At 43.8% G+C, this 66,613-nt stretch overlaps 1 long non-coding RNA gene across 1 annotated transcript; it reads left to right on the plus strand.

Annotated features, from left to right (window-relative positions):
- The first annotated feature begins 1,339 nt into the window (after window positions 1-1,339).
- Window positions 1,340-59,047, plus strand: LOC137643680 (uncharacterized). The gene is made up of 2 exons (XR_011045040.1): window positions 1,340-1,443; window positions 58,650-59,047. It is a non-coding gene; the product is annotated as an uncharacterized lncRNA (long non-coding RNA).
- Window positions 59,048-66,613: the final 7,566 nt, after the last annotated feature.

The raw sequence follows: 66,613 nt of genomic DNA on the forward strand, positions 1-66,613 counted from the left end.
CGATGTACTGGGCGGATCGCAAGGCCTTGAAGAGGCAAGATTCCCAAAACCCTCCAGGAGTTAACTAAAATACGGCGATAAAATTTACAATTTTATTACAAAAATAAACTCTGATAAAGACAAACAACATTCTTAAGCATTCACAAAACTCACTGAAAAACAAGACTGACCCTAGGTAATGTAGCATGTGCTCTTCAAGCACAAAGTCCACACCGGACTCATTAACAAACTGAAAATAGTGCCAATTCGAATTCAATACACAACGAATCACACACCAAATATCCCTATTCTTATTTAACTCAGGATTCAGATCCCCAATCACAAGGATCTCTACACTAAACTGCGATATAAAAAACTAAACGTCTTGCACACAAACTTATACTACAACCAACCTGGTACACAAGGTAGAGAGGAGAGATAACAATTAGAGGGGACTTACTTCGGTTGGGGACGTTGGATCAAAGAGGACGAGCTATCCTTGCAACCTCCGACGTCACCTTTTTGGCGCAATTTGTCCTGAACCTAAATTTCTAGATTGGATTTTTTTATCATGTTACAACAGAATGACTTTATTTTTCCTAATCTTAAATTACCAGCAATTGATTTTATTAGTCTCAGTGCCTTCCTACCAGGTGGTTTCCTTTTTTGGCTCTAAACGTTCACGTCTGGAACTACATTCATTCGCCCGCGAGTTTCTCCTCTCCCTCCAATTTGACGTAGTCGTAGGTGAAGTCAAATGGCGGGAATTTCGATTGATCGGGTCGAAATTCCCGACAAGTGCCTTATAGATGAACTTCATATAATTTTAATTTCTTCACAAAAAGAAAAAAAAATATGTATACTTTCATCATGTATTAACGTCACACGTATCTTAACTCATTTCCTGTCAAAGAAATGTTCGTCTTTCGTTTACCCTTAATGGACATGTAAAATCCATACATACATATATATATATATATATATATATATATATATATATATATATATATATATATATATATATATATATATATATATATATATATATATATGTGTGTGTGTGTGTGTGTGTGTGTGTGTGTGTGTGTGAATGAGGGTATATAAATACATGCATTCTTCATTGGGATATCTATGGATTTGTTTGCTTGGATGAAAATTCGAAAAAAGACTGGGGAAAATGTCAGAAAAGTAGTTCTTTGTATTTCCTCCGTCTTATCTTAAAGCCATTGGAGTTAAGTAGGCATTTAATGTATTTTTTCTGTATTTATATCATAGTATTCAGAGAAGGAAACGATTAAATAATGATTTAGAAATAGCTTTCCACGTTCCAATATTTCTGCCAAATGTATTGTTCCGCAATCGGGTGTGTCAATTCACCGGTGGTTGTGGTTAAGGAAACAATAGATGGATGTGCATCGCCTTAATTACATTTTAGGTAATTCAGCGTTAGACATTTTTCCAAAGGTTGGTACCGTTAATTTAAATACCAGGTCAGGTATATTCAAGTTTCTTTAGAGTTATTTTCAAATGAAAAAAATGGAAAGCAATGTAGTTTGTCATGCTGGTAACGCTACTCCTTTTGAGTCAGTTGTGGTTAAACTTTGTTAGAATCCCACCCAGTGGTTTAGTTGCAATATATATTTTTGTTTGGGGAAACACGTTAAAAAAAACAACTCTTCTAATAACATAATCGGGTAAAGGCACGATAAGAGAAAAATAATCGGCTATTTTAAGTAGTGATATTTTCTAAGTTGGTTTTTGTTATTGTTCACCCTGCCAGTCATAGTAGCTCCCTTTACTTCGTATGTTAGTTCCTATTCCATTTAACTTTGCTTACCTGTGTAGTGTGGTAATTTTCCCTAGATTGCTTAGTAGCTCCAATGAACAGTTATGTCAGGGTCTCTGGTCGGGTATAGGTGGTTGGGTCATCAAAGTTTTGTCTGGCAAAATACTCCCCCACTCTGCTAACGTGCAGAGCACAACATTTAAAGGTCGCTCATGAATGGCAGAGACAACGAACAGTGACATTGCCCTATCAAGCAATACAATGTCCTAGAGAATGACTATAGAAACATAGGATCAACGCCCAAGCCCCCTCCACTTAAAGTATGACCAAGGTAGGCCAGGTAATGGCTGCTAATGACTCAATAAATAGACCTAATGGCTCCCCCAACCCCCTATTCTTAGCTCAGAAGGACGGTGGGGTTGCGGGACATGGCAAAATTATATTTTAATTTCTAACCATATATTTTTCCTACTTGCTATCTTGTGTTTTATGCATTTCTGGCCATGATTATTGGGGCAAACCACCCATTCATGAGTATTGGTAAAGTTTTACTGTATTACAGATTCACATTTCGAACAGAAAATGTGTTTTCCTTTTGTAAACGATGTGATTTGACTGAAATTGACCTTGATTTCAACCGCAAACAAACAGAACAACCAGTTCGACTAACTTTTAAGAAGCCGAACTAGTTGTTGTTGTTGCTGTTGAAATGAAGGTGAAAACCGGTTAAATCACGTTACTTACTACAGGAAAACCTATATTTTCTGTTAAAATGTTTAAGTATAATGGGTATTGTTCCAATTCAGGATCGTAATGTTGAGCTATGCACGCTAACATTAGCAATTTTACGCTAATGTTAGCACTGTTACGATAACTTTAGCAACACTATTTAATGGTTCTTATTCCGCTACTGGCTCGCTTACGCTCGCTGGAAAATAAAACATCAAGCTCGTATGTACTGGCAAGCGGAAATGTGGAGCTGCGCACGCTAACCTTAGCAACGCTAAATATGATGGTTCTTGTTCCGCCACTGGCTCGCTTACACTCGCAGGAAAATACAACAATAAGCTCATATGCACTGTCAATCGGTAATGTTGAGCTGCGCACGCCAACGAAATAGTAAAACTAACATAATAAAATTAAAGAAATTTATGATTTACTTATATGACCGCGACGACGAAACTTGTGGGTCACTGGGGTGTTGTGACTGTGAGTCTGAGACGTCTTAACTTCTTTGTCTTAGTTTAGTACTGCACTTGGAACACTGTAAACGTTGGGCTATTACATTACGAGATTTAAGAAAATTATCGACATTGGAATTCATCACTATACTTTCAAGTATGGATTACTGCAGTCGTTACAAATTTCTAAAACTTCCATCGTAAGATATGCAAAAAGACGTCACTTGAACTAACAAAGACCTGACTTGGACAAAGGTTTCCACGGAAAAGGGTGTTTTGGAAGGTGGGGGTAGGGAAATATTAACCCCCCTGTGCAAACTTTCGATACGTATGGGTTCGTGATTGGTTAATGGAAAAGCAACGGAGTCTAGAGAGTAAATATGAATGAACCATAATGGGAAACTTGTCCAGAGCAAGTATTTATGTGAAATCTGGGCATGACACGATAACAAAATGTATAAAAGTAACATAGCAAGATAAAATAGTGTATGATAAATAATTTTTAATGGGAATATAAAATTAGGTAATTTTTTAAGGTATTGGATAGTAAAACGATTAATACTGGTGTCAAACGTAATATGTATACGAGGGTATTACATAAAAGGGATAGTATAGTTGTAGTAGTTCAAGTCATATACTTTAATAAAGCGGGTGAAGTCGAATAGATAAATTTGACGGCTAGAGAAGAAGAAATCCGATTGGTGGAGGAGGTGTCTATGCGCAGGGAGGACGGGTTTTTGCGCAGAAGGTCGAAACCTGCTATGGACAAACGAACGAACGAGAGCAACTACAACCGACAAGTAGAATGACAAAAAAATAAATGAAAAACACTGCTAATGTTAGTAAATTACGTTAACGTTGCCAATGTTAGATTACGCAGCTCAATATTACCGTATTTTTTCATGAGACATAGCCTTTGCAACGGCGCCTCCAAAGTTTATCATCTTATACTGTTTTGTCTTTTCCTCCGTTTATTATACATCCAAGAAGGTAATGTATAGAAAAGAAAAGGCTTGTTTTACCATTATATACCGTTTCCCCAGTATGTTTTCCCCACCAAAAACCACGAGTTCCCACTGGGGGTCCCCCATTATTGTAGGATAGATATATATATATTTCTGGAACTTTTCATTTGCAACGGGAACGAGTGTCATTTACGAAGAGAACGAAATTTTTTTCTATAGGTTACATTGCCTTGTAATACAGTACAATAATACCTAAGTTTTTGGACCCCCTTATGTAGGCTAAAGACAATTATGGGAGACCCCAGTGGGAAACAGTGTATTATTAGGTTGAGGAATGTAATAAACGAGTGATTTGCAGCAATAATAATGGTCAGAAATGCAATATAAGCACAAGATAACGAGCTGCAAAAATATATGGTTCATGTAAGAGGCTGAAAACAGCCCAAAACGTCATTATTCAACACTTGAGATTTTTAAAAGGATACAGAACCTTACAAACACACCTAACCTAACTTAGTAGTTCCCAGGTCACATCCCCTAGCCGGTGGCAAGCCCCCAGACCCCCCTTCCCAGGTCACAACCCCTAGCTTTACCCACTGCCCTTCCCAGATCACAAACTAAAAGTAAATTGCAAATTAATCCTTACATTATGAACAAGAACATCACAAATAATTTCTTACCTTATGATTGACACAGTCGCTTATTTTTTTCTTTTTTCTTGGCAATCTTTACAAAAGCTTTGCAGTAGAAAATGTGCTGGCTTTCCCTGAAAATTAAGTCAGAATCAGACCTTTGAGGCATTGTTTCGCAGTTTTTTTTTAATAACATATGAGTAACAACGTCATTACACTAAACGGAGAGCATTTCCATCATAATCAATTGCCGACATAAACGAAATTACACTAAATCTCGAAATAGATTGACGTGCTTCCCTTAAGTTCCCTCTTGGAGACGTCTTTACAAGAAGATGGTTAAGTTGAAACTGAACACGAAGGTGGGAAAAAAATGGCTGTTGTAGAACAACATCCGGGAACGTATGAAGAAATACAGTACTTGTGAGCTGTTAATTGGTTTTAAAAAAACCACCTGGCAAATACGTCATTGTAAATGCACAGAAAGCTCTCCAAACCATGGGAAACAACGAATGCGCAAGAAGTCCCCTTCAGTCTTTCCGATGTAAACAATGGACATACTTCACATTTTAATCGACCAATACCTAAGTTATTATGACCCAGCCCCTATTGAACATACTGTATAGAGAAAAATACCCAACTAGCCAGCACTCGTCCATTTCTTATAGCAAATTCCAGTTTTCAATATTAAACTTACCCGATAATCATGTAGCTGTCAACTCCGTTGCCCGACAGAATTCTACGGGAGGGATACGCCAGCTATCACTATACTAGAAGGGGGTGTACTCACCAGCGCCACCTGTGGCCAGGTACTACAGTACTTCTTGTTGACACCTCCTCAATTTTTCCTCTGTCGTGCTTCCGGCAAGACGTTCTGGGATACGCTTATGATCTTGGAGTATTTTTCACGGCTTTTGGTGAAGTATTTCTCTCAGATTTCGGCTGTCGCTATACTGGAAAACTTCTATATTAGCTTAGATAGCTTTTATTTAGTTCTGATTAATGGTTGACGATCTTTTTGCTTGATTTGGAATCCCCCTTGGCTAACTCTTTGATTCAAGATGTCTGACATTTCACAAGCCCCACCCCATAGACGATGTAGGTCTTGTAATAGGCGTATTCCGAAGGCCTCGGTAGATCCTCACACCGCTTGTTCTGACTGTAGGGAAAGACCCTGTCAGTTGGAAGATCGATGTGAGGAATGCGCCGGACTTTTGGAACTTGAATTTGTCCGATTTCTTAAATATTCAACCAAGTTAGAGAGAGAGAGAGTTAGGAGGAGTTCTTCTCGCTCTTCACTTTTTTCCTCACCTCATGATCCCCTACCTTTTCCTCCCCCTGTAGTGGCTACCCCCGAACCTACTATTTGCCCTCAACCTGATATGTCTGTTGTTTTGCGTGCCATTCAGGCTTTAGGTGACAAAGTGGAATCGGTGGTTAGTGATCATAAGTCTCTTATGGCCGAAGTCAAGGAACTTAAGGTCAAGAGTGCAGTGGGAGGTAATAGTGCCAGTGCTGTGACAAGTGCTAGTGTCAGTGCAGTGCCAAGTGCTAGTGTCAGTGTCAGTGTGGTGCGTGAGGATACTTCTGTGCGTGCCAGTCGTCCTCCCAGTCCGGGACCTCTTGCAAGCTCCCAAGCCCAGGGGAGAAGCAATGTCGAAGGGCAAAAGGGTTCGGCAGGCCTTGATCGGCGCACAGAAGTATCCTCGGTGGTTGCGGGCGTGTCTTCCAGAGACCGTCACTCCCACCCGCAGACGATTGAGCCCGTCTTTTACTCGTCTGCTGAAGAATTGTCAGGGAGAAAACGTTGGACTCAGGTCTCAAGACCTCTCAAACGCAAAGTCCAGACCTCAAGAGCTCTACAACCTGGCTGCAGTCATTGGATCAGCTCTGACTCGCCGCAGTCATCAGTTGACTGCACTCCTCCTAAGAGGGGTAAGGTGCTGCCGCAACAGACCTCATCTTCTGTTAAGGCTTTGCCTCAGCAGACCTTAGTGTCTGCCGACCCCAAGTTGACTCTACTGCAGTCCATGCAGTCACAACTTGCGGTCTTAATGCGTGAATGTCAGGCTGAGAAGGTTACACCTCCTCCTGCGATCGCTCCGCCTAACCGCAGTCCAGTCTGCCAGGCGTACGATGTTGAGGCTCCTCAGGATACCTTACCACGTACTGAGTTGCCAGTTTCCAGCGGTGTGCAGCACCCTCCGCCTTCCTTAAGGCAACCTCAGCAATGGGAACAGGAAGCTTATGCCTTACTTCCTCCGCTTCCACTTGCGGTTCCACCAGTGAGGCAACACTCTCTTGAGGTACGACAACCTCTTCCATCCATGAGGCAGACACCTCAGCTCTCGCTGCAGCGACCTCAACCCTCCTCAAGGCGAGAGCCTAAACACCTTAGCCTTGCGCCTCAGGAACCTCAACTCGCGAGACAAGAACTGCGTTCTGCGCAGCCACTACCTCAACTCTCGCAGCTCACACCTCAGGAACCTCAACTCGTTCCTCAGGAACCTGCTACTGCGCATCCGCTACCCTTACAGCAAGCGCAACTCTTGAGTCAAGACACTCATGCCAGGAGTCAGCCTCCTCAACCCATGCGCCTACCTTCTGCTACTCCTTTTGACCAGCCTTTGCAGCCTGAACCTCAGGTTTTACCTCAGCAACAGAGACTTGAGGATGAAACCACAAGCGTTTTTGCTCCCGCTCGTGCAGATTCTGCTGTTCAGCATACCTTACCTCTCACTTCGCTACACTCTGGTGATGAGGTTTCTGATGAAGAAGCTGCGCACCTGGATCCCTCATCAGACGTGGAAGAATCCAAGTCTTCTCCTCCTCCTATTGACTTTCGTAAGGTCCTGGCTCTTTTCAGAGAGGTATACCCAGACCATTTCGTCTCTGCTACCCCCCGCTCTCCGCCATCTGAGTTTTCGCTGGGCATGCAGCCGGTCAAGTCAACATATACTAAGCTCGTCTTTGCAAGGTCCTCTAAGAGAGCTTTAAGAATTTTAGGGGAGTGGTTGCAGTCTAAGCAGCAACTAGGAAAGACTTCCTTTATGTTCCCATCGACTAAGCTCACTTCTAAAGCGGGCGTATGGTATGCCACAGGAGAGGAACCAGGCTTGGGAGTACCTGCCTCTGCCCAGGCTGACTTCTCAAGTTTGGTAGACTCTCCTCGTAGAACAGCAATGAGGCGCTCTAAGGTTTGCTGGACCTTCTCCGATTTAGATCACTTCCTAAAGGGTGTATTTCGTGCCTTTGAGATGTTCAATTTTCTAGACTGGTGCCTGGGGGCCCTTAGCAAGAAGACCTCCCCTGCGGACAAGGACTCGGCCATGCTCTTAATGTCCTGCATGGATAAAGCTATTAGGGATGGATCTGGCGAGCTTGCTTCAATGTTTGTGTCAGGAGTTCTTAAGAAAAGGGAGCAACTTTGTACCTTCCTTTCTTCCAGCATCACACCTTGTCAAAGGTCTCAACTCCTTTTCGCTCCGCTCTCTAAGTTCTTGTTTCCCGAAGAGCTTGTCAAGGACTTGTCTGCGGCCCTGATTCAAAAGGACACTCATGATCTTGTGGCCTCTTCAGCTCGTAAGACTAAGGTTGCTCCCTCAGTCCCCAGGACTTATCGCACCCCAGTGGCTGATACTCCTGCTACGAGGTTTATTCCGCCCTTTCGTGGTAGAGCCCCCAGCCGAGGTAGCTCCCGTCCAGACTCTTCCAGGAGCAAGTCTAGGAAAGGTTCCAAGACTTCAAAAGGCAAACACTGACTCTCCTCCTCTCCAGACAGCAGTAGGAGCCAGACTCAAGATCTTCTGGCAAGCCTGGGAAAAGAGAGGTGCAGACGCCCAGTCTGTCAGGTGGCTGAGGGAGGGTTACAGGATACCATTCTGCCGCAAACCCCCTCTGACCACTTCTCCCATCAACCTCTCTCCCAACTACAAGGAAAAGGACAAGAGGCTAGCGTTGCACCAGGAGGTGTCGCTCCTGTTACAGAAGAAGGCAGTGGTTATAGTCCGGGACCATCAATCCCCGGGCTTCTACAACCGTCTCTTTCTGGTGGCCAAGAAGACAGGAGGTTGGAGACCGGTGCTGGACGTCAGCGCGCTCAATGCTTATGTCACCAAGCAGACGTTCACTATGGAGACGACGAAGTCGGTCCTAGCAGCGGTCAGGCAGGAGGACTGGATGGTCTCGTTGGATCTGAAAGATGCTTACTTTCACGTTCCTATTCATCCAGACTCCCAACCTTTCCTGAGATTCGTTTTTGGAAAGGTTGTGTACCAATTCCAAGCCCTGTGTTTTGGCCTAAGCACAGCTCCTATGGTGTTTACGCATCTGATGAGGAATATTGCAAAATTCCTCCACTTATCGGACATCAGAGCCTCCCTTTACTTAGACGACTGGCTGTTGAGAGCCTCCACGAGTCGTCGCTGTCTGGAGAGTCTCAACTGGACTTTGGACTTGATCAAGGAACTGGGTCTGTTAGTCAATTTAGAAAAGTCCCAGCTCATTCCCTCCCAATCCATTGTTTACCTGGGAATGGAGATTCGGAGTCAGGATTTTCGGGCTTTTCCATCGGCCCCAATGATAAGCCAAGCCCTAGATTGCATCCTGAGCATGCTGAAGAGGAGCATTTGCTCGGTGAGACAGTGGATGAGCCTCACAGGGACCCTTTCTTCGTTAGCCCTGTTCGTCGAGCTAGGGAGACTCCACCTCCGCCCTCTCCAATTCCATCTAGCAGCTCATTGGGACAAGGATTTGACGCTCGAAGCAGTCTCTATCCCGGTCACCAAAGAGATGAAGACCACTCTCTTGTGGTGGAAGACCAATCTCCTTCTCAGGGAGGGCCTATCGTTGGCGATTCAGACCCCCAATCTTCATCTCTTTTCGGATGCATCAGACTCGGGCTGGGGCGCGACCTTGAACGGACAGGAGTGCTCGGGAACGTGGAACGAGGAACAGGAAACGCTCCACATCAACTGCAAGGAGCTACTGGCAGTTCATTTGGCCCTATTGAACTTCAAGTCCCTCCTGCTAGGCAAGGTGGTGGAGGTGAACTCCGACAACACCACAGCCTTGGCTTACATCTCCAAGCAGGGAGGGACCCATTCGAGGAGCCTGTACGAGATAGCAAGGGACCTCCTCATTTGGTCAAGAAGTCTAAACCTCACCCTAGTTACGAGGTTCATTCAGGGCAACATGAACGTCTCAGCAGATCGCCTAAGCAGAAAGGATCAGGTCATTCCCACGGAATGGACCCTCCACAAGAGCGTGTGCAACAGACTTTGGACCTTGTGGGGTCAGCCGACAATAGATCTTTTTGCCACCTCCATGACCAAGAGACTTCCTTTGTACTGTTCCCCAGTTCCAGACCCAGCAGCAGTTCATGTGGATGCTTTTCTGCTGAATTGGTCTCATCTCGACCTTTACGCGTTCCCACCGTTCAAGATCATAAACAAAGTCCTTCAGAAGTTCATCTCGCACGAAGGGACACGGCTGACGCTGGTTGCTCCCCTTTGGCCTGCAAGAGAATGGTTCACAGAGGTACTACAATGGCTGGTCGACGTCCCCAGGACTCTCCCTCTAAGAGTGGACCTTCTACGTCAACCTCACGTAGACAAGTTGCACCCAAACCTTCACGCTCTTCGGCTGACTGCCTTCAGACTGTCGAAAGATTCGCTAGAGCTAGAGGCTTTTCGAAGGAGGCAGCCAGTGCGATTGCCAGAGCAAGGAGGGTATCCACTCGTAGAGTCTACCAATCCAAGTGGGAAGTCTTCCGGAGCTGGTGTAGAGCCAATGCAGTTTCCTCTACCAATACCTCTGTAACCCAAATAGCTGACTTCCTATTACATCTAAGGAATGAGAGATCCCTTTCAGCTCCTACGATTAAAGGGTACAGGAGTATGTTGGCTTCAGATCTCCGCCACAGAGGTTTGGACCTTTCTTCCAACAAGGACCTTCAAGACATCCTTAAGTCTTTTGAGACTTCTAAAGAACGTCGTTTACCCTCTCCAGGCTGGAATCTAGACGTAGTCTTAAGGTTCCTTATGTCGCCTAGGTTCGAACCTCTCCAGTCAGCTTCCTTCAAGGACCTTACCCTCAAGACTCTTTTTCTCGTCTGCCTTGCAACAGCTAAAAGAGTCAGTGAGGTTCATGCCTTCAGCAAGAACATTGGGTTCACATCCGAATCTGCGACATGTTCTTTACAGCTCGGATTCTTAGCTAAGAATGAACTTCCTTCACGTCCTTGGCCTAGATCGTTTGAAATTCCTAGCCTTTCCAACATGGTAGGTAACGAGCTAGAAAGAGTTCTTTGCCCTGTCAGAGCTCTGAAATATTATCTTAATAGGTCAAAACCTATTCGAGGACAGTCAGAAGCCTTATGGTGTGCTATCAAGAAACCTTCGAGGCCCATGTCCAAAAACGGGGTTTCGTATTATATAAGGCTTCTGATTAGAGAAGCCCATTCTCCCTTGAAGGAGGAAGACCTGGCTTTGCTGAAGGTAAGGACCCACGAAGTGAGAGCCGCAGCCACTTCGATGGCCTTTAATAAAAACCGTTCTCTGCAGAGCATAATGGATGCAACTTATTGGAGGAGCAAGTCAGTGTTTGCATCATTTTATCTTAAAGATGTCCAGTCTCTTTACGAGAACTGCTACACCCTGGGACCATTCGTAGCAGCGAGTGCAGTAGTAGGTGAGGGCTCAGCCACTACATTCCCTTAATCCCATAACCTTTTTTAACCTTTCTCTTGAATGCTTTTATTGTTGTTTTTATGGTTGTTACGGTAGGCTAAGAAGCCTTCCGCATCCTTTTGATTTGGCGGGTGGTCAATTCATTCTTGAGAAGCGCCTGGGTCAGAGGTTGTGTAGAGGTCCTTTAGTAGGGGTTGCAGCCCTATATACTTTAGCACCTTAGAGTTGATTCAGCCTCCTAAGAGGAACGCTGCGCTCAGTAAGGAAGACGAACTTAATAAAGGCAGAGTAACGGTTCAAGTCGACTTCCTTACCAGGTACTTATTATTTCATTGTTATTTTGAGATAACTGATTATATGAAATACGGGATACTTAGCTATCCTTTAGTCATGTACACTGGTTTTCACCCACCCCCCTGGGTGTGAATCAGCTACATGATTATCGGGTAAGTTTAATATTGAAAAATGTTATTTTTATTAGTAAAATAAATTTTTGAATATACTTACCCGATAATCATGATTTAATTGACCCTCCCTTCCTCCCCATAGAGAACCAGTGGACCGAGGAAAAATTGAGGTGGTGTCAACAAGAAGTACTGTAGTACCTGGCCACAGGTGGCGCTGGTGAGTACACCCCCTTCTAGTATAGTGATAGCTGGCGTATCCCTCCCGTAGAATTCTGTCGGGCAACGGAGTTGACAGCTACATGATTATCGGGTAAGTATATTCAAAAATTTATTTTACTAATAAAAATAACATTTTCGCTAGAAATTAGAGTATCGTATATTAACCCGGGACACAAACCCCAGTCTAGCGAATACCAGTCAGGGACGTTATCATATCGCCCACCATAACCCTAACAATTAGTGTTAGTTCATTAACCAACATACTCATCAATATAATTACGGTAATGTGCATACTTTTGTGATTTTTCTTCTCATTCTATATTTTCATGTCAAGTTTCAACTCGCATGCTGGTGTGCATAACCTCGTACCACCGAACGATAAGTGTCTTGTTTGTCGATATTTAATGTTAATTTGCAAACGTACCTTTTATAATTATAATAAAGGATCAGCTCTTAAGTTCCAATTGGTTTGCTTACTAAGATTTCCTAAAAAAAAAAAAAAAAAATTCCTTCTGTAAATAGTGTGCTTTCAATTAATTCAACCTCTATTTCCACTGCAAATAAGCTGTTCTCCCATTAACCCCTCTTCCTGATGGACAGTTGGGAATCTGTGACTTTGGGTTGGGGAATTCAAGAAAAAACGCCATTATTTAGGACACTATATAAATAAAAATTCACAGAATCTAGGTATAATTTAATCACTCCTTTAAATTGAATTTGTTAAAGAAATGCTTTTCAACAGTTGCTTTTCAGATATGAAAATCTTAGTTGAGGCATGAGTTCCGAACTGGAAAGATGTAAACATGCCTCGGATGAAGATATTAGACTATGGTACTTTTTACAAATAACGTACAAAGTTTGATCTTCCATCAGAAATAAGTGTTCCAAGCAGTGCATAATTGTATTTTATGTACAGGTGATTGATCCACATTACTGGCTGTATCACGGTAAAGCTATATAGAAAAAGTGTGTCCACTGCATTTTCTGTGTGAGCTTTTACAAGGTTAGTTTTGCGGACAAGTGCTATGTTGAATAAAAACTGTCGTCCATGGCTTTACACCGGATTTTGATAACTCAAACTACACTTTTTAAATATTTAAACTTACCCACTGGTTATATATACTGTAATAGCTTTTATTCTTCTGTCGGCAGAAATTCAAAACTCGCCACAATCGCACAGATATGCCAGGTATACACTAGCGCCACCACGGAGTTAGGTCGAACCATCCCTCCTCGTATCAGATTTTTTTCTGTTGCCATATTGGCTACATAGAAATGGAATTACTCATGTTTAACCTGGATTTTAGCAGTACCCTGGTGATGTACTCTTGTTAAGGTTTTGAACAATCGCCTATAAGGTTTTTGTTTAATATGTTATAGCTTAAAAGGTAAGATTAAAAATTTTTCAATATTAATCTTACCCGATAATCATGTAGCTGTCAACTCTGTTGCCCGACAGAAATCTACGGTCGGGATACGCCAGCGATCGCTATTCAGGTGGGGGTGTACACAACAGCGCCATCTGTGGTCAGGTACTCTAGTACTTCTTGTCAACACCCCCTCAATTTTTCCTCTTGTCGTGCCTCCGGCTAGACCTACATGGATACGCTGTTGATTCTGGAGTTATTGCTCACGATTTGGTGATGTATTTGCTCTAGAGTTTAGCCTTCGCTATTCAGGAAGCTATATCATTAGCTTAGCAAGTTTTTGGAATTAATTTGATTTAATTTTTGATTTAATTTTGGTACGAAGAGAGTATGAACTCTCTTTCACTTTTAAATGGCCGACCCTTCCCTTAGACGGAAGTGTTGGTGTCGAAGAGAGTATAGACTCTCTTAATTTTGCTTAACAAAGTTATAGAATTATTTTATATCTCTCCGCCTTTTATAGGCCTCTTTGATTAACTTCCTTTTATTATAAACTTATTTAAATTAATTTTTATATTTGTTTATATTCGACCTTTCCTAATAGTAGGCGGTCTTTTCTTGGTACCGAAGTTAATTAACTTTGAGCCCGTCATTTCGTTTTTACCTGTTAACATATTATGCTATTTTAATGTTTTTGAAAGAATTTCTTTGATAGTCTTGTACTGTTTTCAAAGTTGAACTAACGTTTTGTTTTGTCTCTGCAGTTGTTGACGTTCAGAACGTTCAACTTGCGCTCTATCGTTACGATAGAGAGAGAGTCTATCACGGTGTCACGTTGCAGTAAGAGTAAACCGATTCTAGCGTTTTGTTCATTCTTTCTTAGCTTAAATGGTTCTATTCTATAAGGAACTTTTTATTTGGGAAACCTTTCAGTTTTTTTCCTTTAACAATAATATGTTTTAACGATATATATAATTGGGCTCTTCTCTCAGATGCTAAGTCAAGAGAGAGAGAGATAGAGACGGAGGGAGAGAGAGGAGGATAAACGTTTCGTTCAAGCGGGTAACGTTGTTATCGTTTTTGTTCTTCTCCCTAGTCTCTTTAGGGGAAGAAGGTAAACGTTTCTAGAGTTTTATTCTTGTTCTCAGACTTTATGCGGTGAGAGATTTTAAACGTAGTTTATTTGATCTAGTGTTTAATCTCTTTTCCAGCCACTGAATTATTTATCTTTCATTATGTTTTTCTGTTACATTGTAATACTGTTTTCGCAATTACTAACTTTTAATGAAGGATAGAATTGCGTGTTTCAGGTACAAACCACTTAAAGTTTCGAGTTCAGTGAAATAAGTGCAAACAGAAAATCAAAAGTGATAAAGTGATAAGCGCAAAGTTTTACAGTGTTGCGTTCGAGGGTTCGTCTGTTCGTGCCAGTTGTTCGCCTAGTCTGGGACCTCTTACAAGCTCCCAAGCCCAGGGGAGAAGTAATGTCGAAGGACTTATGGGTTCAGCAGGCCTTGATCGACGAACAGACGTTTCCCTCCGTGGTTTCGGGTGTAACCTACTCACGTAGCCGACGTGATCACCCCACCCACACAAAGACGAGAGAGCCCATTTATTCCTCGTCTGCGGAAGAGGTTTCTCGCAGAAACCATGGACCAATCTTGCAGCTTTTAAGTGCAAGTCGGTCCCTTCCGCGCAAGTCCAACTCCTAGGTGGTGCCATTAGCACTGGGTCAGTTCGGACTTGCTACAGTACGACAACTGCACACCTCCCAGAGAGGCAAGGTGGTATCGCAACAGACAGTAACTCCGTCTGTTGCCGCACCAGCTGTTTTAGACCCTCAGTTTCAACGGACAGTAGCTCCGTTTGTTGTTGTCTTTCTTAAACTCTAGTGGTCTTTGCTGCTGACAATGCAGTCTCAGCTTGCGGTGTTGATGCAGGAGTTTCAGGCAGAGAAGGTTAACACACCTCCTCCTGCGAGCGCTCCTCCACCTCTACGCAGTCCAGCCTGCCAGACGTATGTTGTTGAGGTTCCTCAAGCTACCTCCATGCGTGAGCTGCCGCTTTGGGAGTTGCCAGATACCAGCTCTGTGCAGCAACCTCCACTTTCCTTGAGGCAGGAGCCTCTTGCCATGCGGCAACCTCCTCAACACTTGAGGCAGGAGCCTTTTGCTTTGCAGCAACCTCCTCTACCCTTGAGGTAGGAGCCTAATGCGTTGCGACTACCTCCTCCATCCTCGAGGCAGCTACCTCTTGCGGTGCGACAACCTCCACCATCCTCGAGGCAGCAACCTCAACTCCACCTCTGCGCAGTCCACCCTGCCAGACGTATGAAGTTGAGGTTCCTCAACCTACCTCCACGCGTGAGCTGCCGCATTGGGAGTTGCCAGATACCAGCGCTATGCACCAACCTCTCGCGTTGCGGCAACCTCCACCATCCTTGAGGCAGCAACCTCAACTCTTGCGCAGTGGAGATTCTAGGACTCTGAAAGTGGGGGGGGGCCACTTCAGGGCCAATATAATTTTTGGGGGGGCATTTATTGTTGGTGGCTAGGTGGCACTCTGAAGACAATATTATGTCATTAATGAAATAACAAATGACAATAATAACACCTCATTACTTTCATAACTTGCATTTGTAAAACATATACATGTATGCCTACACAAACATTATGATAATGGAGGTTATTCGTATTACTTAAAAAATATATATGTATTTCTTGCAATATATTTTTAACAAAATCGCAAAAATATGGCAAAAATATCTTCAAAACAAAAATGAATCATGAGTTATGAATGTAATGTAAATTTTATGTTGATATTAAAACCCCATGCAAGCATGCATGAAGTAATGCAGTGTTGCCAACAGGGCGAGTTTCCCTTTCCTGAGGTGAAGTACCTCAACGCATGCGGCATAAGCCTCATCCCTTGCAGCTTGAGCCTCATCCCATGCAGCATGAGTCTCATACCATGCAGCATGAGCCTCATCCCATGCAGCATGAGCCTCATCCCATGCAGCATAAGCCGCACGCCATGCAACATGCTCTGCTTACCTTACAGCATGCTCTACATACAGCATGCTCTACATACAGCATGCTCTGCATACAGCATGCTCTGCATACCTTACCGCATGCTTCTCAGTCACACATCTTTGGTTGTTGCCAACTCACTAGACTGTCAAGCAGTTTCATAACGTTGCCTTCTAGTCTGCTGCTTTTGCACCAGTGAAACCCTCACTGAGAGAACTTAGCTTTTCTCGGATATGGTTCCTGTAGATGAGAAAGTGCTATTCTCCCTCCTTCTGATTTTCCCTTGAGGACTCTGTCATTTGGAGAGGAGCCTTTAGCTGCTTAGCCTCCTATGGACTTTTATTTAAGCATAGCATGCTTCCAGGGAGGGTAATGGTTCCACTTCAGTCGCTAACCCCGTCTGTTACCACACCTGCTCCCATAGACCTTGAGCTGTGTTGCAAGACATGCAGTCCAAGCTTAGTCCTTGTTAGAGGATTTTTTGTTTACGGAGTCAGTGTGTCACTGGGAAGACGTTCAACAACCAGCAGAAGTGACTTGTTGTGACGCAGTGCGGCAACCTCAGCAACCCGTTAAGGAGTTGTCTGTACGACCCAGACAGTCTAGACAGCTTCGGGTTGTCACTGTACTTCCTCGCTTCCCCATGGTTGACAGTTCACAGACTGTGCAGCAGTACCATGATCTTGTGTCCGGCTCCGTCAGACGACTAGCTTTTAAGAGCTCCCACAAGTCGTCGCTGTCTGGAGATTCTCAGATGGACTATGGATCTGACCAAGGAACTGGGCCTCCTGGTCAATTTTGAGGAGTCCCAGCTCGTCCCATCCCAGACCATTGTCTACCTGGGTATGGATCTTCAGAGTCGAGCTTTTCGGGCTTTTCCGTCGGCCCCAAAGATATACTAAGCCCTAGATTGCATCCAGAGCATGCTGAGAAGGAACCGATGCTCAGTCAGGTAGTGGATGAGTCTAACAGGGACACTTTCATTGCTGGCCCTGTTCATCGAGTTAGGGAGACCCCACCTCCCCCCCTTCAGTATCATCTAGCGGCTCACTGGATAAAGGACATGACGCTAGAGACGATCTCAGTTCCTGTTTCCGAAGAGAGGAGGTCTACTCTCACGTGGTGAAAGAACAGCTTTCTTCTCAAGGAAGTCTACCTTTGGCTGTTCAGAAACCCGACCGCCGTCTCTTCTCTGACGCATCAGACACGGGCTGGGGTGCGACTTTGGACGGACAGGAATGCTCGGGAACATGGAATCAGGAGCTAAGGACACTTCACATCTATTGCAAGGAGCTGTTGGCGGTTCATCTGGCCTTGATAAACTTCAAGTCCCTCCAGCTTAACAAGGTGGTGGAGGTGGACTCTGACAACACCACAGCCTTGGCTTACATCTCCAAGCAGGGAGGGACTCATTCGTGGAAGTTGTTCTAGATCGCAAGGGACCTCCTCATCTGGTTAAAAGATCGAAAGCTCACGCTGGTAACGAGGTTCATTCAGGGCGATATGAATGTCATGGCAGATCGCCTTAGCCGGAAGGGTCAGGTCATCCCCACAGAGTGGACCCTTCACAAGAATGTTGGCAGCAGACTTTGGGCCCTGTGGGGTCAGCCAACCATAGATCTGTTCGCTACCTCGATAACCTAGAGGCTCCCGTTGTATTGTTCTCCGATTCCAGACCCAGCAGCAGTTCACGTGGATGCTTTTCTGCTGGATTGGTCCCATCTCGACCTGTATGCATTCCCGCCGTTCAAGATTGTCAACAGGGTACTTCAGAAATTCGCCTCTCGCAAAGGGACACGGCTGACGTTGGTTGGCTCCGCTCTGGCCCGCGAGAGAATGGTTCATAGAGGTACTGCAATGGCTGGTCGACATTCCCAGGACTCTTCCTCTGGGAGTGGACCTTCTACGTCTACCTCACGTAAAGAAGGTACATCCAAACCTCCACGCTCTTCGTCTGACTGCCTTCAGACTTTCGAAAGACTCTCAAGAGCTAGGGGCTTTTCGAAGGAGGCAGCCAGAGCGATTGCCAGAGCAAGGAGGACATCCACTCTCAGAGTCTATCAGTCTAAGGGGAAGTCTTCCGAAGCTGGTACAAGGCCAATGCAGTTTCCTCATCCAGTACCACTGTAACCCAGATTGCTGACTTCCTGTTACATCTAAGGAACGTAAGATCCCTTTCAGCTCCTACGATTAAGGGTTACAGAAGTATGTTGGCAGCGGTTTTCTGCCACAGAGGCTTGGATCTTTCCACCAACAAAGATCTACAGGACCCCCTTAGGTCTTTTAAGACCTCAAAGGAACGTCGGTTGTCCACTCCAGGCTGGAATCTAGACGTGGTCCTAAGGTTCCTTATGTCATCAAGATTTGAACCTCTCCAATCAGCCTCTTTTAAGGACCTCACATTAAAAACTCTTTTCCTCGTGTGCTTGACAACAGCTAAAAGAGTAAGTGAGATCCACGCCTTCAGCAGGAACATAGTTTTCACATCTGAAACGGCTACATGTTCCTTGCAGCTCGGTTTTTTGCTAAAACGAGCTTCCTTCACGTCCTTGGCCTAAGTCGTTCGAGATCCCAAGCCTGTCCAACTTGGTGGGGGACGAACTGGAGAGAGTACTTTGCCCAGTTAGAGCTCTTAGGTACTATCTAAAAAGGTCATAACCTTTACGAGGACAATCAGAAGCCTTATGGTGTGCTATCAAGAAGCCTTCTCTTCCAAGGTCTAAGAACTCAGTTTCTTACCTATTCAGGCTCCTGATTAGGGAAGCACATTCTCATCTGAAGGAAGAAGACCTTGCTTTGCTGAAGGTAAGGACACATGAAGTGAGAGCTGTGGCTACTTCAGTGGCCCTCAAACAGAACCGTTCTCTGCAGAGTGTTTTGGATGCAACCTATTGGAGAAGCAAGAAAGTGTTCGCATCATTCTATCTCAAAGATGTCCAGTCTCTTTACGAGAACTGCTACACCCTGGGACCATTCGTAGCAACGAATGCAGTAGTAGGCGGGGGCTCAGCCACTACATTCCCATAATCCCATAACCTTTTTAACCTTTCTCTTGAATACTTTTTATGGGTTGTACGGTCGGCTAAGAAGCCTTCCACATCCTTGTTGATTTGGCGGGTGGTCAATTCTTTCTTGAGAAGCGCCGAGGTTAAAGGTTGTGATGAGGTCCTTTAGTATGGGTTGCAGCCCTTTATACTTCAGCACCTAAGAGTCGTTCAGCATCCTAAGAGGACCGCTACGCTCAGTAAGGAAGACGTACTTAATAAAGGCAGAGTAATGGTTCAAGTCGTCTTCCTTACCAGGTACTTATTTATTTTATGTTATTTTTGAATAACTAATAAAATAAAATACGGGATACTTAGCTTCTTGATTAACATGTACACTGGTTTTCACCCACCACCCTGGGTGTGAATCAGCTACATGATTATCGGGTAAGATTAATATTGAAAAATGTTATTTTCATTAGTAAAATAAATTTTTGAATATACTTACCCGATAATCATGATTTAATTGACCCACCCTTCCTCCCCATAGAGAACCAGTGGACCGAGGAAAAAATTGAGGTGGTGTTGACAAGAAGTACTAGAGTACCTGACCACAGATGGCGCTGTTGTGTACACCCCCACCTGAATAGCGATCGCTGGCGTATCCCGACCGTAGATTTCTGTCGGGCAACAGAGTTGACAGCTACATGATTATCGGGCAAGTATATTCAAAAATTTATTTTACTAATGAAAATAACATTTTTCAACCTATTTTTGACTGACGAAAGAATAGGGAGATAGGTAAACGTCTCACCTCATCGATGACGTCACAGTCATTTGATGTAAGCTTGAGTATGACTTGCATTTTCTTTCTTTTTCTAAAAGAATGATAGCTAATACTATCTTATAAAGTATTTAGTTATATAAAATAAAAGGATTATATTATTTTGAGAAAAATTTTTTCCTTTTGGTATGGTTTCTTTGGATAATCTTCGATTTGTTTTAAAGATTATTTAGCGTTCATTTTATTTATGCTACGCAGTCCTCAGTCTATCGTTACAGTAATACTCTTTGTATCGTTATTTATGAAAAGTACATTTTTCTTTAAAAACTAAGTTTTTAAATTATATTAGATAAAAGGAATATGTCATTTTCCAATTATATTGGTCCTTTTAGTATTTTTTCTTCAGCTAATCTGTTTACAAAGATTAAAGAGAATTAGCGTTCAGTTAATTTTTATATGACGTATTCATGACAATCGATATAGGCCTAGTCACGCGATTCTTTGTATCGTTTACTTGTTCGTTTTTGGAATACTAAATTTTCTTGCATATTTATTAATGTTCCAGTTGTTAAATGAGAATATTCGTCTTATATTGGAACCCCTTAATATTAAGGGTTAGTTTAAATAGATATATATTTATTCCTATATTCATGTAATATGTTAATATTTTATATTAAATATTTTGTTACATTCTATATGGGATTCAGTGACTATTGCATTCCCTTCCAAGCCCTTGACAGAATAGTAAGTTCTCCCTCTACGGGCGTGAATACTTTTGGTTTTATACCGGAGTCAAAAATGAAACTTTTTAGTGCTAAATTAGTGCAGTGAATTTTATTCAATACAGTGGAGGGTGCTTCTGTTCGGACCTGTCGTTATCCAAGCCTTAGACCTCTCTCAAGCTCGTGGACCCATGGGAGAAGTTAAGTCGAGCGGTGAAGGGAAGCGAGAGGCGTAGCCTGGCACTTATCGTGTTGTAAGACCCGAGCAGAAGTCCCCTCGAGCGTTTTTCTGTTGATCCCCAGAACGCTCACCCTCGCCGTAGGTAAGGAGAGGTAAAAGAATTTTTTCTAACTTTAAACGATTGCGCCCATCAGGCGCTGTAGTGGTTTGCGGACTGTGGCCAGAGGTAGCACCCGAACTGCCTATTGTCCGAATGCCGACCACAACCCGACGTTCACTACACAACAAATACTGTATACAACAGTGAAATACTCAAAGAACCTAAGAAACAGGCCAAGAGAACGGAGCTCTGGGCACCACCCCTTGATTTATACTGGGCAAGGGGACCCAGTTTGAACCTTGTTATTTATCATACATTTCCTTCTCTTGCCTTTGGCTTGCTGATTATAAGTAAAGGTATAAGAACATTAGGTGAAAGGGAATATTATAATTAATAAAGGAACACACTGTGGGAGGAATGAATTATGACAAATTACTGTACTTAAGAGATCTTTAAAAACAGTGGCTAGGGAAGGGAAACTGTGGTGAGAGTTTCTGAAATGAAATGCAGTATACATAAAAAACAAGAAATGTTTATTTGAAAAAAAACTAATAGGAATAATATTACAGTATATCAATTAGAATGAATATATAATCAAAGGAAAAACTAGCATCCCTTACGTAAAACTTCAGCATCCGGGTAACAAAATAAATAAATTACACAATCAAGATTTCCACTGGGGGGACACTCATTAGTGTTCCTATTCAGTACAAGAGTAAAACAGAAACACTCCTAACCGTGTATCTATTTGGGCAAGTACCAGTATGCCATTCCAATAGTTCCAGTTTACTATTAATGTTTATGACACTTAAACGTTTGACTGTCTCCACAAAAAGACGGTTTTAGGCCCCCTTACATTCACTTGGTTCTGGGGCAAACATTTAAAAAACTGTCCATCACTAAGTTCCAGTATGGAATCACCTTTTGTGATCTGGTGATGTGGAGTAACAATATCTTGATCCTTGATGAAATCTTGGATTCGCAAGGTTTTCAACTGTCGAAGCTCTTTTTCAACTGAACTGAGAATACTGAAGAAGGGCCGTGCCTGATGTCAAAACTTCTCTAATGACATCATCATCTAGCTGAGCATTGGAAATTGAGTTCAGTTGCCTCTCTGAAAAATAAACCCTACAGAGAGTAGGGTGTGCTGCAAAAACAAAGGTGGTTAGACAACTGGTAGGACCAAAAAAAATATTACAATACTTTGTTATACAAAAAAAAGTTAAATTTATTGCTTGCAAACTATGTAAACCTATTTAAGAAAAATTGAAATCTTTACATTCAATATATGGAAAATCATTATAGTACAGTACTGAGGTAGAATATCAGACATTATGACAAAAGGGAATTGATAATGAGAGTTACTTTAAAACATATAACCCAAGCTTGTTATATGTGGAAATGGTTTGTATTTTCCCCAACTATTATTAATTTTTTTCACATTCCCCCCTCTAGATTTTTTTGGTCCACTCAACATTGTCTTACGACTAGCAACAACGCCCTACACCAACTTCATATATTCAAGTGAAAATAAAAATTACCTTGCAGAAAATAAACTCAGGAAAAAGGTAGGATGATCAAATAAAGATTTAATTCATCATCCCTTCCTTCAGTTACATATCAAATTACATAAATTTACATTAGATACAATACATTTTTTTCCACAGACTCGTGACTTAATCAAAAAGCAATAGGAATAGACAACCTTTTAAACACAATGGAGATCCAGTACTTACAAATAAAAAGTTAGATTATTGTCTATTCCTCCCAACAATGCTTCAATAATATACAATATAACAATTTCCATATCATACAGAAAACATCAGTATTACAGGTATACATTCAGGATCTAACAAGGGAAAAAAATTACATCCATTGCAGTCCAAAATCAATTTAAAAAACATAAAACTCATTGATTTTGGACTGCTGGTGTTACATGATAAAAGCAATTTATTGAATTTATTATAACTGTCACGGTCAAGGTCAATTTACAGTACAACAATAAATGCAACAGTTATAGAAACCGTGACTAAATAAAGATTTCCTTACACCACGTGTCCCTTTCTCAGCCTTTCAGATACCCAATGTGGGAATTAAAATATAACTAATAAGAAGAAAAAAAGGGTAATTATTATCAAAACTTCCTCTAAAAACTGTACCAAGATTAATTCAGTGGGAGATTTATAGTTCTTCTTCTGAGTCTCAAAATTCTGTCTCGGGGCATGCGCCGGGATTCAGCAATCTGCTGGCGAGCCATATTTATATCTCGCAGCACAGGAGACAGGCTAAGCCGGCGACTCTCCAGATACAGGCTGGGTGTCTTTAATCGATCGATAACCTCGCATAAGAGTTGGTATCTGTGGATGATCGACACACACTGAGGTAAACCAGAGACAGAATCCGTAGACTCAGAAGAGGACAATAAAAATCCCGAAAAATCAGGCGATGACTCGGGGCAACGTTGTGTTTCGGGCGACCCAATCAGTGTTGTAATGTTCAGGTTAGATATACCTGACTGTACCACTTCAGCCTCGAGCTCTGAACTAAAGGTAGGTCAAGAACAGGACCTTTTGACCTAGTCCATGGAGGACTAAATCCACTAGAGGTAGGATCCACAGGCGACAGTCGGTCGTCACAATCGGGTGGCAAAAAAGCCGAGAAAGTCATGATCAGGATGAATAGACACTGCCGATTCAGAAACAGGGCTTTCTAAAGTAGCAGGTCTTGACCAATTTGGACTGGAACAATTGGAACCAACAGAAGGTAGTTCCAATAATGGAATACTGGAAACTTCCCAGAATTCCCAACTCCCCGGAGGATGAACGATACCTTCCTCTCGGAAAAAAGCAGCTAAGAACTGGGGCGTTGGCAATTCAGGAACAGGACAGTGAACCACCGACTTGGGAGACAATATAGGGGTTTTACACATTTCAGTGGGGCTGTTCTCCCATAGTTGGAGGACCAAATGATCTCGAAACAATTCAGGCTTCAACACAGGAGTCTCGTCACAATTTTCCGGAGGATATAACCAAGCATCCAGTGCTTTCTTTCTCTCGTAAGTCCTAGCTGGCTTAAGAATGGGCTTAGGCTGAGTAATAGCTCTAGTAGGATAGTGACTTTTCCTCTGTCGTCGGGACTTGATACAATCTCGAGACAGAAGGTAGGACGCCACTACTGCAGCAACCCCATGGGAGTCGCCATCACTACTAGAACTAGAACTCTCAGAGACTTCAGAAGAAACAGGACTGTCATCCATGAGTTCTGGACTATTCAGAATCTCTGTAACAGGATCAGGACCCTTTGGATACCAGAGAAAGTGCCTCCTAAGAGAAACTGGAGGTTCAAACCAGGCCTTTAACTGGATATGGTGAGCTTTTACCAGTTCACCATCAGGCAGTCTCTTTAGCTCATAGGTGACCTTATTCTCGTGTACCTTAGTAACACGGAATACCCCTTCAAACCTAGGGATGAGCTTGTTCGTCAGGTGTCCCAACAGGTGCACCTTCTTAAGCACCAGAGAACCCTCTTTAAACGGTTTGTACCGAGGATGTCCTTCAGCCCATGGGTCTCTCGTTTCTGCTGATAGCAACGGGATACTATCAACATCGTGAGCACCCTTCAGTATGTTCTCAGCTGGAGTACAGCCTATCTCAGTGTGGTGGGAATGGTTGTAGCTAAGAACTGCTCGGGATAAGAACTGGTCCCGTTTCCGAGATTCCCCAGAAATCACCCTCAGTAACTCGCCAATGGTACGATTCACTCGCTCCACTGCACCGTTACTAGAGGGTTTATACGGAGTTGTTTTCACATGTACAACATTATACCGCTCCAACAACTCAGTAAATTCCTGGGAAATAAACTCAGGGCTGTTATCAGTCAATATCCGGACTGGAACACTAGGAGTAACAGGAAAAACTCTGTCTTCAAGCGCCGGGCATATCGTACTGCTCTTCTTATTCCTTATGGGTACTGCCGTTACCCACTTGGAATAATGGTCGACTACCATCAGACACCCAATAAAACCTGTACTGGTTGTTGGGAGACTTACAAGATCCATAGCAACCAATTCAAAGGGAGAAGAGGTCACTATTTTCAAGGTCGGCGGAGCAACCCCCTCCCTTGAGACCTTACAAGTCTGACATTCCCAACACGTCCGGCACATATCTCTGATTACATTAATCAAAGATCTGTGCCAGACGAGTCGACGGAGCATTGCACTCATTTTTCCGATCCCCCAGTGAGCATTCTGGAGGTGTGTCTCGGCAACTAGGTCAATCAGGACATTGAAGGTGACTACTGGGACTGCTGAGCCGTCTGGATTCCGCTTCACTAGCAAACCCTGGTGAACTTCCAGGTTTGACCAACATCTCCTATAGGGTAGACAGGAGCGTGGAACTCGAGATGCAGGAACCCCAGAGTAGATCATCTTAATGACAGATTGAATCTGTCGATGATCTCCTTAGATCTTGGACACCTGACTAAAGGACAGAAGAGCATTTCCGGAGAACACTCCCTGATCAGATTCAGGATCAGTTACCTTCATAACAGTGGTCTCGGTATGCAGGGAGGAGACTGAGAATACCTTGGGAGACAACTGAAGAACAGTAGTGAGGTCATACACCAACTGTTCTCGGGGTGAATCCAGTGTCGGGTAGGCTGCGTCCAGTATATTCCTACCAAGAACAAAACAAAAGTTAATGTCTTTGGCAGCTACCACCGCATAGTTAAACAGCGGTAGCCTCCACCCAGAAGGACACTTCACCTCTTAACTGGACGTAGCCTAGAATGCTGGTGCAGGAACCAGTCAACCCCTCTAGCTGTTCTCCTGACAGTACCTGGTACTCTATGCCAAGTTGGCTCAGTACAGACTCACTCACTAGACAAACCTGTGCTCCTGTATCAACAAGAGCACAAAATAAGGTCTCCTGCATCATTACTATACCTACTGCCGAGTGTTGAGACACATGGGTACAACTGGACTGACGAGGTGCCTTTTCTGTCACGTACTGGATTACAGGACAATCCTCCGGCGCTTCCTGATCATCAGTGATCAAGCCCTCAGCGTCAGGAACACGAGATTTTACCTCCGCCTTATGGCCCAGAATCACGTCAGTTGGAGGGACGTAATTGCGGAGCTCGATCAGAGGGTTAAAATGCACTCCAGACAGACACTGAAGATGCACACACTGAGGCTCGGTCACGGATGGATCACGATAGACTACGGGACAAGTGGGACCCCAGTGGACCCAGATTTCCAGGTTCAATAACCTTGATGCTGCCAATGGCAACTCCAGAGCTGGGACTGTACCTGGAAATCTCATTGCCTTAATCCTGTTCCTGCTGGTCTTGTCCAGTTTGAAGCCTAGTCGACCGGCGTCTTTCAGAAACTGCTGAACTAAGGCATCCCGGAGCTTGGCTCCCTTCAGCAGAGAGTCGGGTGCGACACCTGACCCTTCTGTCCAGCAGTTCACGACTAGCTCCAAGGATTCGATAAGAGAATCTGGACCACCACGAACCTCCTTATACAAGGCCAGTCCAGTAGGCAACTTCGGAGTACTGGATTCAGTAGCTAACAGACAGTCGGTCAATGCAGGCCAGCGGGATAACCAGTCAGCGGCGGCATTCTGATCTCCTGGACAGTAACAATAAAGTTAAATTCGGACAGGTCCTCCAGTGTCCGTGATAGAAGACTGTCCACCATCTTCATGTCATGAAGGTACATCAGGGGACGGTGATCAGAATGGATCACGAAGAACTGACCATAGAGGAAGGCCCTGAAGGTTTTCACTCCCCATCGCAGAACAGCCAACTCACGCTCAATGGTAGAGTAACGGGTCTCGCAGTCAAGGAAAGTCATAGAGTCGTACGCTATAACCCGACGCTCCCCTGGATGCTCCAAGAACTCCTGGCACAGACAAGCACCAGCACCTTCACCCGAAGCGTCAACAAACAACTCCAAGGGTTTAGCATCAGCGGAGTAGTCAGGGTATGACAACATAATGTCCTCTTTGATCAGTTCCTTCAAGCGCATAAAGGCACTGTCCATTTCTGCAGTCCACTTCAGTTTCCTAATTCCTTGAGATTTTTGTCCTCCAGTCTTCGCAGATAATGGTTTGGCTATCTGTGAGCACATGGGGATAAACTTCCTTTGGTAGTTGACCAGTCCCAGGAATCCCCGTAGCTCACGTATAGTGGTTGGTTTAGGGAAGTCTTCCACTTTCTGGATGTATCCTGGTAGCTTACGCATACCAGAACGTCCAACCAGATGACCAAGATACTGGACCTCGGCTTGAACCCAAGAACACTTGCCGAGTTTTATCTTGAGTCCGTGCTTCTGGAGAGTAGCCAAAACTCGTTCTACCAATTTCAGGTGTTCCTCGAAAGAAGACCTAAGTATCAAGATGTCGTCAATGTAGACAACCACCTTGGCTTTCGGGAACTCTTGGAGAATACTCTGCATTTCTCTCTGGAACACTGCAGGTGCATTTTTCAGTCTGAACTGCCAGTGTCCAAAGGCGGTAGAGAAAGCCGTGTTTTCCTTACTGTCCTCTGCCAACGGTAACTGGTAGTATCCACGAACCAGGTCAAGGGTTGTAAAGTATTTGACTCCTTGAAGTCCAAATACAGAGTCGGCCATGTTAGGCATCGGGAACTTATCAGAGACAGTTGCCTTATTCAGTCTACGGTAGTCCACACACAACCGTATACTATTGTCCTTTTTTCGGACTGGAACAATGGGTGAAGACCAAGGAGAGATGCTGGGTTCAATAATACCCAGTTCATGCAACTCCTTGCACTGTTCCTCGATGGCGTCAGCGACAGTTTTGGCAAACCGTCGAACTCTCGGATAAATGGGCGTCTCGTCATACAGGTGGATGCGTATTGGTGTGCTTGAGCACTCTCCCACATCATCATCACCAGTACTGATGACTGGCAAATGACGTCGAAGCATTTGACAAAACTGGTCCTTCTGAGAAGAGTCCAGTTGGTCGGAGATAGACAGATTGTCTATCTCTTCCAATACGCTCGGTTCAGGAGTCATGTCACACTCCTGTACTATCAGGCAGGATAGAGGAGCATCCACCATTGCTGTGGTGAACACCTTCCCCAAGAGATCGCCCTTCTTGATCTTGGCAGTTTCTTCAGATGAACCCTTGACTAAAACTGAGGCTTTTTTGTCTTTCAGTTCAAGGATGCCAGGAATTGCTGTAACTTTCCTTGACAGACCAGGGGTTATGATGTCGCCATCATAATACATTTCTGGCCAACAGTTGGTAGGACAAGCAGGGCACCTAAAAGACGTGTCAAGTCCCTTAGGAAAGTTAACACTAACTGGAACAAGTACTGGCTCAATACTGGCAATCCTCATTGAATCGGCTGCGTGGACCTCAAGTGCGTAAAGCACTTGCTGACAACAGGCTCCACGTATAGGGACATAATACTGTACTGTACTCCCAAAGAGGCTCTTGGGGAGTACTGCCAACGCTCAGCCGATTTCGGGCTCCGTCAACTATCACCCCATTTGCTCTCAAGAACTGGTAACCAAGCACTACGTGCTCAGCCATAGTCCCTGAGGGCACTACATGGAACACACCCGGGGCGAATGTCATTCCATGCAGTATAGGGGTCAACAGTACAGTACCTAGGGTCTTAGGTCTTGTTTGCCCTAAACCCTTCAGACCAATGGTGTTGGGTACCATCTGCAGCTGGTAATCCTGTACTACTCTCGATGACAGGAGGTTGACCTCAGCTCCGGAGTCAATGAGAGCATCCAACGCTCCCGATGGAAACTCAGACATGGTCACTGGGACAACCATGAGTGGTACAGGAGCCAACTGCGCCAGGTTAACCCTACGAAGGGTTTTCAATACCGCCTCAGCTTCTGCTTTCTCCCTGGAGGAGTCAGTTGGAGAAGTTCTGGACTGTGTCGAGGACAGGTTATCACAGGCCAATCCTGAAAGAGCCATTGGAGGGGCAATGACTTCTTCAGGTTGAGGGGTAACCTTGGAAATCGAGATTTCCGAGGCTGCCGCCGGAATACTAGGAGCATGCACCCTAGCACTCACACCCTCCTTCGATGTAGCCCCATCTTCTACATCGAAGGCCTGGTGTTTAAAGCCCTATGATACTCCTCAGTTCTTGACTTCCCTGGGCTTTGCCTTCTTGCTCTTCTTCTTCTTCTTCCCCACAGTCCGAGAAGGAGCACTGGACTCGCTCCCACTTCGGGTCTCCCGGCTACTGGTTGATCCAGAATAGGACGACGGGCTCGGAGTAGCATTCACCGGAACTGCTCTCCACCTTGAAGGAGTCTGGACAGAGGTAGTCTCCCTCCCAGGGCTGCGGGCATTAGCTGTGTTCTGGACAGGTGATCTGCTTATAACCGGCGCCTGTCGTCCACACTGTGCCACATGATGGTTGGACGAGCCACAACGTAGGCAGAGGTTGAGGCGTCTGCGACACTCGTCCACAAAGTACCCTGGTTTTCGGCACCATGCACAGTACCTCCTCTGGAATTGGGGAGATCTATCCGGGGTGCGCGATGGTGGCAGGCGCACTTCCACAGGTGCAGGTTTGGGGACCAGTCGAGGAGGAGTGCGTAAATACGCTCTGTCAGTTCCAGGTGAACGGCTGGGGGCAGCCATGGAAACCCTGTCGACATACGAGCCGTGCCCATGACTGTCCCACACGACTGATGGCCAAATCCTCTGCCTTCTGGCTTCGCTGACGGGATGCATCGTCGAGAACACTCAACAGGTGCAAAACATCCTGCCAAGTGGCCTGACGGCCAGCAGAGACATTAATGGTGGCCAGAGACTGTTCCAGCCAACTCGCAGCTTTGCTTGGAACAGTTCTGAGGAGCTTCCGCCTAAGCTCCCTCCGGTCCAAACTACGGCGAGGATAGGCAGACTTGTACAGGGAGGCCAACCGGACGGCGTAAATTTTCAGCAGTTCGCCCTCGCCACAGGTGGCACTGCTGAACCGGGCCTTCCTGCCCGCATCACGCCTCTCTCGGGCTTCTCGGCACCAGTCGAGGAGGCGTTCCTTCATGACGGGGTATGATATCTCGAGACCCCCCATGGCCGAGAATGCCTCATGGATTTCTCCATTCAGAAATCGTCCGAGGTCAACAGTCCACCGGCCAGAGCTTCCTGCGGTATATTTACTGGCCCAGTAGGCCTCGAAATCTTTCAGGAATCGGGCAAAACTCTGGCCAGTTTCCAGCTGGAAGATTCCAGGCTTGGGGTTCCTCCTGGAGTCGAGGACCTTAAGCAGATCAGACAGACTGCGTTCTGTCTGGAGGGACTGGACGTGGTCAGTGGAGACTGTATCAGCTGAGCTGACACTGAGACAGGAGCTGGAAGTGTCACTACCAGAATCTTCACTGGTAGACTCCTGTGATGAAGATGTCATTTCGGGTATGGCTGGTCTAGCTCTTTCCTTGGCCTGGCGTCTCCGCTTTGGGATAGCTCCTGTCTGGGCAAGAACAGCCTCAGCGGTAGCTGCTGGAGCCTTTTCTGGCCTACTGGCTTCAGCCGGATTGTCCAGGAACTGCTCCCCTAGTGTACTGGCTGCAGGCTCTGGTGGACTAACAGAATTAGTTGCCAGAACCGGTGAGGAAGCAAGCAGTCCACTTGGCACAGGAGACTCCCAAAAGCCTGGTACAGGGGGAATTAATGGTGTGAACCCTGGAGAGGGCTGGAGACCTCCAATCAGTGGCTCTGCTCCAGTCACTGGAATTGCCAGACCATTGTAATTTGGCCAAGCAGGGGACGTAGATGGAGCACTGGTGGTCACTGTGGTTGTGACCCCAATGGCAACGTGGCACGTTGGTGACGGCTTCACGCTCTTCAGGGCCGCTACTTCAAGTGTCAGGGACTTGACCTGAGTTGCCAGGTCACTGACAATCTGGACCAGACTTTCTACATCTCGGCTCAGGCTCTTCTTAGCCTTTCGTTGTTTACTGGATGACGATGCCATCACTAAAGGTTGGTGTTTCCCGGGTCTGGGCACCAAAAATTATGTAGTGGTTTGCGGACTGTGGCCAGAGGTAGCACCCGAACTGCCTATTGTCCGAATGCCGACCACAACCCGACGTTCACTACACAACAAATACTGTATACAATAGTGAAATACTCAAAGAACCTAAGAAACAGGTCAAGAGAACGGAGCTCTGGGCACCACCCCTTGATTTATACTGGGCAAGGAGACCCAGCTTGAACCTTGTTATTTATCATACATTTCCTTCTCTTGCCTCTGGCTTGCTGATTATAAGTAAAGGTATAAGAACATTAGGTGAAAGGGAATATTATAATTAATAAAGGAACACACTGTACTGTACTTAAGAGATCTTAAAAAACAGTGGCTAGGGAAGGGAAACTGTGGTGAGAGTTACTGAAATGAAATGCAGTATACATAAACAAGAAATGTTTATTTGAAAAGAACTAATAGGAATAATATTACAGTATATCAATTAGAATAAATAATCAAGGAAAAATTAGCATCCCTTACGTAAAACTTCAGCATCCGGGTAACAAAATAAACAAATTACACAATCAAGATTTCCACTGGGGGGACACTCATTAGTGTTCCTATTCAGTACAAGAGTAAAACAGAAACACTCCTAACCGTGTATCTATTTGGGCAAGTACCAGTATGCCATTCCAATAGTTCCAGTTTACTATTAATGTTTATGACACTTAAACGTTTGACTGTCTCCACAAAAAGACGGTTTTAGGCCCCCTTACATTCACTTGGTTCTGGGGCAAACATTTAAAAAACTGTCCATCAGTAAGTTCCAGTATGGAATCACCTTTTGTGATCTGGTGATGTGGAGTAACAATATCTTGATCCTTGTTGATGAAATCTTGGATTCGCAAGGTTTTCAACTGTCGAAGCTCTTTTTCAACTGAACTGAGAATACTGAAGAAGGGCCGTGCCTGATGTCAAAACTTCTCTAATGACAACATCTTCTAGCTGAGCATTGAAAATTGAGTTCAGTTGCCTCTCTAAAAAATAAACCCTACAGAGAGTAGGGTGTGCTGCAAAAACAAAGGTGGTTAGACAACTGGTAGGACCAAAAAAAAATATTACAATACTTTCTGTTATACAAAAAAAAGTTAAATTTATTGCTTGCAAACTATGTAAACCTATTTAAGAAAAATTGAAATCTTTACATTCAATATATGGAAAATCATTATAGTACAGTACTGAGGTAGACTATCAGACATTATGACAAAAGGGAATTGATAATGAGAGTTACTTTAAAACATATATAACCCAAGCTTGTTATATGTGGAAATGGTTTGTATTTTCCCCAACTATTATTAATTTTTTTCACAGCGCGAAGCTGAAAACTAAATTAAAATCTTCCTTGCCAGGTAATGAGCATTCAATGTTCCTACCTTTTTAAAAGAGCTGAACTTGATGGCACGTGCCAAGCAGTTGAGCATGATGCCGCTCGCCAGTGGGCTGAGCATGGCGCCTCGCGCCAATCTGAACGTGACGCCTTGCACCAAGCTGAACGTGACGCTTCGCGCTCAGCTGAGCATGTCGCCTCGCACCAAGCTGAGTGTGACGCCTCGCGCCAAGCTGAGAGTGACAACAGAGTGTTGGTCATCTAGCTTTCAATAGATGCGATCGGCATAGCTCCGAGCGTCTGAATCGCGAGCGTTGTTTAATCGCGAGCATTGTTTAATCGCAAGCGAGGAGAGGAAATAAATTATTGTTCTGAAAGTCACGTGGCGCTGAGCGTCAAGAGCTTGCATGACATCAAGTAAAACTTGATGTCTACATGACCATGAGCGTCTGGCGTTGAAACTTTGTTACGCCAAGCGCCATATTAAGAAATAAATATTAACTAGAAAGATATTATGTTCTCAGACCAGGGCCTGCTTGAACTAATTCTTGGTTGGGAGAGCTAGAATTAAACCTCTAAAGCATTGAGATCAGAATTCAGAACCTTAAGAAGTTGACTCCTAGGAAACAAGACATCTCTACCTAGGTTAGAGACTAGTAGGAGGAAGGGAGTGACTTTCAGAAACTCATGAGAGTTTTCTGAAGTTTCCGTTTTATTTTGTACCTTCTGCTCCTCGTTCCGCCTTCAGAGTTTTTCGCTAAAGAAGACGGCAAAGGAGTCTGTTTATTATTTTGTTATTATTACTAGCCAAGCTACAACCCTAGTTTTAAAAGCAAGATGCTTTAAGCCTAAGGGCTCCAATAGGGGAAGATGGCTCAATAAGGAGAGGAAATAAGAAAATAATTAAATGATGGGAATAAATTAACAATAAATCATTCTGAGAAAAGTTACAAAGTCAAAAAGACAGTGCTGATAGGGCAGTGCTTTAGTGCGTCCTCAAGGCAGCATAAAGAACCTAACTGCAGATGTTGGTGCAGCAGCACGTTCAGCTGCAACAGCAGGAAGTGCATTAGGGCTTTTGTAAGAGAAGGTAGTGCCCCCCCTTTTTTGCTGTATACGGGCTGTCAGGGTGTCAGAAGTTAGCAAAGCTTTAGTTCAGACTGATAAGGATTTGTTCCTGAGTCTGGTGTTACGGTACAGGCACCGCCGCTTCTGCCACTGTTTTTCCGTCTGCTGAAATGCGGAGCGTGATGTAAGCTATGAGGAAGGCGAGTTCACGATCAAAGTTTTATACACCGGTGTCACCTAATGTTGATCCTTGTTGGACTATGCTGCTGACATGAAGCAACGGCTCTCATCTGTTATGCAGTCTTATCAGCCTGCTGTTAGCAAAGCGATGGTTCGTCATGATACTTTTCAGGACGCGTTGTCGCACAGGCGGCCTAACAGCAAGCTAATTTTGAACAGCGTAATAAGGCTTTTATATCCCATTGAGTGTCTTCTCTTGATACCAGACATCAAACAGCCAAGCGTGTCATAGAGCGTTTACCTTCCAAGCGCGGCAGCGATTGCTAGGCAGCTAAGTGCGACATTGAACATCAAGCTGAACGTGACATCAGGCGTCAGGCTGAACTTGACGTCGAGCAACAAGCTCTTGATGGTTCAAGCTACGTCCAGAGGACAAAACCTCTCTCTGGTGACTCATAAGACTTTGCTTGCAGCAGTAAAAAAGGTCCACTGGATGATCTCTTTAGTTCTCCAGGATGCTTATTTCTACTTCCTGATCCATCTGAACTTCAAGCTACCGGAAGGTTCGTTCGTGTATAGGAGGAAGTTGTCCAGTTTTGAGTTTTTTGTTTCGGGCTATGCAACACCCCTCAAATAGAGGGTGCGTCTGTTAGGACATATCATTGTGTCCTATCCTTAGACCTCTGGAAAGAAGTATTCCTGTTTCGGGCCTTAGGCTTCGACCTCACCACCGCCCCTCTAGTCTTCATGAAGATCATAATGAATGTGGCAAGCATGCTCCACTCAAGATTCCAGAGCCTTCTTGTACTTGGATGATTGGCTACTAAGAGCCCCCTCACTCAATCGCTGTCTGAAGGATTTGTGTCTGACAATGAGTCTGTCAGAGGAGCTAGGACTTCTGGTGAATTCGGAGAAGTCTCAATTGATCCTTTCCCAGAAGATCCTTTATTTAGGGATGGAGATTCACAGTCTGTTTTTTCAGGTTTTTCCATCACCTGCAAGAACAGCTAGCTCTCCTAAGGCTTTGTGCCTTTCTAAAGAAGGAGATTTGTTCAGTGAGGGAATGGATGAGTCTCCTGGGAACCTTCTCTTCACTAGAACTATTTGTATGTCTGGGGAAACGAAATTTACGACCACTTCAGTTCCATCTCGGTTGCCATTGGAGCAAAGAGCACAGCCTCGACAAGGAGAGCATTCCTCTTACGGAACTAATAAAAGAGTGCCTTCGTTGGTGGAACAACATAAACAGGCTCCAGGAAAGTCTCTCTTTGGAACAAAAGGGCCACAATAGGAAAATCAGAGATTTCGGGTCTGTGGACAAGACAACAGCAGTCTCCACATCAATCAAAAGGAGCTGTTAGCAGTCCCGTTGGCTCTCAAGAAGTTCGAGAAGCTAATGATGAACAAAGTAATACAAACCAATGCAGACAATACCACAGCTTTGGCCTACATAGTGAATCAAGGGGGAACGCATTTGAGGCCTCTTTACGAGATAACAAAAACTCTTCTCGTTTTGGCACATCAAAGAAAGATATCCCTATTGACAAGATTCATTCAAAGGGAAAAGAATGTGAGGGCACACAGCCTCAGCAGGAGGAGTCTCTCCCCACAGAGGGGACACTGCATCTAGTTGTATGCAAGAAACTTTGGCGGATTTGGGGCCGCCCTTTCATAGATCTATTCGCAACTTCAAAAACCAGAAGACTAGAGAATTATTGCCCCCCAGTTCCGGATCTCGAAGCGTCACACATAGACGCGTTCCTGATGGACTAGTCACACCTAGATGTGTACGCTTCCCTCCATTCAAAGTGCTGTACAAAGTACTACAAAAGTTTGTGTCTCACGAGGGAACCAGATTGACGTTAATAGCCCCCTTCAGGTCGTCAAGGAGTTGGTTCACAGAGGTACTGGAATGGATGGTGGATGTTCCAAGAAGCTTGCCATTGAGAATAGATCTCAGACAACCCCCTTGGCAAGAAACCATCTAAACCTCCAAGCTCTACGTCTGACTGCCTTCAGACTATCGAAAAACTTGCAAGATCTAGAGGATTTTCGAAGGAAGCAGCCAAGGCTATTGCTAGAGCAAAAAGTAGTTCTATTTTCAGGGTGTACCAATCCAAGTGGAAAGTTTTTAGAACATGGTGTTAAACTAACTCAGTTTCTTCATCCAATACCTCTATAGCTCAAATTGTCAATTTCTTTTTAGAGCTTAGAAGGAGGTACAATTTCCCCTCCTCAACCATCAAAGGGTATAGGAGCATGCTTCCAACGGTCTTCAGGCACAACATTTAGACCTCTCAAATAACAAGGACCTTCAGGATCTCCTTAGTTCCTTTGAAACCTCTAAGAAATGTCAACAGGATTCACCATCCTGGATTTAGAGGTGTTTTTAAAATTTCTTATGAGTAACAGATTCGAACCTTTGACCTCTGCTTCTTTTAAAGATCTGACTTAAAAGACTTTATTTTTAATAAGCTTAGCAACAGCTAAAAGGGTCAGTGAAGTTCATTCTTTTAGTAAAAAAAAAAAAAATGGCTTTAGAAACGGCATAGCTATATGCTTCCTGCAGCTTGATTTTCTAGCCAAATACGAACGTCCTTCTCACCCATGACGAAAATCTTTCGAAATTGCTAACCTCTGATGATTTGGTGGGTGAGGAGCTGGAAAAGGTTCTTTGTCCTGTTAGAGCACTAAGGTTGTATTCAGACAAGACTAAATGTATAAGAGGCAGTTCAGAAGCTCTTTGGTGTACAGTCAAAAGCCTGCTTTACCTATGTCTAAAAACACCTTATCATATTTCATAGACTTTCAATTAAAGGAGGTCACACACACTGTGGTGAGGCAGATCTTAAGCTCCTGAAAGTTAAGACTCATGAAGATAGAGCTGTGGCAACTTCTGTGGCTTTTTAACAAAATCGTTCTCTGCAAAGTATGATGAATACGTTTTGGAGAAGTAATCTGTATTCGCATCACTTTACTTAAAACTTGTCCAGACTCTTTATGAGAACTGCTACACTTTGGGTCCATTCGTAGCAACGAATGCAGTAGTAGGTGAAGGATCTACCACTACACTCCCTTAATCCCTAGTACCCTTTTCCCGTATATATTTTTATGATTGGAGGAAATTGTTAGACAATCTTCCGCAATCTTTGACTGAGTCAGGTAAGTCATTTGTTCCTTGAGAGCGCCCGGAACAAGGGTATTAGTTGAGGTCCTGTCAGCATAGAGGTTATTCTCCGTTTGACAGCTCCTAGAGTTCTTCAGCCCCCTGGGTGGATCGCTGGTTCTCAAAGGACAGCAGACTTATTAATGCAGAGAACCATTGAAGTCAGCTTCCTTAATAGGTACAAACCCTTAAGCTAGTTTTGTTTTAAAACTCTTGAGTGAAATTCCATTAATGTTGCTGTCTCTGACCTGCCACCAAGGGTGTCAATTAGCTATTATATATAACCAGCGGGTAAGTTTAAATGTTTACAAAGGATATTTTCATAATAAAGTAAATTTTTGAACATACTTACCCGCTGGTTATATAACTTAAAATCCCCCCCATCCTCCCCTCTAGAGACCTATGGGCATAAAAATCTGATACTAGGAGGGATGGTTCGACCTAACTCCGTGGTGGCGCTAGTGTATACCTTGCATATCTGTGTGATTGTGGCGAGTTTTGAATTTCTGCCGACAGAAGAACAAAAGCTATTATATATAACCAGTGGGTAAGTATGTTCAAAAATTTATTTTATGAAAATATCATATTAAGGTAAATCATTGCAGACTTAATCCTGGCCTAAGCTAGTCATTGCAGCCTAAGTTTCAACCTAAGGTAAGGATACAGCTGTCAGGTAGTGTGTAGGTGGTTGGGTCACCAAATATTTATTTGGCAAAATAATTGTCCACTTGGCTAACGCTCGTAGCACAATGTGTACCGGCAACACAGCAAGTACCACTTGCTAGAACAGAGGAGCAAAGATATGCTTAATTGCGAGTAAGAGAGCCAGGGTGGAGCAAAAACTAATTAAGTGGATAATTGATGTAGTTCATTAACCATCATACGTGAAAATACAATTTTAAATATTAAACTTAGCCGGTGAATATAAAAATAGCTGACGTCTTCGACGGCCGACAGATTTCAAAAACTCGCGAGCGATCGCCATGAAGGTTGTCGGGTGTGCCTACCAGCGCCGACTATCGGCCAGATACCGCATATACTTCTCAACCAAACCAGTTCTTCTCTGTCGGTGTTACAGACAACATTGGTTCCGCTCGCGCTAGACCTCGAGTTTTCTACCGAATTGGTGAAGTACTTGGTTTTGGTTTTATTGCTTTCACTGTGTTGGTTTTTTGCTTCAATAAAACTCTTGAAACCCTTTTTTGATTTTTGTTGATGAACTTGGCTTCCCTTTGGATTTTCTTTGGATTTTCATAATGGCTGACCCTTCTCCTGTCTATCGCAAATGTGCGAAAGACTGTAACAAACGTCTTCTGAAAGGGCTGACCCTTCTCCTGTCTATCGCAAATGTGCGAAAGACTGTAACAAACGTCTTCCGAAAGCTTCTATCGATCCTCATACTGTTTGTGCTAATTGCCGGGGTAAATCCTGTCAATTAGGAGATCGGTGTGAGGAATGTGTGGTTTTATCGGAATTCGAGTGGTTGGAGTATGAGAAATATACTCGGAAACTCGAAAGAGATAGGGTGAGGAGAAGCTCTTCTAGATCTTTAGATTTTTCCTCTTCCTATGCCCCTGAACCTAATCCTTCCCCTGTAGTGGTAGTTTCTGAACCCCCTATTGGCACTCATGAACCTTCAATGCGTGATACTGTATGTTATTGGCTATTCAAGCGTTGGGTGAGAAGGTCGAAACCTTGGCATCGGACAGAAACCAGCTTATGTCCGACGTTAAGCTTTTAAAGAGTCAAAGTAGTAAAGTGGTAAAGTGGAAAGTGCGACTAATGTGTTTAGTGTTGCGACGGAGGGTTCGTCTGTTCGTGCTTGTCGCTTACCTAGTCCGAGACCTCTTTCAAGCTCCCCTGCACCAGGGAGAAGGAATGTCGTAGGACTTAAGGGAGTGAGAGGTGTAAACCAACGTACAGACGTTCCCTCAAAGGTATCAGACGTTGCTCCTCAAGCACGTCCTTACCATAAGACGGGAGAAACTAAATTCTCCTCGTCTTCCGATGATTTGCCGCATAAGAAACCTTGGCGTAACGTTTCAAGACCCTTAAAGCGCAAGTCAGTCCCTTCAGGACAGGTCCAGCGTCCTGGCTGTAGTCATTGGGACAGCTCTGACCGTATTCAGTCATCGGATGGCTGTTCTCCTGTTAAGTGTAAAGGTGACGCTGAGTCAGAGGGTCTCGTTCGGTGCGATGATTTGCATGCACAGACGTTGCCGACGTCACGGCCCGTTTCGACTCCCGTTGACCCGAAGTGGAGTGTCTTACAAGACATGCAGTTGAAACTTTCATCTTTAATGGAGGTTTATGAGCATGACCAGGTTCGTAAAGATCCTTTGCTTGCGGTTCGCCAGTCCGACAAGCGTGACTCAGGTTTTCAACCGCCTAAGCGAGATTTGTCTCGTCATTTTGACGTTAGCGCTAATGTTATCGGTGCTGTTAAACGTGACTCTGATCGTGTTCCTCGTCAGTTACGTGACGTGGAACGTCATTTTCCGCAGACTCAAGGTGACGTTCAGCAACAATCACCGCAGTCTCGACGTGACGTTCGTCGGCCGACTCCGTTGTCCCGACGTGACGTCGAACGTCAGTCGCCACGGTCGGGTGTTGTTTTTCAACCTCAAGTCCTGCAGTCTGTGCAGTCCCGACGTGATGTCGAACGTCAGTCGACACAGTCTGTTGTTGTTTGTCAGCCTCAAGACTTTCAGTCTTTGCTGTCTCGACGTGACATCGTTACCTCTTCTTTTGCTGCGGCCCCGTCGCATATTGATATAGCCTGTCAATCGTTGCCTCCTCGGCATGCTTCTTCGTGTCGCGAGACTTTGCCGTTGTCGGATGATGTTCCTTCGGATGAGGAAGTTGTTGATCCCCTTCCTGCTGATGTTCCTTTGGGGACTCTTTCGGATGGAGAGGAGCCTAGGGTTGCTCAGCCATCCCTTGACTTTAAGAAGATAATGCTTATCTTTAAGGATCTGTTTCCCGATCATTTTGTTTCTGCTGCTCCTCGTTCACCTCCATCTGAGTTCACGCTGGGCCTGACTTCTTCGACTCCGTCGTTCACGAAGTTGGTGCTCTCTCGCTCTTCTAAGAGAGCTTTGAGTTTGTTGGGAGACTGGTTAATGTCCAGGAGGAATTTGGGGAAGTCCGCTTTTGCCTTTCCCCCTTTCAAATTGGCTTCTCGTGCGAGCCTCTGGTATGACACGGGAGAAGTTCTCGGCTTGGGGGTGCCTGCCTCTGCCCAGGGAGACTTCTCAAGCCTTGTAGACTCTCCTCGTCGTCTGGCCATGAGATGCTCGAAGGTTTGCTGGTCCTCTACAGATCTGGATCATCTCCTCAAAGGAATTTTCCGTGCCTTTGAGGTTTTGAATTTTTTGGATTGGTCCCTGGGAGCCTTGAGTAGGAAGGTCTCGTCAGCGGACCGAGATGTCTCTATTCAGATTATGTCGTGCATGGACAAGGCAATAAGGGATGGCTCTAATGAACTTGCTGCTACATTCACAGCAGGGGTTCTTAAGAAGAGAGAGAGACTGTGTTCTTTTCTGTCTGCAGGTGTCACTCCTTGTCAGAGGTCAGAACTTCTCTTTGCGGCATTGTCTTTTGCCTTGTTCCCGCAGCAGCTTATTAGAGATATTGCGGCGTCTTTTGTACAGAAGGACACTCATGATTTAATGGCCACGTCTGCTCGTAAGGCTGTACCTTCGTCTTCTCATGTCAGCAGACCTAAATTTGACACGCCAGCGACAAGGTTTATCCCGCCTTTTCGTGGCAGAGCTCCCAGTAGGGGAGGCTCTCGTGCCGATAGCAAGCGAGGCAAGAAGAGAGGATCTAAATCCTCCCGTGGCAGAGTCTGACTGCCCACGTCCTCGGACAGCAGTAGGTGCCAGATTGACCAACTTCTGGCAGGCCTGGGAGAAGAGGGGTGCAGACCGGGAGTCTGTTTTGTTGCTGAAGGAGGGTTACAAAATTCCTTTTGTACGAAGACCTCCTTTGGTAAAAGATCCGATAGACCTCTCTCCCAGGTATCGAGAGGAGACAAAGAGACAGGCATTACATCTTCAGGTGTCTCTGTTGTTGGAAAAGGGGGCGGTGGTGAAAGTCTCGGACCTTCAATCCCCAGGTTTTTACAACCGTCTCTTCCTGGTTCCGAAGAACACAGGAGGTTGGAGGCCAGTGCTGGATGTCAGTGCTCTCAACGTGTTTGTTGTAAAAACAAAGTTCACGATGGAGACCACCAAATCCGTTTTGGCAGCAGTCAGAGAGGGCGACTGGATGGTCTCTCTCGACTTGCAGGATGCGTACTTCCACATTCCGATACATCCAGACTCTCAACATTATCTGAGGTTTGTGTACAGGAATGTGGTGTATCAATTCCGAGCACTGTGCTTCGGCCTCAGCCCTGCTCCTCTTGTTTTTACGAGGCTCATGCGAAATGTAGCGAAGTTCCTACATTTATCGGGGATCAGAGCCTCCCTGTATTTGGACGACTGGTTACTCAGAGCATCGTCCCGTCATCGCTGTCTGCAGGACCTACAGTGGACTTTGGATCTTGCGAAAGAGTTGGGCCTCTTGGTGAACATGGAGAAGTCACAGCTGACTCCCTCCCAGACGATTCTCTATTTGGGGATGGAGATACAGAGTCGAGTTTTTCGGGATTTTCCGTCTGCCAACAGGATCGAGCAGGCTTTGCTCAAAGTCTGTCTCGTGCAAGAGAAAAACCGTTGCTCTGTGAGAGACTGGATGAGCCTCCTGGGAACGCTTTCGTCTCTGGAACAGTTTATCTCTCTAGGGAGACTCAACCTGCGCCCTCTCCAGTTCCACCTAGACTCCCATTGGAACAAGGAGAAGACTTTAGAGACGGTCTCGATTCCAATCTCCGATCCAGTCAAGACTTGCCTAGCTTGGTGGGACAGCAATATAAGACTTCGGGAAGGTCTTTCTCTGGCAGTCAAGAACCCAAACCATGTGTTGTTTTCAGACGCATCGGATTTGGGTTGGGGGGCGACTCTGGACAATCTGGAATGCTCGGGTCTTTGGTCCGCAGACCAGAGGAGCCTTCACATAAACTGCAAGGAGCTGTTAGCAGTCCATCTAGCACTAAGGAGTTTCGAGAGTCTGATTCGAAACAAGGTGGTGGAGGTGAATGCAGACAATACCACGGCCTTGGCTTACATCTCGAAGCAAGGAGGCACTCTCTCCCACGCTCTTTTCGTCATCGCAAGGGACCTTCTCATTTGGTCAAAAGATCGAAACATCTCGCTTTTGACGAGGTTCGTCCAAGGGAAGTTGAATGTCTTGGCGGACTGTCTCAGTCGAAGAGGTCAGGTGATTCCTACGGAGTGGACGCTCCACAAGGATGTGTGCGAGAGACTTTGGATGACTTGGGGTCAACCCACCATCGATCTCTTTGCGACCTCGTTGACAAAAAGGCTCCCGACTTATTGCTCTCCGGTCCCAGATCCAGAGGCGGCCCACATAGATGCCTTTCTTCTGGACTGGTCTCACCTGGACGTTTATGCCTTTCCACCTTTCAAGATCCTAAACAAGGTGCTGCAGAAGTTCGCCTCTCACGAAGGGACCAGGTTGACGTTGGTTGCTCCCCTCTGGCCCGTGAGAGAGTGGTTCACAGAGGTACTTCTATGGCTGGTAGACGTTCCAAGGAGTCTACCTTTGCGGATGGATCTCTTACGACAGCCTCACGTAAAGAGACTTCATCAAAGCCTCCCCGCGCTTCGTCTAACTGCCTTCAGACTATCGAAAGACCTCTAGAGCTCGAGGGTTTTCGAAGGAGGCAGCTAGAGCGATCGCGAGGGCTAGAAGATCCTCTACCATCAAGATCTACCAGTCGGAATGGGAGGTATTTAGAGACTGGTGCTAGTCCTCCTCTATTTCCTCTTCGAGTGCCTCTGTAGCGCAGATTGCGGATTTTCTGCTTTATCTGAGAAACGGTCGCTCCCTCTCTGCATCCACCATTAAAGGCTACAGAAGCATGTTAGCTTCTGTTTTCAGGCATAGAGGTTTGGATCTTTCGAATAACAAAGATCTCCAAGACCTGCTTAAGTCTTTCGAGACTTCTAAGGAGCGTCATATTTCAACTCCTGCTTGGAACTTGGACGTGGTCCTACAGTTCCTTATGTCAGACAGGTTTGAACCGTTAAATTCAGCCTCCCTGAAGGATCTTACCCTCAAGACACTTTTTTTGGTGAGCTTGGCTTCGGCTAAAAGGGTTAGTGAGATACATGCTTTTAGCAAGAACATCGGCTTCTCGGCTAATAAAGCAGTATGTTCTCTTCAACTTGGTTTTTTGGCCAAGAATGAACTTCCGTCTCGTCCTTGGCCTAAATCTTTTGAAATCCCTAGTCTTTCTGAGATTGTAGGTAATGAAGTTGAAAGAGTGCTGTGCCTGTTAGAGCTCTTAAATTTTATTTATCTAGAACTAAACCGCTACGAGATTGTTCAGAGGCTTTATGGTGCTCCGTTAAAAAGCCCTCTTTGCCCATGTCTAAGAATGCGTTATCTTATTTTATTAGACTTTTAATTCGGGAGGCACATTCTCATTTAAGTGAGAAGGATCGTAATTTGCTTAAAGTCAAGGCTCATGAAGTTAGAGCGATAGCAACTTCGGTAGCATTTAAGCAAAATAGATCCCTTAAAAGTATTATGGACGCGACCTTTTGGAGAAGCAAGTCTGTGTTCGCTTCATATTACTTGAAAGATGTCCAGACTCTTTATGAGGACTGCTACACACTGGGACCATTCGTAGCAGCGAGTGCAGTAGTGGGTGAGGGTTCTACCACTACATTCCCTTAATCCCAATATCCTTTTAATCTACTCTTGAAATTTTTAATCTTGTTTTGGGTTGTACGGGAGACTAAGAAGTCTTTCGCAATCTTTTTGATTTGGCGGGTGGTCAAAATATTGTTTCTTGAGAGCGGCCAGATTAAGGGTATTGATGAGGTCCTGTTATAGGGGTGTTCACCCTGGATATAGCAGCTCCTGGGAGTCTTTCAGCATCCTAAGAGGATCGCTGGGCTTCGTGAGGATAGCGGACTAATGAGGCAGAGTAATCATCAAAGTCAGCTTCCTTACCATGTACCTATACTTAAGTTTGTTTTTTGAATATTTGTCAAAAACTCTTGAGCATATACGCCTTTATTGTTTTAATACTGGTCTCTACCCACCACCATGGGTGTGAATCAGCTATTTATATATTCACCGGCTAAGTTTAATATTTAAAAATGATATTTTCATTATAAAATAAATTTTTGAATATACTTACCCGGTGAATATATAATATTAAAGGCCCTCCCTTCCTCCCCGATAGAGACCCTACGGACTGAGAAGAACTGGTTTGGTTGAGAAGTATATGCGGTATCTGGCCGATAGTCGGCGCTGGTGGGCACACCCGACAACCTTCATGGCGATTGCTCGCGAGTTTTTGAAATCTGTCGGCCGTCGGAGACGTCAGCTATTTATATATTCACCGGGTAAGTATATTCAAAAATTTATTTTATAATGAAAATATCATTTTTGTTCCGTAACTGACATTCAAACCACGCTATTTAATAGGGGTTATTACTTTCGGCGTAGCTGAAACGACAAGCCATTAGAATTTTAATGAGGGTTTACTACCCCACTTCTAGTTAGCGCTGGGGGGGGGGAGCTCGCTAAACCCCCCCCCCCCTTCACACGCACCTGTGCTTGAGCTCACTTTGCTCTTGGCTCGGGTGGTGGTCGGACGCATCCGCTCTCACCCTCGCCTCTCTGACAGCCATTAATGTCTTTTTGCTTTCTCTCCTACAGGTTTGAGTGTGAAGTTGGCCTCTGCAAACATGCGCAAATGTCCTGGATTACCCGACCGCCCTTGTGGTACATTTTTGTCGGCGGTCGGGACGGACCCTCACACCCTTTGTCCTTACTGTAGGGACCAATGGTGTGATAGTAGTAATAAGTGTAGTGAGTGGTCTACCTCCCAGTGGGAGAGGTTTTCTCGGCGACGTAAGAAGAAGTCCAGGCAGGATATTTCTCCTTCGAAGATTTCCTTGAAAGGAGAAAATCACAAGGACTCTTCTTCCGTTGCCCAAACCTCCTCCGAAGCGGCCACTCGATCGGTTTCCTTTCGAGAGACCTCCGAGTGGTAGCGTAGACCGTGGTTCTGTTCCCCAATCTCGGGGTTCGAGAGATGGCGTTGCCTCCCCTAACGAGGCAGCTCCACCTCTTCCCCCGGGGGAGGATTTAAATGTTGATTTAAATGTAACCAATTTATTCCAGCTTTGGTCTTCTTTGGGGCTGGAGGGTTCGCCCTCCAAGGAAGCTTTGATTGACATCATCCGATTGGGTGCCGCTGTCAAGCAATCGCCGACTTTGGCAGAGGTTGATCCTCTGTCTATTGTCGACGTTGTGGTGTCAGAGTTATCCAATGCGGTATCTCCTAATACCTCTGCATCTTCTCACCCTGCAGTAGCTGAAGGCTTAGTTTCTCCCGTCCCTGCTCAACCTACGAGGGAGAAACTAAGTCCAACAGTCTCTCCTGCCGGTGATTTTATCCCTCGGGGGAGTTCACTCACAAAGACTTCTCTTCGGAGGACTGCTTAAAGTCAGCTTGCTGATCCAACGGTCCCTAGAGGGTGTATACGTCGCAAGGCTCGACTTCCTCTTCGCCGGGGAGGCCTTCCTTCACCTTATAAGTTGGTGAAGACACACCTCTTCGGTTCTTCATCGTTGTTGCAGTCCGCCGCAGAGGAGCCTCGTCATCGATCACCGACTGTTCCTGCTACGACCCTGGACCTCTCTGCGGATCGTTCGCGATCCCCTTCGGTGGAAGGTCATCCTCACGAAGGACACGTCGAGTCCACCCGACAGACCTGCTGTCGCCGATCCTGGCAGCTGATGCGCTTTATGCGCCAACGAAACCTGTCTTGAAAAGTCAGGCACCGGTCAACAAGGGCGTACGCGCCATCTAGCGCACTTGTCCCCTACGCGCCATGCTAAGCATGCTCGCCATCGATCTCCTGACCTCATTGAGGTTCCTGAGATAGCACGCCAGCGCTCACCTGCTGCTGCTGTTCCAGAGATAGCGCGCCACTGCGCCCCCTCAAGCTACTGTGCGTCATACGCGTCAGTGCTCACCAACACGCCAGTGCTCGCCTGCGTGCCAGCGCTCTCCAACGTGCCAACGATCTCCTGCGCGCCCACGATCTTCGGATCTGGGTGCGGTAGGGAAGTCTAAGACTTCTCCTACTTGTCAGCGCACGCCCACACGCCAACGCGCCGCCTGCTTTCTCCTGCGCGCCATCCTTCACCAGCGTGCAATCGCGCCCGTTCACCTACACACGCCTACGAGGATGCGCGCGCCCCCACGCCCATCTCCTACAGCAGCTACTCACCGCCAGCCTGACATGCGCCCACAAAGGCACCCCAACTTACGCAGTTTCCGGCTGCGCGCCCGCGCGTAAGGGATATCTCCTGCGCGCTCCCGACGACATCTGGGGTGCACGATCTCTCGCCCGCACGCCCACGGGCCCTCCATCCTGTTCTTGCGCGCGCGAACATTCACCCTCGCGCGCGAGCCCTCAATCAGCCTCCTGTGCACTCGCCGATGTCTCCTGCGCACGCTTCTACGCGCCCTCGCAATCGCCCTCGCGCGCGCATCAGTAGTCTCTGCGCATGCGCGCGACCCCGGGTATTCACCATCGTGCGAGTGCCAGCCCGCTCCCCCGCGCAATCGTCAATACCCTCACGCGTGCGAGGCTGCAGAACAACGCACGGCTAGGTCGCCATCGCCGCATCCCCACCCCCGCATCCCCACCCCCATGCGCAGAACAGTGCGCTCGCTGGTAGGAGGGAAGGTTCCAGAAAGGTCCAGGGACATTTCTTTTTTTTTCTTTACAGGCGAACCCCCCTATGGAAACTCCTCCCAGGGATTGGTCGATCCCTGTCCCTCCAGAAGGAGTGTGTGACAGCGCAGCCATCAGCCAGCAGCCTTGGTTTGGGGCACTAATCAGAGCGGTTGTGCAGGCTTTCAATCCTGTTCTCTCTGTATTGGGCCACAAATCCTTGCCTGCGTTTACTCCCCTGAAGAGTAAAAGAGGAGTTTCAAACGCGGTTACTTCTTCAAGGACTAAGCTGTCTCCTCGTAAGCCTTCGAGGCAGGCCCCCTCCCCCCCCCAGACTTTTTCTCCCTCCCTTTCGGACGAGGATTATCCGTCCTCAGGGGAGTCACATGAGATGAGACGTTCCCCCATCGCACCAATGAGGGAAACCCCACTTCGCGCTGAAAAGTCTTCTCGGGCAGGGGCGGAGAAGAGCCTACCTCCGTACCTCCGTCGTTGTTGGAGTCCTGCATCCCTCCCAGGAGGGAGTCGAAGGACTCCGAAACAGTACCGAAAACCTCGTCAAGACTTAGAACGGAGCTAGCCAGTCACTCGGAGAATGTACGCGAGTCTCCCCAAGAAGAGCCTTTGGGAACTGGAGACTTTGCTGCTAGTCCATCCGGAGGAGAGCTACAGGAGTCAGAACATGCATTTTGGCAAGTTCTGACCCTTATGAGGACACTCAATGGGTTTGCTGACCGAGAGATTCCCTCTCAAGAGGGCAAAGACACGGTCTTGGACCGAGTATTTAGGACTCAAAAACCCTCTAAGGCCAGTGCGGCTTTGCCCTGGTCTCGGGGTTAAAAATACCAGGGACAAGATCGCGGTCCAGCTCTCTGAGCTAGCCTCCTCCAGCCGATCCAGTGCCGGCAACAAGCTTCTCCCACCTCCTCGGGTTCAGCAGAGGAGGTACTTCGAGATCTTAGAGGAGCCTTGTTTAGCTCTTCCCCTTCACCATTCTTTGGAAGAGCTTACCAGGGGAGTCCCTCTTGAGATACACTCCAACCGGCAGGTCTCATTCTCGGTGACTGAGATCCTTAATTAGGAAAAGGTTGTGAAGTGTGCTATGCAGGCCACTTCGTGGCTGGATATCTGGTTAAGGACTTTAGGGATCCTGATACGTTCGAAGGATTTCTCCAAAGAACGTACCAGGAAAGCTATGGAGACCTTTCTACTCTCAGGCACTCGCACGATCGAGTTTCTGGCCCACCAAGTCTCGAACTTGTGGGCGAACACCATCCTGAAACATCGGGATGCGATGGCTGAGAGGTTCCATCAGAAGGTCCCTAGCACCGAGATAAGCAGGCTCAGACATTCTTCCGTGGAGGGAATGAACCTGTTTGAGCCTAAAGACGTGGAGCATGCTGCTGAGAGGTGGAGGAAGTCCCACCAAGACTTCCTCCTACCTAGGGCTTTGACATCCAAGCCCTATAAGCCTCCAGCACCTCAGCAGCCCCGTCCTACCAAGACCATGAAACCGACAACGGCAGCAAAGACAGTGGTGTCTAAGCCCGTTCTTGTCAAGGACAGGAAAGGCAAGAAGTCCTCCAGGGGAGGGAAGAATCCTAGAGGGAGCAGCCGAGGCTGCAAATGCTAGGATTGGCAGTCCCCCTGCACGTCCACCAGTGGGGGGTGCCTACAAAGTTGCGCAGACAGGTGGCAGCAACTCGGGGCCGATTCTTGGACGATTTCCGTAATCAGTCAGGGATATCACGTCCCGTTCACAACATCTCTACCTCCCCTGACGACGAATCCAGTGTCAGTGAGCTCCCTTGCCATGGGATCAGCAAGGGGGCAGGCCCTTCGGGCAGAAGTCCAGACCATGTTGAAGAAGGGCGCTCTCCAAGAGGTCCTCGACGGGTCCCCAGGCTTCTTCAGTCGACTCTTTCTTGTAAAGAAGGCGTCTGGAGGCTGGAGACCAGTCATCGACACCTCTGCTCTGAACAAGTTTGTCAAGCAAACTCCGTTCAGCATGGAGACCACAGACACGGTCAGACTTGCAGTGAGACTGTAGGACTTCATGTGTACATTGGATCTGAAGGACGTGTACTTCCAGATCCCAGTCCATCCGTCTTCAAGGAAGTACTTAAGATTCAGCCTAGACAACAAGGTGTACCAGTTCAAGGTGCTGTGTTTCGGTCTCTCCACAGCACCACAAGTTTTCACCAGAGTGTTCACCCTAATATCGTCGTGGGCACACAGGATCGGCATCCGTCTCCTCCATTATCTGGACGACTGGCTGATCCTAGCAGACTCGGAGTCATCCCTTCTTCAACACCGAGACAAACTTCTGGGACTTTGCCAGGATCTGGGATCATGGTAAATCTCGAGAAGTCCTCTCTGCTTCCCTCTCAAAGACTGGTATACCTAGGCATGAATATAGACACCAATTTCCACAAAGCCTTCCCATCAGACGACAGGATAGCAAGGCTGAGGGGGGTCGCAAGCCCTTTTCTCAGACGAGAAGAACTTCCAGCCCAATCGTGGTTACGTCTCCTCGGTCACCTCTCATCTTTGGCTCATCTAGTTCCCAACGGTCGCCTCAGGATGAGATCCCTCCAGTGGCAACTCAAGTCCCGGTGGAATCAAGGTTACGATTCCCTGGACGTCATGATCCCTATGGGACCTGCGGAACGGACGGACCTCCAGTGGTGGGTGACAGACGAGAACCTACGAAGAGGAGTGGATCTTCTCGTTCTCCCCCCGGATTTGATGCGGTTTTTGGACGCCTCAAAGAAAGGGTGGGGGCCCACGTTCTGCACCACAGGACCTCAGGCCTCTGGTTAGAATCAGAAAAGTGCCTCCACATAAATCTTCTAGAGATGAAGGCCGTTTTCTTGGCCCTTCAACAGTTCCAACAATACCTGGCGGGTAACTCTGTGTTGGTGATGAGCGACAAAACCACAGTAGTGGCTTACATCAACAAGCAAGGAGGTACCTTTTCGAAGCAGCTATCCCATCTTGCAGTAGAGACACGAGATGGACCGAACTCCACTCGCTTCCACTATTGGCACGTTTCATTCCGGGCAAGAGGAATATGATCGCCGACAATCTGAGCAGAGCGTCTCAGATAGTGAGTACCGAGTGGTCTTTGGATCATCTAGTAGCCAACAAAGTCCTGACTTTGTTGGGTTCCCCGACTGTGGATCTGTTGGCGACAGCATTGAATTTCAAGCTTCCGCTATACTGCTCCCCAGTCCCGGATTCCAAGGCTCTCTGGCAAGATGCCTTCCAACAACGGTGGGACAACATCGACGTGTATGCCTTTCCCCCGTTCTGTCTGATGAGGAGGGTGCTCAACAAGACCAGAATATCGGTCAATCTTTCAGTGACCCTCATAGCTCCGCTATGGCATCAAGCGGAATGGTTTCCGGACCTTCTGCAATTCTTAACGTAACTTCCGAGAGAACTCCCTCCGCGACATGAGCTACTCAGACAACCACATGCCAACATCTTCCACAAAGCCGTAGCTTCACTACGAATTTACGCCTGGAGACTATCCAGCATCTCGCTGAGAGAGGATTTTCACAACAAGTTGCGATTAGGATATCTGGACATTGCGAAAATCATCCGCATCTGTCTACCAGGCAAAGTGGAAAGTCTTCTGTGGTTGGTGTCGTGGAAGGGGGGTGTCTCCACTCGATGCCACTATTCCAACAATAGCGGAGTTCCTCGTGTATTTGCGTGGAGAAATGCGCCTTTCAGTCTCGGCGGTGAAAGGCTATCGCTCAGCCTTAAGTCTAGCCTTCAGGCTCAAAGGAATGGACATTTCTTCCTCGCTGGAACTTTCTCTACTCATACCTAGTTATGAACTTACCTGCCCTCAGTTGGAAGTGAGACCTCTTCCATGGAACGTGGTTCGAGTTCTCAGGTCTCTTAAGAGACCTCCCTATGAACCATTACGCCAGGCCTCAGATCGCCACCTAACTTGGAAGACGGTGTTCCTACTAGCTTTGGCATTGGCCAAGCGAGTCGGTGAACTTCATGGTCTCTCATATTTCACTCGTTAACCTGAATTATTGCAGTTATCTTGGTGATGTACTATTTTGTTATTGGCTTTCGCTCGTTTGGATTTACTTTTGGATTTTCTTGAACCTCTATCGGACTTTTGTTATTTTGACCCTTGCTCGTTTGATCTCTCTTCTAAATATTCAAAATGGCTGACCCTCCTAAATCTTTTAGAATGTGTATGAGGGGTTGTAGGTCCCGGCTTGCTAGAGCCTCTGTTGATCCCCACTCCATTTGTAATAAATGTAGAGGTAAAGTTTGTGAGTTGGGGATCGTTGCGATGAATGTATTTTGTTGTCTGAAAGCGAGTGGTTGGAATTTGACCGCTACATTTGTAAACTTAAGATAGATAGGATTAGACGGAGTTCTTCTCGTTCTTCTAGAGATTATTCCTCTTCCCATGTCATTAAACCTAATCCTTCCCCTGTAGTGGTAGTTACAGATCCCACTACTGTTACTGCTGATGAACCATTTTTTAAGGACATGATGGTAGCCATTCAAGCCTTGGGCGTGAGAGATGAATCGGTTGCTGCGGACAGAACCAGTTAAAGTCCGATGTTAGTAAATTAAAAAGTCCTAGTGTTAGTGCTAAAAGTGCAGCTAATTTATTTAGTGCAGTGGAGGGTGCGTCTGCTCGGACCTGTCGTTCTTCTAGCCTTAGACCTCTTCCAAGCTCCCCAACCCCTGGGAGAAGGAATGTCGATCGGCGAAAGGAAATTAGAGGCGTTAATGCCCGAGCAGACGTTCCCTCGGGCGTACCTGTTGACGCTTCACGGGACGCTCGCCCTCACCATGGGAAAGGTGAGGTGAAAGTTTTTTCATCATCTACGGATGACGCAGTGCCCAGACGGGGCTGGCGTCAAGCTTCCAGACCTCTGAAGAGGAAGATGGATACTGTTGATCAGCGTCGTGACATGACGCCGCAAGCTCCTGGTTGTAGTCATTGGAGCAGTCCAGAGCGTTTTCCTTCTTCCGAAGAAGGCTCTCCTGCCAAGCGTCCTGTAAGGATGTTGGATACTGCAAAGCGTCCTGTAAGGATGCTGGATACTGCCAAGCGTCCAGCCCAACCTGTTACAGGGCAGTTTCCTGAGACTGGCATGATCTTGGTTCTTGCTCCTCCCCCACCTTCAGATTGGTTGTCGTCCTCTGAATGCTCTGTGCATTCCTTGAGTGATGTAGAGGGCGAGCTTGTGGTAGGAGTAACGTCTCCTGTTTTGCCACAACAAGTTGACCCTAAGTTTAGTATGCTGCAAGATATGCAGCAGAAACTCTCTTCTTTCATGCAAATTTATCAACCTGCGGACAAGAGTGGCTCGCCAAGACCCCGAGCGTCAGGAAGCTTCTCGCCTTGACACCAAGCGTCAGAAGGCTACAAGTCAAGAGGTTCTTGATGACGGACATCTTTCTAAGCGTCGAGAGCATGGTAGTCATGACGCCAAGCGTCAAGCAATCAAACACGACACCGAACTATGTAATAAGGATCCTCCTGTTAAACGTCGAGAGACTGATCCGCATGACACCGAGCGTCAAGCAGCTAGACTTAACGCCGAGCGTCAAGCAGCTAGACTTAACGCCGAGCGTCAAGCAGACAGACGTGACGTCGAGCGTCAAGCAGACAGACGTGACGCTGAGCGTCAAGCAGCCAGACGTGACGCTGAGCGTCAAGCAGCCAGACGTGACGCTGAGCGTCAAGCAGCCAGACGTGATGTCGAGCGTCAAGCAGCCAGACGTGATGTCGAGCGTCAAGCAGGACGTGACGCCGAGCGTCGGACTGATGCCAAGCGTCAAGCAGCCAAACATGACACCAAGCGTAAGAGCCTTGGACATCATGAGGACGCCAATCGAACCGAGCGTCGAGATCGTGGACACTTTTCCGACTGTATGGAGTTGACTCCTGATTTTCAAGAAGTCTACTTCAGTTAGAGCTTTGTCGGAGGAAAGGATTGACGATCATCTTTCGCCTACTGAACTGTTAGAGGAATTCTCAGAAGGAGAAGATCCTAAGACCCTTCATCCTTCAGTTGACCTTAAGAAGCTCATGAGAGTCTTTACGGAAGAGTTTCCAGATTATTTTATACCTGTTGCACCTCGTTCACCGCCTTCAGAATTTACGCTAGGGAAGGCGTCGAAGGAGTCTTTTTACAAGGACGGTTCTGTCTAGATCAGAGAGAGCTTTGAGGATGTTGGGAGACTGGATGCAGTCCAAAAAAGACCAGGGAAAGACGGCTTTCTCTTTTCCCCCGGCTAGACTGGCCTCCAGGTCTAGTGTATGGTACGAGACGGGAGAAGTTCATGGCTTGGGAGTTCCTGCCTCTGCTCAAGGAGACTTTTCAAGTCTGGTAGACACTCCTCGTTGAATGGCCATGAGAAGGACCAAAATTCTCTGGTCAACTGCAGAACTTTATCATCTTCTCAAAGGCGTCTTCAGAGCCTTCGACGTATTCAATTTCCTTGATTGGACTCTGGGAGCCTTGGGGAAAAAGGTGTCTACCTTAAAGTATGTTGACACTGCTAGTATCATCCACATCATGTTATGCATGGATAAGGCTGTAAGGGACGGATCCAATGAGTTGGCAGCCCTTTTCTTGGCGGGGGGTCCTAAAGAAAAAGAGCCCAAATGTGTTCTTTTCTATCCATTGGGGTTACTCCTTTTCAGAAGTCAGAATTGCTGTACGCACCTCTTTCTTCCTCACTTTTTCCGCAAGAGTTGGTCAGAGAGGTTTCTTCCTCTTTAACCCAAAAGGCCACTCAGGATTTGGTGTCAAAGACGGCAAGGAATGTTATACCTGCTTCCTTCACTAGCCGCAAGCCGAAGGAAGAAGCTCCATTGCCTCAGTTTTCGCAGCCCTTTCAAGGGAAGAAGTTCAATAGGGGCAGTTCCAGACCCGAGGGAAGGAGGGCAAGGAGAAGAGGTTCCAGGCCAGGGCGAAGCAGAGTCTGACTGTTTTCGCCTTTAGACAGCAGTAGGAGCCAGACTGAACAACTTCTGGCAAGCCTGGGAGAAGAGGGGAGCAGATCTTTGGTCCGTTCAATTACTGAAGGAGGGATACAAAATCCCTTTCATAGAGAAACCTCCTTTAGTATTAGCTCCAATAGATATCTGTCAGATAGAGAGAGGAGTCAAAGAGGCAGGCTGTGCAACTTCAAATGTCTCTCTTGTTGGAGAAGGGGGCAATAGAGAGGGTGCGAGACTTACGGTCACCAGGCTTTTACAACTGCTTATTCCTGGTTCCCAAGAACTCGGGGGGGATGGAGACCAGTCCTGAACGTAAGTTCTCTCAACGCTTTCGTTCAGAAGACAAAGTTTCTCTATGGAGACATCGAAGTCTGTCCTAGCAGCAGTAAGAAAGGACGACTGGATGGTCTCTTTAGACCTTCAGAATGCTTACTTCCATATCCCCATTCATCCGAGCTTCAAGCATTACCTGAGGTTCGTTTACAAGAAGGAAGTTTTCCAGTTTCGGGCCCTGTGTTTCGGTCTCAGCACCGCCCCTCAAATATTCACGAAGCTGATGCTAAATGTAGTAAGCATACTGCACTCAGGAGGTATCAGAGCCTCCCTGTATCTGGACGACTGGTTACACAGAGCTCATTCCTTCAATCGCTGCCTGGAGGATCTACAAATGACATTGAGGTTATCAGAAGAGCTGGGTCTTCTTATAAACAGAGACAAGTCTCAACTGATACCATCCCAAAAGATCCTTTATTTGGGGATAGAGATTCAGAGTCAAGTTTTTCGGGCTTTTCCGTCACCATCAATGAGGGAGCAAGCCTTCCTGAAACTTCATTCTTTTCTAAAGAAACAGTGTTCTGTGAGAGAGTGGACGAGTCTGCTGGGAACCCTCTCCTCGTTGAAGCAGTTTGTTTCCCTGGGAAGGCTGAATCTTCGTCCTCTCCAGTTCCACCTCGATCGTCATTGGGACAAGGAAAAGGATCTAGAGACGAAATGCATTCCCATTACGGAATCCGTAAGAATTTGCCTTCAGTGGTGGAACGATCCGGGCAAACTTCAAGAACGTCTCTCCTTGGAACAGAGGAACCCAGACCTTGTGTTGTGTTCCGACGCCTCGGACTCGGGGTGGGGAGCGACACTGGGCAAGTTGGAGATCTCGGGTCTGTGGACGAAAGATCAGGAGGGCTTCCACATTAACCAGAAGGAGCTGTTAGCAGTCCTATTAGCCCTCAAAGGCTTCGAAGGGTCAGTATTGAAGAGAGTGGTGCAGGTCAAAGCCGACAACACTACAGCATTCGCCTACATAGCCAAACAAGGCGGAACCCACTCGAGTTCCCTTTACGAAACTGCGAGGGTTCTTCTCATCTGGGCAAAAGAGAAGAAGGTAACCCTTGTAACAAGGTTCATTCGGGGGGAAAAGAACGTGATGGTAGACAGCCTCAGCAGGAGAGGTCAAGTTCTGTCCACAGAATGGACACTTCATCAAGAGGTTTGCAAGAGCCTGTGGCGGATTTGGGGTCGTCCGTGCATAGACCTGTTTGCAACCTCGAAGACAAAGAGGTTAGAAACATACTGCTCCCCAGCACCAGATCACGAAGCAGTTCACATAGATGCATTCCTTTTAGACTGGTCCCACCTGGACGTGTACACATTCCCTCCGTTCAAAATTCTGTACAAAGTGATGCAAAAGTTTGTGTCACACGAGGGAACCAGATTGACGCTAGTGACCCCTTTTGGCCCTCAAGAGAGTGGTTCACAGAGGTACTAGAATGGATGGTTGACACCCCGAGAAGCCTTCCATTATGAGTAGATGTACTCAAACAACCCCACTTGGAAAGGTACCATCAAAACCTCCAAGCTCTTCATCTAACTGCCTTCAGACTATCGAAAAACTCACAAGAGCTAGAGGATTTTTGAAGGAGGCAGCTAGGGCTATTGCAAGAGCAAGGAGGACTTCTACCATCAAGGTTTACCAATCCAAGTGGGAGGTTTTTAGAGAAAGATGCAGAGTCAACTCTATTTCGTCGTCCAGTACCTCTTTGACTCTGATTGCTGACTTCCTGTTATACCTTAGAAGGAAGCATAGGTTTTCATCTTCTACCATCAAGGGATACAGGAGCATGTTAGCTACTGTCTTCAGGCACAGGAACTTGGACCTTTCTAATAATAAAGACCTGCAGGATCTTCTCAAATCATTTGAAACATCTAAGGAACGGCACCAGGAATCACCAGCCTGGAATCTGGATATAGTCCTGAAGTTCTTAATGAGTGACAGGTTTGAGCCCTTGCACTCAGCTTCTGTTAAGGACCCCACTAAGAAGACACTATTCTTGGTCAGTCTGGCGACGGCTAAAAGGGTCAGTGAGATTCATGCTTTTAGTAAGAACATTGGCTTTAGAGATAACAAAGCTATCTGCTACTTGCAACTAGGATTTCTTGCCAAGAACGAACGCCCTTCTCAGCCCTGGCCCAAGGCTTTTGAGATTCCGAATATTTCGGATGTGGTTGGTGAGGAATTGGAGAAGGTCCTGTGCCCAGTAAGAGCCCTGAAGTTCTACCTGGACAGAACGAAAGAGTTACGATGAAAGTCAGAAGCTCTTTGGTGCTCGGTCAAGAAGCCCTCGTTTCAGATGTCGAAGAATGCACTCTTCTTTTCATCAGCCTCTTAATAAAAGAGGCTCATTCACATTGCAGTGAAGCAGACATCAAACTTTTGAAAGTCAAGACGCATGAAGTTAGAGCTGTAGCAACTTCTGTAGCCTTCAAGCAGAATAAATCTTTGCAGAACATTATGGACACAACCTTTTGGAAGAGTAAATCTGTGTTCGCCTCACATTATTTGAAACTTTTCCAGACTCTTTTATGAGGACTGCTACGCTCTGGGACCATTCGTAGCAGTGAATGCAGTAGTGGGGGGAAGGATCTACCACTACGTTCACTTAGACCTAATACCCTTTTCTTCTCTTGGATCTTTGTATTTTTATGGTTGTTTGTGGAGATTGATCGACAATCTTCCACAATCATTGATTTTAGTTAGGTGGTCAGTTTTGTTCCTTGAGAGCACCCGGAACAAGGGTATTGGAGGAGGTCTTGTCACATAGTGGTATTTACACCGGTTTGACAGCTCCTAGAGGTCTTCAGCCCCCTGGGTGGATTGTTGGATCTCATAAGGAAAGCGGACATAATGAGGCAGGAATTCATTGAAGTCAGCTTCCTTATCAGGTACGAACCCTTAAGCTTGTTTATTAACTCTTAAGTAAAATTCCAACATGTTGGCTGTCTCTGACCCTCCACCAAAGGTGTCAATCAGCTATATACAGTATATAACTACCGGGTAAGGCAGATGTTTAAAAGTGATATTTTCATAATAAAATAAATTTTTGAACTTACTTACCCGGTAGTTATATATAATTTAATTTCCCCCCCCCCCCCCTCCTCCCCTCTAGAGACCTATGGGCATGGAAGATCTGAGGAATCACTGGAATGGTTCCAGGTACCTGGCTAGAGGGCGCACTGGTGGTACTACCTGGCTACCCAATCGGCGATTGCCGCGAGTTTTGATATTTCTGCCATGATGTCAGGGTAAGTATGTTCAAAAATTTATTTTATTATGAAAATATAATTTTCCACAATTCTTAAGGTCGAAAATGTCTTGACACCTTGCGACTTTAACCCACCAGCAGGGTTGTAAGGTCTTTCTTCCTCCTAATGGTGAGTCTCCTACTTAGAATGAGGGTTTGTATTTGTGTAGGAACAATTCATAGATTTTAAAAGTGATTTGTATATTTCCTAACTGCTGTATACAAACCAGAGTCCTCCAAGTTCCACTTCAAGCCTCAACTATCCTGCATGCCCTAGGTGAAGGTTAAAGTGTTGTCTTTGTGTTCTGGCTATTTGGTGGGGCTTACCTGCCACTCCCATTAACTACCTCCTCCTCTTTATGAATTTTAACAGCCAATTTCCAGCCAAAATGAAATACTCCCATTGAAGGACTTGGGTCTTTATTGTTAAACAAAATATGAAAGACTGGCTATGAAGTTAATTGTATTGGAAAATAGAAGATCCGTTTGAAATAGGGTTTTAGTTAGGTTTTGCCTACTTGACCAGGGAGTGTCTAACATGCTAGTCTAATTACCAAATAATGAGCAGCAATGATGTCAAAAGCTTGTAAACTAAAACCAAGGGTATCAATCTACCAACAAACAAGTGCTGCAAGCTCTAGCTTAAACTCATGGTCTCCTCACTCATTAACAAGAACAAGCCAAAGAAGAAAACCAATGTCTACATGTTGGTACTAAACTCAGTCGTACAGTATTTTGTGCTTAGGAGTTTATTTTGTAGTTTCCACGCCAGTGAAGTACTGTATAGTATCATAGCCATGGTTAGCATCGCTGTAGGAGATTGTGTCATCAGTGCACCTCACATTGGGTACTTTAGGCATTACTAAAGGGTCTTTGCTGCGTTACCTTTGCTCCAGCTGTGCTTGCTGCATATTTTCTACCTTGACCTCAATTATCATTTCCTTTTGTGCAAGGTTCTTTTGATTAACAAGAAATTCGAGCAAACATTATCTATTGATTTCAGAGGGAAGAGCAAGTATCACCATTAACGATAAATTCATAATTTTAAATTTCAATTTTCGTCAATTCTTGATGTATGCAAAGTTATGAAATAAAAATGAAAGGTAATACATAACTCTGGTTATTTTTCTATTAGAGATAATTTTGAAATTGTAAAAAAGGTGGCTGAATTTTGCTAAATGCCCCTTGTTAATTCAATAGCTGTAAACAAATTTTCCCAAGTACACTTTGAGAGGATTTTGGAATGTTAATTTACATAAAATTGTGCTGATTTTGACAAGTTCATTAATTTAATATTTTTTTTTATGAGTTTGACCAGTTTTGTCTTATTTTTACTTTACATTCTTTTTAGTTTATCATGCAAAATTTGATTAAAAGTACAGTATAGTCTTAATTGAAATGGAAAGTAAAAATTTTAAGCATGTTTCATTTATTTTTCAGACTAGAATCGTCAAGAGAAAAGGAAATTTGCAGCATCCTGATCAAAACAAGATTAAACGGCAAATGCTGTATGCCCCAAGTACACTACAGGGAGACATTCCTAATGACATCAAGATCATCATCAGCTGAAATAATGTGGGATTCACAACAGAAAAAACCAGACAGTTTTATTATTCAAAAAGAAAACAATCGTCTCGACTGAAGCAGCCACTTCATCATCAAACTTTTATGGAGTATTGAAATACTCTGAGAAACGTCATTACATGACTACAAATACCTTGATATGCTCAATTGACCGAAGTTCTTGAGATTTTAGGGTGTTATGTTTTACAATGGGCACTCCATTTACAGTATATCCAATAGGTTCAATAACAATCAATAGCTGAAGATAAGAAAAATAGTTACAGCAAATAAGTAATATAAATTTTCAAAACAATATAACCAGATTATTTCAAGTTTATCAGTGTCTTTTTTTTTCTGGGAGTGGTAAATTTAATTGTGAAATATATTCAGTCTAGGAGAAAGTATTTGTAGACTTTAATCTTAACAAAGTCAATGCATACACAGCTAATTTTAGCTAGTCTTTAATTCTATTTATCTTACTCTTGAAAAATACACATGCTATTTCTTCTATTAAATTATAAACACCCAAAATTTAACTTATGATGTCTAGATCAACATTTATGAGTGTTTTTATCTTTTTTTACTTTCTAATTAACATTCAGATTGCATTTTCCTTATTATCATTTAATATTGAACAATTATCATTTAATATTGAACAAGCACAATCATTCGTTTATTTGCCTGCAAACTACTTGGCGAAAACGAATTTACCTAATAATAAATTTCTACCTCTCAAAATAATTAGCTGGAATTATAATGTAAAATGGATTGATTATTTTAGTTTGTATTTTATGTTTTTGAAAAAGAAAATTTAACATTAATAACCAATTAAGAGCAACAAATGTAAATGAAGTACTTCTTCCCTAGAAATTGGCTTCTCATGTTTCAATTTTCATTAACTAGCTATTAAATCAATGTCAATTTCCTCTGGACCTCTTAACATACTAGTACAGTACTTGAAGATTGTATCATTTTTAGAATAGTTTAAAGTACTGTAAACAAGTTATCTAAATGTGTGACCGAAAAGAAATTAAATTAATAATCTTTTTGGCAGTTGATTTAAATTCATTCTACAATCTGTATATTAAATTACATTGATTGCATGTGAATATAACCTTTAAACTAATTATTTGATCTAAGAAAATTATTTCATCTTTGTCTATGTATACCAATTCATCTCTTTCGAGACCATCATCTAATTATTAGCAACTGGCATTCAATTTTCTTCTTCACAATGCCAAATTTATAATAGGCCTCTGTTCTCTTAAAAGTTATTAGTAGATATGCTTAAGATAGTAGCTATTAGACAAAAAAAAAGTATGGCTCTCTAATTAGCCTGATCTTGTCAGTGCTGTTCAGTCCCTTTTTTCATTGTGGGCAGGAAGAACACAGGAGTTTATCATTTTCAAGTAATCAACACTTATATAAGTATGTATTATAATTATACTAGAAAAGTGAAAAGATATTAATTGATGATTTTTGCTTTTACAGCATGTTTCAAAATAAGTCTTATTTCCTACTTTGTACGAATGACATATTTTGCTTAACTGAGTTTTCTATATACAGTCCCAGTACTAGAATTATTTTATTTGACATATGTTTCAGTTGGAGGGAGAACCAAATATGCTCTTGAAAATTTCACTTTTAATTTACTAGTTAGGTTTACATGTACTATCTTGTGTAACGGTAAGCAAGGAAAGTCATGAATAGAGTAATTGTGAATATTTGGGGAAAGAAACATTGCAATTTAATTAAGGTCTTAAATATTATTGCTAAGAATTCGAGGGCTAATGTGGTACACTCTCTCTCTCTCTCTCTCTCTCTCTCTCTCTCTCTCATATATATATATATATATATATATATATATATATATATATAATCTGCTATAAGAAGAAATATGACCATTGCAAAATAAGTTTTAGATTATTTTTAAAATAATTCTCCAGGGTTTGTTGTCTTAATTTCAGTTAGAAGTTTTTGTTAAATTAATAATGTTCTCAAAATATCAATATTTTTGTTATTCTGGTTATGTATAACATTCCGAATGCTTGCAGAAAAAGATCCTATTTATATTTCTTTAATCCAGTGAATGGGAATAGTTTTAAAATATTTAAATGACAAAATGATAAAATCTTGTGTCTACTGGTTTTAAGCTTTGCATATTCTTGATACAAAATATGCAATTAATGATAAAATCTCAGCTGGTTTTAAGCTTTGCATATTCTTTATGCAAATGATGCCATTAACTGCTTTGTTTTTTAGTCTAAAATCTAATTTAGAGTTTAAACTCCAGTCTATATAGTTTGTAAGTTGTAGTTTGGAGCATTTTACAAATTGAATTTGTATCAAAAGGTTTTATGAAAGGAATAGTACTGATAATTTAATTTCAGTTATTGTAGTTTAAAGATAAGGAAACCATCAGTGAAGTAGTTTTAAATCAACATTCACAGAATATTTCTTTAGGTAGATGTTCTAGGAGTGGTTTTATTGTAGAATTTCAAGATTATTCTTGAAAGACTTAACGAAGAAGGTATACCAAATGAATGGCTTAAGATTAATATTTTCAAACAATGTTCGGACTTGTTACATAGGCTAATCGGGTCGTAATCGATTTAAGACAAAAGGAGGAATAATTAGCAATAAAGAAGCTCAAAGAAAAATAAATTATTGGTTTAAAATAATCTGTAGAATGCCGGCCAGAGTCCTTTTAATGTAGCATTTTGAACGAGTATTTTAAAAGTTAGTGCATTGAAATAATAAACTTTACAGATGTAGAGATTAATGATATGGTTAAAAATTTCAGTTAAAACAGAAATGAAGATTGTATCTTATAACTACCAAAAGAGGTTTTACAGGTAGCATTTGTCTGCAAATCTAATAATTAACCATGTAAATAGGATGTGAATTTGAAATTATAATTAAGTAGATATCAAGTGCTTAAAACCAGTTGCATTTTATATACAATAAAATACTGTTTTGTCATTTAAAGTTTTATTAGATACAAATAATCATCAAAACTTAATTTAGAAGCAAATGCTTGTATAATTCAAAACTGTACACTGGTTAGGATTATTATTTCAAATATTCTTTATTGTAAATAATAGTAAACAATCACTTAAAACGTATGTTACATATAGCAAATTTATGGAGGAGGCAAAGCAGTAGATATTTTCTTAACGTGTAAAGCCCTGTGGGCAAACTGCTAACAGCTTCCTGAATAAGAAAGGATTTATTACAATCAAATGACTTGCCATATTGAACAGTATAAATGCCAACAAAATATTTCAAGTTACTGGAGTTGAAAATATTTGAAATACTTTGTTGTAATTATTTGGCACTTTTGATAATGTCTATTGCATAAGAATAATTGGCATAGACAAAAATACTTGAATATACAAGAGCTAGTTTTGATTGATAATTTATGGCAAAGTAGCAACATACTGCTGGTACTGTAATATTATAATTAAATATATTAAGTAAAGATATATGGTCCACCAATTTGACATCGATAAAATGGGTATTGCTGACAACTTTATTCTTATTCTAAGTTCACTATAGCAAGAGAACTGGAAAGAATTCATTCATGATATTGAGTACAAGATATCTGAATATCTAACTAGAGAGCAATTTTACAAATGAGCTGAAGCTTCACCTACTTAAGTCTCATTTCTGTTATGAATGAAAAAGTACTTGTATTCTAATTAGATATTCAAATATCTTTTTTTAACTCACTATCACAAAAGAATTCTTAACAGCTCTTGATTAATGAACCTAGAATAAGACTAAAGTAATCAGTAATGCTAATATTGCTGACATCAAAATGCTGGACCATCTACATGTACAGTATTTAGTTATATTACCAGTGGTATGTCACTTCTTTTGCTATAAATTATCTTTCAAGACAAGATTTTGTACATTTAAATATGATTATTATTATACCAATTATTCCTATGCAGTAGTCCTCCTAATTAAATAGTGCCTATTATTTATAACAAAATATTTCAAATGATTTTTAACTATCTTGAAATACTGCTATATTGGTAATTGTGCGGTTCAATGTGGCACGTCAATGGACCTTGTAATTAATTATTATGTTTAGTATACCTTGAAAAGATATTAAAACTAAATTGATTTGCTCAGATGTTTATACCATACCAATTGTAAGATTTTAAAAATACTGAAATAAAACACACATGAAAGTATTACTTTTTAATTTAGTTTCCCTGGTACATTAAAAAAGAAAACAATGAAAATAAAAAAGCATCAACTTTGAATATTTTCCCTCTATCAAATTTCATGTGACAGTGTTCTCCCTAAGCTGCCCCCCTGCCCCTTTAAGTACCAGCAAATGCCTTTTTCCCCACGAAAAATGGGCCAAAAAGCCTCATGAAATGGTCCTCTCTCCTAACTAGACACTTGTCCATTTGGACTGTCATTGATCCCCAACTAACATAACTTGTTCACCCCCCCGTTAACACTGCGGGTTGAGAGCAGCAGTACAAGTGTGTTTTTAATATATTCTAAGGTCAAGGTGGCCAAACTGTTGTATTTAATTTTGGACCCAAGTCCACTTCTTAATCCAGCTAGCTGTCAAATAGGGTTTTTACTAAAGTCATGATGAATAATGACCTATTTCCATTAGTTAATATTCCTCAAAAGCCTCCTATTCAATGTTGAAGCCATTAAATTAACATTTTAGGTACAAAAGTATACCTATGTTCTTAAAAGCTTCCAATTAACACAATATGGGTAAAGAAAAAAATTCTAAATTCCTAAAAAACTTTTATTATAGAAGATTGAATGCCAAATGCAAGACAGGTTTCAGTGTAATCAGTTCAATTATATAATAAAAATACAAATTATGTAGTCAATGACAAATATGCATCAGATCCATGAAATCCCATTTTCTGAAAGCTTTAAACATCCTAGATCAGTGGTTCCCAACCCTGGGGTCGCGACCCCAATTGGGGTCGGCAAGCAATTTTCTTGGGGTCGTGAAGGCATGATAATAATCTAAAGGGTGTTGGATGATATCAATTGGATTAAGAGGATTCAGTAGGCTTTACCAAAAATCTTCCCTATTCCTACCTAAGGTGGTATATATAAATCTAAAAAATGAAGATGAAGGATAGAATGACCATACTCAAACTGAGTTGTTTCCCTTTTTAGCATATACCTTAATCTGACGATCAACTGGGCCGATCGTTCACATGTACATACATTACATTGCTGTCTATTGGCCTTTCTCAGATCATTTCTTACAGAGAAGGTTTAAAAAGAACGATTATCTCTGTGGAAAGTACTTATAGGGTTTATCAATAGATTTAATAAATCTGTATTTTATATCTGGTTCCATCCTGTGTTTTGTATACATTATATATATATATATATATATATATACAGTATATATATATATATATATATATATATAAGTATATATACATATATATACACACATATATATATATTTATATATGTCTGTTTTTATCATTTTTGTTAATTAAAGAGATTGCATCTGGTATGTCTGTGTCACTGTGCTACCAGTCGGCTTGAACGAACAATGAATTTGTATTTTGAAATTTAAAAGTATGGTGCATTGTTATGTTTAACATTGTTATAAATTTCATTATTTAAGTTTATATCTGAGGTTTTTGTTTGTATTTGTGTAACAGAAAGTGTTTAATATTTGAATCATCTATCAATTATGATATTTATCAAAAACTTTATTCTAACTACAATTCAGGAAAGTCAAAATAGTCATATATGCCGAAAATATTGTTGTTTATAAACCTAAGCTGCAGTAAGACATGTGCATATAAGACAGAAATGACAAATGAGTTGTTGGTGATTACTCAAAATGCAGATACGTAGTTTAGTCTGAAATTCCTTTAAAAAAAAAATTAAATGAAAGAGAGGACGAGAGAAGTGTGTATGTGCATGTATCTGTGCATATGCATGTGTGTGCACTACATACATATATATAAGACACAAATGCAGACACATTTGTGTTTATAATTATATGTTTTCATAGCATTTTCCCTGTTATCATCATAGTTATCATTACCAAGTTTTAATTGACTGATTTTAATCTCTCTCTCTCTCTCTCTCTCTCTCTCTCTCTCTCTCTCTCTCTCTCTCTCTCATTTAATTTTACAATAAGTTGTTGCAAATATGGCAATGGCAAACAACAAAGGAAAGCAGAAATATATTGAGGACTACACCAACATCGGTTGTACTTGCTTTATCTCAGCAAGGAAAGAAAAAACTCAAATTTGGTGTGCAATGAAGTGCTCTCAGAAGAATCAATGACTCAAGATAAGTTAAGACATAATTTTGAGTCGAAAAGTGCAAAGTTCAGTAAAGAGAGCCCTTTTTTCAAGAATAAGCATGTGGATCTAAAATAAAATTCTCTTCTTGATAAAAAAAAAAAAATTGCATGGCATTTGGGAGGAATTCATTTCACCATTTGCAAAAGACATCGTTCGTGACATAATTGAAGATAAGGGAGTTAAATTCTCGGAAATTATAACGCTTTCTAATCATTCTGTACATCTCCACTTTATTTCAACACATTAAAAGTTGATGAATCAACATATATAGGTAGTCTTCCTTGGTTAATAGTTTATGGTGATTTCAAGGATGTATTTCTTTCTTGCAGACCATTAGAAACAACTGAAGCTGTGGTATATTTGAAAAAAAAATAGGATAATTTCTTATAAAAAGAGGATTGATGTGGGAAAATGTCGGTGGTATGTGTACTGATGGTGCACCTTCTATGCTAGGTCATAGATCTGGGTTTCAACAGAAGGTAAAGAATATTTCTCCAGAAGTTGTAGGAATTCATTGCATGATACATCGTTCAGTATTTTGGGCAGAAACATTGCCAAAGATTTGAAAAGCTATGCAATCAGTTGTTAAAGCAGTTGACTTTATAAAGTCAAATGCATTGAACAACCGCTTGTTTGCTAAAGTGTGTCATAAAAAAATGGATTCTAGGTATGAAGTTAAGTTATAAACTGGAGTATGGTAGCTACCAAAACGTAATCCCCTTTTAGTTGAATACTGAGGTTAGAGAATTCTTATCTCGGCAAGGAAGAACAGAACTTTCCAGTTTCTTAGGTGATATGAGTAATTGGGCAAAAACTTCCTACTTAATAGATTTTTCACAATTTTGAATTCCCTTTATCTTCCACTTCAGAAAGAAAAACTAAATGCCTTCCAAATGAAGCCGGATCTTTTGGAGTAAATGAAGAAAGAAAAATTTGTGCATGTTTCCCACATTAAATGCATCTGTTGAATAAAAATGACACTGATATTCCATTCAAACAGTTTTCAAAGTTTACTCATTCTTCTTCTTAGAAACTTTAAACGAGGAATTTAGCCAAAATTTTCTAGAAAAACCTCTGTTATCCCACACATTAACCTCAAATAAACCATTTGAAAATGTTCCTGAAAGATATCCATAAAAATTTACTGATCTCATTACATCTGACATTGCCAAAGCTGACTTTAATTCTCTAATTCAATTTGGATAAAGCAGTTACGTCGATATCCAAATTTGGCTGAAGGTATGCTTAAAATGTTATGCCCTCTTCTTCGACATATGTGTGAAGTGACCTTTTCATTTGTACTTTTAATAAAGTCGAAGCTGAAAACTAATCTCCATGCTGAAGATCAACTACGTTGTGCTTTATCGAAAACATCCCTGCAGATTGAGATACTGGCGATGGAAAAGCATTTCTAACCATCACATGAATGACATGAACATCATTGTTTATTATCAAGATAATGTTTGTGTTACTCATATCAATAACATTATATTATGCATTGTGTCTTATATA

Source organism: Palaemon carinicauda, chromosome 7 (genome assembly GCF_036898095.1).
Source record: "Palaemon carinicauda isolate YSFRI2023 chromosome 7, ASM3689809v2, whole genome shotgun sequence".
Lineage (NCBI taxonomy): Eukaryota > Metazoa > Arthropoda > Malacostraca > Decapoda > Palaemonidae > Palaemon > Palaemon carinicauda.